The sequence below is a fragment of the Artemia sp. Qi Xiang Cuo genome, chromosome 8 (genome assembly GCF_049724085.1).
Source record: "Artemia sp. Qi Xiang Cuo chromosome 8, ASM4972408v1, whole genome shotgun sequence".
NCBI classification, from domain to species: domain Eukaryota; kingdom Metazoa; phylum Arthropoda; class Branchiopoda; order Anostraca; family Artemiidae; genus Artemia; species Artemia sp. Qi Xiang Cuo.
The window spans coordinates 79,028,403-79,100,491 of NC_142801.1; the positions used below are offsets into that span (position 1 = coordinate 79,028,403).

Below are 72,089 nucleotides of genomic sequence, written 5' to 3' on the forward strand. Positions count from 1 at the left end.
ATCAAAAAGAAAAAAGGCCTGCGTCAACGAGGGGACGGCAAACCCCAAGAGAGGTAGTAAAGAAATGTTCAATGGCTGAGGAGGGAGAAAAAAGAAGACAATAGTGGTAACTGCCTCCTAGTGGTGGCAGTGCTTGCGGGGAGTTGTAATACTTACTCATGTTTGAACAAATAACATCCAGAGAGGTGTTACCTTTTGTTGTAGATATTTTGACCAGTTGTTTAATATTAAGAGAGGTGCAGATAGAGTCTATCCTCAGGTCATTCGCATCGCCAAGTAAGTAAATACCAGCGTTCGGATACTTTGATAACACAAAGTCAGCACTTATAAGAAATTGTTGGATACATTTACGTTTCTGGTCAATACTTTGGTTAGGGAAATGATAAAAGACGGCGGTTACAATTAAATTGAAAGGGCGGGAAAGTACTTTTGGTCGAAGGCTTAGTCATAGAGTTTCACCAGAATCTGATAAGTTGGGGATGGGGATGAGTTTAGGTTGGAGGTTATCTTGGATAAAAAATAATATACTACACCCTTTTTTCCCGAGGGGGTGGTCGGGCGGGCGAAGCCTTATAAACTGAGTATAATTGCTGATTTTAAGGAAATCTGGGTTCTGGGACTGAACCTCTGTCACAGCAATAATATTAATTTTACGAATTTCAGAGATACCCTCGAGTTCGGTAATTTTGTCAAAATTCAGGCTCTCAGCATTGGTAAGTAGGAAAGTTGGAAATTTGAACCGATTTGGGTATTGGGATTTTTTTTCAATTCGGGAGGGAGTTATTTGGGGTTGAAGTTTATGAGAAGGGTGCTGTGGGTAAGGGTGTGGCTTTGAGGCATTATTAAAAGGCGGGACTGGACCGGGCTTGAGAGAAATGGAAGACAGCGAACAAATTATGGGAATATTATTAAGTTGGGATGGAACTACGGTGGAATTCGTCTTACTATTTGAAGTTTTAGAAACTCTGCATGGATGTGCTACCTTCTGCATGGATGTGCTACCTGTGGATCGTTCTGCCTGCTTACTCTTAAACCAGAGTCATACTGGTAGGGTAGCCAGGGGGGTAAAGTGCAAGGGAAGGGAGAAAGGTTTCCTGGTGATCTGGGAATAAGTCAAATTGGGAGTGTTCTTTATATGGGGGTTGGGGGGGGGCAAGATGATGCTGAGGGAGTGAAGTACGGTGAAGGGTGTCTGAGAGGGGAGCCAGCTCGTAACCGGCTGGTAACTTTTTGGACGTACAGAGACGAAAGGAGTCGAAAGGAAGTGGATTTTTGGGAGGAATATGAGTGAGGGGGTGTTTGGGGATGGTCCGAATTGAGTGAAGTAATTTTGGGGGGTGGATTGACTGGGCACGCATAAGTACTTGGGGCGAAGGATTGTTTCGAGGGATGGATTCCTGTGGTATACTGCTCTGTAACGGGTATGCAGGGGGATAAGACTGAAAGTCGAATGGAACACGAATAAGAGGAGGGGGGGGGGTCGCGAAAAAATTAGGCGGCGCTCAAAAAAACGTTGGGTTTTTAACCTTCCCTCCAAACCTGGAGTGGCATGATCAAAAGTACACCACTTATCAAGACAAGATAAAACAGAACAAAGATCAACATAGTCAAAAATACACTTATGAGACACACAAACTCCCGAAATAAACTGGCTACAAATATGCAGAAACTTGCATTGTTTGCGGAACTTGCAGAAACCACTATTGAAATGCTTGCAGATTACATTTTCCTTTCTGCTTATTTTTGTATTTATTTCACTTTTATCCTTCACTTTACTAATTTTTTCAAAGATAATAAAAATGTCATCGTCTGATAATGACTTCTCCATAACCTTTTTGTTTAGTTCATTATCACCAAATAATTTATGCGAAAAGCCGGAAGTCACTGGACTATTAACGAACTCAAGGTCATCACACGTAGGTATTTGTAAGCTCTCATGGGACACTCTGCAATTAATGCTGGACTTGCTGAACTCAGACAATTGATTCCCTAGGGTAATAATAATTGCTTCATTGTTTTTTAAATCCTCTTTTAATTTGGTGATTTTCAATTTAAGGGTCACCTGATTGTTCTCTAGACTGCAGAGTTCATCTTCCATAAGGAGGCGCTGTGAATTATGAGAGTTTATATTTTCACTCAATTTTTTAATTTCATGATCACGCTCCTGTAGTATATCGTTACCAATTTTTTAGTCATTGAGAAAAATTTCAACTTGTTTTCTCAAATCTTCAATGGCTACTTCATGCTCTGAATTCTTCTCTAACTGGGAATTGTATATAGCTCGGAGATCATCCAGCTGTTTGATGTGTTTAACACAGTCAACACAAGGGGGGATTTGGGAAGCTTGATTTTTTGAAATTGATTTTGGGGTTGTAGTTTTTTGTGGCAGACTTGGGCGTAGAGCGTGGTTTAGAGACAGGGGGTAGAGAAAGTGGTGTTAAAGGTGATGCGGGGTCCTCATTCAAAGAACGGGGGGGCTGGCAGTTTAAACAAAACCACTCACCACATTGTTTTCTCTTCTCAATAGAAATGCCTTCACATTTTGGATGAAACCACTGCTGACACCGACTGCCTTGCACTGTTCCACTGGCGGCACGAAGTCTGCACTCAGGGCATGTGTATTTCATGGGCCTTGACATAATAACGGAACAATAAATCCAGTTTATATAGCTCGAAACTGGTCAATGATTGAAACTTGGATTATAATAACTTCCAAAAACGGGTTTCAAAAATTTAACCCAGCATAGGTGTTAACAGGTCAAATGCCAGGAAGCGACTGAAAATGAAAGTTCTAAATGAAATATCATTTTTATTTCTTAACCATTGTTCTGCATTCTGAATTTCACGCATATTTACAAAAACTTCTTTTACTCTATAGTGTTCAGTCTATTGGGCTGTAAAAGTGGAAAGGAAATGCCCAAAACAAGCAAGATGGATAGCCCGCGACTACTTATTTACTTAATTCTACTATAGTACTCGCTCTGCTTTGCAGTGTCTGTACACCTTTACTGTCTTAATGATTGAAAATTACTTTCATTCAGGCACCTGACTGACATTTAAAATATTTGCTCTTGGAAGCACGTTAATTACTAGTTTGAATTTTTGCGAGTTCCGCAGTAACCTATCCAGCCATATGTCATTAGAAGTAGAGAGCAAATATTTGTCCCTTTTCCCGTACGATGACATTACTTAGGATGAATTCAGTGATATAAAAGTTATTCCACAGTATAAATACGCTGATCAAAGTCATTTCGCGGTATAATTGCGGTATGCGGTATAATCAGAAAAAAGTGCGGCCTTTCTCTCCAAATTGCGATATTATACCGCAAAATGCGGTATAAGTGGCAACACAGAGTGGCATATCCCTAGAAATCCCGATTTTCAATACCGAAATCTCTATAGGTTTCCCCATTTTCTGAATTATTTCCAAGTCACTAGTAAAGCCTCGTTATGCTGACTTTTAATAGCATTTGTTAAAGACGACTTATTTTGCAACTCAAGACCTATTACTTGCACCATAATACCTTCTTTTGAGGTTTAAAACAATACTTTGTATTTATTTACTAGTTAAGTTCGGTTTTGATTTATATAGATTCCGATGCTAGATTTTGGATTCTGGACCACATAAATATGTTTTTTTTATTATTTTTTTTCGGCTCTATTACTATTTTTGCAACACCCAAGTTTTATTTGAATTGGTGCAATGGATTGGTATGAGTGATGTCCAACCAGTCGCTTTTTCAAGCATTATTTTTGTTTTAACATGTTTTGACTTGTTTTTATATAAAGTCGTGATTATTTTAAAAAAATTGTTTGAAACAGAAGAAAAAGTTATCTGTCAAAAGGTGGCTGAAAATATAAAACTTAAGGATAGAAAGTTGCTTAAAATGTACTTTGAGTAATACAGAAAAGGTAAAATATAAAACAATACTTAGGCATTGTTCACATTCGTGTAGTAGGGCACAGTAAGACGAAATAGATTAAGTAACAGAAATAGATTCAATTCTTTTTCTGCTACGCATGACCAATCAGAGGGCTTAATTTGTTGCGTCAACAACTCAGTGGATATGGCGGGGAAAATAAATAAATATTTATTTTATATGGTTATTTTCGGTAATTTGGGTTATAAGGCCACACTGTTTGTCACACCAATGTGAAAAATCCATCAGTTTCCTCAGAATGCAGTTATATTGACAATAAAAAATCAAGAAAAATCTACTTTGAGTCAGAATCAGATTCAACACCTTCTTCCTTTTTTTCCGATGGTAGCTGAAGCCTTGACTCTTTTCATGCTAAGCAGTAGCTGCTCGTCTCCACGATTCCATGGGGTACTTTCTTGGGTCCACTTCATACTGTGTTTTGTTTTAATAATCCTACGTATCGTTTTGGTTATAAGCTTGTTCCGTCTGTGGGTCTTTATGATTTACACTGCACTAAATCACCTCTCGACGACAACGTTGGAGAAAGGAAGAGAAAGCACAAATATTACTGCCAATTTTAAATTTTCGTATAGCTCGGTTACGGAAGTTTTTCTTCGAAAAAACAACTAAACACAAGTAGATAACCGCATCCATATTTTTCAATATTTACAACATTGATAAGACATTGCTTCATTCGCTCCTGTCCGGTTTTATTTCAATCCCATGATAATCTCCCCTAATTTCGAATGAAGGGGTTGAGAGAATCAGGCCATAGTGACTGAGCTGATACAGGGTCAACCGTTTTTGCATATTTGTAAATGTCAAAATTGAACGAAATTGAGTTTGGATCTGGTGCACAGCTTCGATGTAAAAGATTGTGTGGCTCTGAGGATCTTTTCAACTGCGTCTTGGGGCACACCAGGATCTGATTTCAGCGCCAAGAAAGAGTTCTGCCCATTTGAATCCAAATAAATGGTTTCGAGGGGAAGGAAACACTTGGGTCATTCTGATTAAGTTGGAATGCATTTTTTGACTGTACACAGTCCTTCTTCATGGAGCTCAAAGACAGTTCCTTGAAAAGAGATTCAGTCTCTAGTTTCAGGCGATAAAACGGTGGTTTTTCAACTTGAAAAGCTTCATTGAATTCAGTAAGAAATCCCAATGCAAAGGAAACAAATTCAAACATGCACTTCATGACTGGGTTCAGATTTGTGTGTACAAGCTCATTGAGCTGTATTGGATCATCAACTAGTAGAAGTCTGCAGTAGGTACTAAGAGCATCCAATTGTTCCAAAGTTCTGTCCACAGCAGCTTTGACTGAAATCCATCGAGTCTTCCCAGACTGCAGAACGTTATGCATGTCAACTAGGCAGAACTTTTGAAATTCAAGGAAAGCATTTTGCCTCTTGTGACTAAGAAACTATAAGGAACAAAAGAGACTGTCACTTTTGGAAGATTTTTACATACAGTAGCTGTCTTTTCTCAAGTTCATTTTTTTAAGCAAAGTAATGTAACCTAGTTTCATATGACAACTTTACAGATATATAGTACAGCAGGCAGGGGGCTATCAATGAGTATCAACTGGTTTTCAATCACCTGAAAATAACCATCTTGTAAATGGAAACATTCCTTATTGACAAGAAAGTCATGATAATACTGAAAGAACAAAACGTTTGAAATGTCAGTAACAGGTGACGAATCACCTGGTATCCCAAATTTATTCAATTTTTGGTGTCATCACCAAAGAGGTTAGCAGGAGCTACTGATTACAGTTCAATTATCAAGAATCAGAATAAGGCAGGGACGCTGTGGAAACAGGAGAAGGCAGAGAAGTTTTAATGAAAATAACACACAAATTGCTCTTATCTGGACAACTAACTAAGTTTTCGGTAAAGGTACAGAAAAGGACAAGAAAAGGGATTTCTGACAAAAACATCTATTTATTACTATACATTATTCAGTCTAACGTGCTCTAGAGGTAAAGAGGGCTGTCCAGTAGAAGCAGAATATAAACAATTATTTTTTTACAGCATGTCCTGGTTTAATTGAACAGTACCTCTGCAGGGGCCCCTAATTTGCACCTTTACCTGGTTTTTTCAAATCATTAGTAGTGTTAAAAAAATTTCGGACCCCTCTTCTCTTGACTTCTAGGTTAATTTAAATATTATCGTCGTCGTCTAGAACACTCTATTTACCAGAGGCAATCATTCAAACATAATGAACTTCCAAATTGACTGTGCAAAAGATCCTTAGCTCACTTTGTGGCGTGTTCAGACTATCAGTTTTCTCGAAAAGTGGGATAAAAAACTACTTCCATCCATCTTCCTTTTTTGGGTCAGAAGAGCATCTTCTAGGGCCGAAACCCTAGAAATTCCTTAAAAAATCCAGAAGACTTGTAAAAATGCCTAAAAATCCCCAGATCCCTAAATGAAAAAGTTTGCCCCTAAAAGATCTCAAAAATCCTCATAACAGGGGGAAAATCCCTAGAATAGAAACACTGACTAAACTCTATAAGATTGAAGAGGCAATTTTAAGCTTTCTTTGCCGACAATAAAAATAGGGATTACAATTTTGAAAGTTTTGCCCGCATAAACTCTCTTGATTGCCTAGAAATGACAATTTGAAATTAAATTTGTAGTTTTAGCTAAGCACCGAATTTTACTTGTGAACGGTCGTTGCCTAGACCAAAGAGTATGGGAAACTACCATTAAATTTTCAAACACATCCAATCAAAATTTTGTGACAGTATTTTGTTCAGCATAGTAGAATGGTTCAGTATCTATGTCCCTAATGATATTGGGTATGTCTACTGTTGTAAAATTAGTGTAAAATAAAAATCATGTGAGTAAAATTGATAAAACATGATAAAATTCGTCAAAATACAGTAAAATAAGGGATTACCTAGGAAATATGGGGTAAAATTGCTGTTTTAGAGTTGTCCTGTAGCTAGAGTTAAAGATAATATACAGTCTTAAAACGTGTGAATTAATTTTACAGATATAGGAGGGACGTACAGTTTATTTTCCAATATTTAGGGAGTGGAGGGCGAATTGTTATTTTTTCAATTGTTTTCATTGGAAGCACCATAAGACTTATGATCTATTATGATCCACTGACATTGCAACGGTAGAATGTTTACCACCTTGTGTGTCTGCGTTAGAGTAGCAACAGCAAAAAAATGCTTGGCAAATAACCCTAACTTTTTCTTGGGTCTTAAGCCTAGAAAACACGTAGCCCTTTTGGCCACTCCTTTCAGCAGCTGAGTGGGCAAACGATAGTGGCACAAAAAAGCCCTTTCCACAAGATTTTCATAACTAAAAATCTTGTACGCGGACACTATTTGTCAACTGCTGCTTATCACTAGTTGCTCGATTGATTTCAACTTATTATTTAGTTCTTTTATTCTTAAAACTTATTTATTTTTTAAAATATTTATTTCATTAAAAAATTTAACAAAAATTTAAATTCTTTTAATATTAAATACTGAACTATTATTATTATTCAGTTCTGTTGATTTTCATTCTGAAAAGAAGGAAACGATTGAGGATTACCTTTTTTATATGCCCCCAGGGCATAACTTACAACCCTTGCCGTGAGGGCTGCGGGTGGAGTGTCATCCTCAAAACATAATTTCCGGACCTTTCAAATACGTTGAACAAAATGGCTATCTCAAAATTTTGATTGGATGTGTTTGGGGAGACTATTTAAGGATTGTGTTTCGGAATTTAAGGATTTAAGGATGTGTTAAGGAAACGATTGAAGATTATTTTTTTTATGATCTTCGATGACATTTAGCAGCGTTTTTTCGAAAATCTCTACCAAAAACTAGGAAAAATTTTAAGCTCAAATAAAGGCTGTTTTCTTTGCAAATCGACATCAATCTATCGAGTTGGTGCCCAAAAAAGGCTACCTGGGATCTAGGCTTTAGACTGGGTAACATTGTTACAGAACAACGGGTTAAATGATCATGTTTCGTGTAAGTTTTTTTAGTGAAAAGATATTTTTAACCGAAAAGGTAAAATTGCTGCTATAGGCTTTATTTTTTTCTAATGTTTTGCATGCATTATGAACTATAAAGGAAATTAGATACTCAAAAATGAGGGAATTAGTCAACACACCGCTTATCTTAAAATCAACGGGTAGGGGCTGGCTCTCAATTTGATATAATTTCTGGTAACTCCCCTTTAATTAATCCAAAGGCAATATCAGGCTAATTATTTTTTTTATTAAGCCAGTTACTATGTTTTAGTATCTCTAATTTTGAGTTTAAAGGTATCTTAAGTAATGCCGACAATTCCTGAAAAAACTTCAACAGTTTGTTATCAATTCTGGCGACTACTTGTTATCATTATTGGAAATTCCAGTTTATTTAAAAAATAGGGTATGCATGTTCTTTCAAGCTGTACATGTGGTTTCTTTTCCTATTAAATGGAAATGTGAACTAAATTTAAGATATGTTTCCTAAGGTTTCAAAATAAATAAAAACTGAGGTTTCTAAACAAGGTTTCTAAGACTAATTTTTAAGGGTAACTAAGAATTAAAAAAAGAAAACGTTGAAATAGAAAATTTTGTCTTACACCCTTGGTTATAGCGTCCTTATTTATATTTCCTAGTACTCTTAAAATAAAGTACTTTTTAAAATAGAGTCTTAAAAGTATTTTCAGAATTCGGACCATTGATGTAATGCAAACTTACCCTTTCTTATGCCCCTTGAATATCACGCATTCCCCGAAGTCTCACTTAGCGACAGTGAAAAGTTTTGTTTTTCACCTTGAATTTTGGAAATTATGATGGAGGCAGAAGGGGGATGTTTCCTTTTCACTTGGGTTGGATATGAATACCCAAAATTTAAAGTGTCAAGAAGAAGTGAGCTTACCAGATTATGGATTTTATCTGAATTTCACCTCTTCAAAAAACGTGTCCGCAGAGGCAAGATTTGCCTTAGCGCTTTATATGTTTCTTTTGTTTTTTAAACTCAAAAATTTTGTTTTATGCACTCGAGAAATACAGGGCAGTTCATACTTTGAGCTCTGTTATTTTAGTAAAGCCTTGGAAAGGCCCGATAAAACTCTCTGGATTTAGTAACTGCAAATGGAGAATCACTAATTCATCGGAGTTATTCGGGTTGGGCTGCGTGGGTTGTTGCACCCCTCTGAAACAGAGCCTCGGGACCAGAGCATACTCTGCCGGTCCCATGAACTTTGTGGGGAAACGATTTTTTTCAACAAGCCAAGGGAGGCCTTTGTGAAATAACTGAAAAAGAGCACATTATAAGAAAAAAAAATCTACAAAAAAATAAAACAACATAGGGAGTTCACAGGGTCCGGAAACTATTCACTACATATTTATCTAAAATGGCTGCACCCCTTTGAAAGAGAACCTCGGGACCAGAGCATACTCTACCCCACCCATCAACTTTTTAAGGTAAAGGGTTTTTTCAACAAGCCAATGGAGGCCTTCGTAAAATAACCAAAAAAGAGCACATTATAAAAAAAAATCTACAAAAAAAATAAAACAACGAAGAGGGCTCACAGGGTATGGAGACTACTACCTACATAGTTATCTGAAATGAAGAACAAAAAAGGAAGAAAGGAAGATACCTTTGCTTGAATCATTACATTTACAAAAAGAGTTTATTTTATTTTTCTCGTTGTCGTTTTAAATACAAGGGAGAAAAACAGTCTTTCGCTATGGGGGAGAAACGTATCCCTGAATATGTGTAGTGGTGTCTATTTGGAGGGGGTGAGGAATTGTCCCCAAAATTTCGAAAAATGCTTTTTGTTATTTTCATTTACCCCCCCCCCCCCAGATTTTGAAAAATAGTCTTGTCCCCCTCCCCTCCCCCTGTACATTCCCACGAATTGACGCCACTGGATAGACCTGATTGTTTTGTTTTTTTTTAATTTTGGTAAAATTGATCGAATGATTTAATTTTCTTTGGGAAGTGGTAATAATTTTATATTTAATTTATAAATTAAACTGCTTCTGGTTATATAGGAGTAAAAATTACATTGAAAAGTAAAGTCGTAGTATTTTTTTTTGTCAAGGCATACAGAACATTCACATTGTCTTCAAGAATGCTAATAAAGTATGAACACCTCAAATAAACATTTTCGGCATATTGATAGGCATACTTGGCTAACCGTGTTAGTTTAATATTGATTAGAATTCAAAGAGTTTGACAGCTGCTTAAAACTCATCGTAGCCCCAAGCCGCCAACACCCAAGTGAAACAGCCAACAGCCGCCGCTTCTATCAACCCGGTCAAGGGCATCCCGCTTTTCTCACGATTACCAAAAAGCCATTCGACACAGTGTTGCCAGATTGGGCTAGTTTCCGCCAATTGGGCTAGTAAAATTTCTTTTTTGCGGGTAAGATTCCCAAAAACCCGCAACGCGGGTTTTTGGGCTAAAAAACCTTTCATTTTGCTATTTTTGGGCTATATTTACAAAACATGTTTTTTAATTTCGAAATCGACCGAGACACGATGCAAAAGCCAGCGGTCATCATGTCATGTCTGTAGTTGTCATGTAGATTGTCTGTGGCGGAACTGCCGAGCTCCAACGCTCCAACAACTTTCAAAGAAGAACGGAAAGAAAAGACCAGTGAGTAGTGTGTGACTCATTCTCTAGCCAAGAAAGTTATAAATCTTGGAACAAGGGGAGAGGTAGAAAAACTTTTTTTTTCCTTTATTGATAGGTATATTGTACTGACCTGCTGTCCGAGTTGCTGTGTCTGTTATGAGCCAAGATTCTGAAGTAACTTAGCTTAGATAAGATAACCATAGTTAATTCCAACCATTCTCCAAAGAGAGTACTCAAACGTAACCTCTGCCATTGTCCAGCCCGTCTGACACCAGTAGGGGCCACTAAATTTTGTTGGTACAGGAAGAGGACAGGGTAAATTTGGAATATAGGACCATAATGAGATAGCTAGGAAATAAACATACCATTCGATTCATAATTCAATCCTCTATCCGAATATAACAATAAATTCCGGCGGAAATTGATTCTAGAAATTTTGAAAATTCTGGAATTTCCAGATTCTGGGATTGGAAAAACCTAGTTTCGGTTTAGTTTTCGGCTCACTCGGTATTCGAGGTCTAGGCCACCCCACCTACAACCCCATGGCCCGCCCCCGAATCCCTTCGTATCCCCGAAAAGCTTGATTTGTAGAATCTAATGGATGAGTTTCCGCCGGAAATGATTGCTATATTTGGACACAGCCTTGAATTTTGAGTCGAATGGTATGTTTATTTTTTAGCTATCTCATTATGGTCCTATATTCCAAATTAACCGAGGACAGATACCGTGAATCTTATTTGCACTATATCTTCCCAAGGCTGGACCAGAAGTGTAAAATTTTTACACAGCTGAAAATATCTGGTCTGCTTTACCTGCTGTGTGAAAATTATTAATTTCTGGTCAAGCATGAAGGAGATATGGAGCAGATAAGATTCACGGTATCTCTCTTCTTCCTATACCATACTATATTGTACACACAGAAGGACATGTTTATCTGGACTGTGAGCATAGCATCGTTCGACTGAAAACCATATAGGCTACCTGACCTTAGTTTTTCAGCATTTGCTTAGAGAAGGAACCAGAAAATATTCAGAGTAAATCAGTAAACAGAGGAAAGGCTCAGCTAGACACTAATGTACCAGTATTGAGTTTCTACAGAATTTTTTAAGATTCATAATAGCAAAATGGACATTGCAAAACTTGTGTTTTGATGGTTGCTTGTTGCTTTTATGTTACCTTACTTCTGCTTAACTCCAGCATCTGGTAAAATAGGAAAAGAGGTTTTAAAGATAAATTAAAGTTTTTTTGTTGATTGCTTCAGTTTGGATTCCTCAATTTCCTTCCCTTTAAATGAGCCGAACAGCTCGTAGCTTGAAATACTTGATGGTTATGGTTACACGAAAGTAGCATAGGGTAAAGGAGCTGGTAGTCGGCCCGGTCAGAGTATTCGGAAAATAAAAAAAAAAACAATTTATTAAAAAATTTTAAAAAAAAAACTTTATTTGTTTTTTTTTTATGCCAGAAAATAAGCAGTTTTTGTTGCCAACAATGAAAAAAAAAATCCAAACTATAACTTAGAAAAAGAATTAGTTCTAAATTTATTTATTTTTTTCTGTATGGCTAATATGACCTGGCCGTCTACCAGCTCCGTTACCCTAATGGCTATACAAAAACTATATAATTCCTCTTTCTGGCTTACTAAAAATCAGAGTGAAATGGTTAATGGTTATAAAGAACCCTCATACTAAAAATGGGTGACAATTTGTTTATTTTGGTGTAATTGCCAATTTTTTAATAATAATTGCCAACTTGCTAGCTGGTTAGATTGACAATGATGTTGATGGGGTATGTTTTGGATTATCAGACAATATGCCAAATTAAATTATACTTCATGTAAAACTATAACTGTCAGAAGCTTAATATTCTTGAGTGCATGGGACAATCAGAAAAATTCAGTTGATGCAAATCCCCAGTTAGCTTGATGTGCTTGCTAATTAATAATTTCAGGAATTTTTAGCCAAAACTAAGCTTTAAATGAAAGGGTAAAACCTATTCCTGTTTCATTTAAGACTTTTCTGCAGCAGATAGACACAAAAAAGTTGTTCATGCTTTTCCAGCAGTTTGCTTTAGATGGTTAGAACAAGCAGGTGGTTAAAACATCCCTTTTTTCAGATTGTCGCCATGGGAAAATGGGCGAAGTATGCCAAAACATATAATGAAAGGTGGGAGAATGAATTTCCTTGGGTCAAGCAATGCCCAACTGATGAGTCAAAAGCATACTGTACGGCGTGCAGAAAAGAAATTAGGGCTCATCATAATGACCTGTCAGTGCATGCTAGCTCTCAAAAACATAAACTGAAGTCAATGCAACAGGTCCCGTCAAAAGGTTGCAAGACACTTGATGGCCATGTGACAGTTTTAAGTGACAAAGTGAAGAAACACGAGCTTGCCATTGCCTGTCACATTGCTTGCCACTCATCTGTTAGAACGGTAGACCACCTAGGAGAACTGATTAATGTCATTATATCTTCAACTGCTACTTCTGCTGCCAAACCAACATATCGACTTAGACTACATCGTACGAAATGCAGTGCTTTGATTGTGCATGTGATTGCACCTAGTCTACTAGAAGAAATAGTGCAAGATTGTAATAACAAGTATTCTTTGATATTGGATGAGTCTACAGATGTTGGAACGCACAAATACATGTCTGTATGTCTTAGATTCTTTTGCAATAGAAGGAAGAAAATAGTGACACGTTTCCTAGGACTTGTCGAGATTCAAAGTGCTACAGCTGAGAACCTTTATAATGGACTGAAGGACTTCATTGAAAACAAAATTAAATTGAAGCTGGAGAATATTACAGGACTAGGAACTGATGGTGCCAGTAATATGGTTGGACAGAACTGCTCTTTGTTTACTAAACTAAGGGAGCATAATCCTGATCTAGTTTTGATCAAATGCATTTGCCATTCGTTGCACTTGTGCATGTCAGCAGCAGCTAAAGTTTTGCCAACAAACATAGAGTTTTTGCTAAAAGAGACTTATAACTGGTTCAGCAATAGCCCTCTCAGACGGGAGGCTTATCGTCAAATATACTCCTTGATCAATAGTACGGGAAAAGAGCCAAAGAAGATTTTGCAGCTCAGTGGCACTCGTTGGCTCGCCAGAGAGGCTGCCATTGATATGATTCTTGAGCAGTGGCTTGAGTTGAAGACTCACTTCAAAAGGGCAGCGGAGACTGAGCGATGTTTTACTGCGAACACGCTTTCGATGATGTACGAGGATGATGTGAACTATTTCTTTTTGACATTTCTGCTTCCTATCACAAAAGAATTCACCAGAATGAGCCTCTTATTTCAGCAGACTTCTGTCGACCCAGCCAAGTTGTTCAAAGATTTTGAATCATTTGTTTCTACATTATTCCGTCGTGTAGTGAGAGGGGCCGAAAAACTGACTACCGCTCAGTTGCTAGAAATAGAAATGATAGAAGAAAACTTTTTAGATGTTACACTTGCTGATCTTGGAACCAATTTCCGTCGAATGTTGATAAACTCGAAAGTTCCAGATGAACAAAAGAGTGAACTTAGAAAAGATGCTATGACTTTCTGAAGAAATTGTGTGAAGAGGTGAAGAAAAGAGTCCCTTCACACATGAAATTGCTTTCAACTGTGGTTTTGTTATCACCAGAGCACTGTCTGAGTCAGACTCGTTGCAGTTTTGATAACCTACCTTTGTCTCTTCTTGTGCCAGTGCCAGATAAAAACTTGCGGAAAGTGGAACTAATAGAAGATCAGTGGAGAAGACTGCTGTCTATCGACTGGACACTGGTGGTTGAGAAAAGTGAATCTCTCAATTCTGAACAATTTTGGGTCGCTGTGTACAATTACACAAATGCAGGGGGAGAATATTGTTTTAGAGAACTCGCCGCCTCTGTACTCAATATTTTGGCACTACCAGTGTCGAACGCGTTTGTTGAACGGGTTTTTAGTATAATGAACTGCGTTAAGACAAAAGTTAGGAATAGAATGGGCCTGAAGCTGCTTTCGGCGATATTATTGATTAGAGGGTGCCTTCATGGGGATGAAAAATGTTGTCAAAATTTCATCCCTTCGAAAGCAATGTTTCAAAGGTTCGACAGCTCTATGTATAAGTGCGAAAAAAGTAATGCTGAAACTGAAGATGAAGACATCGCGGTTTTTGAACTGTTAGATGAGTGTTTTGAGGAGTGATAACCCACAGTTGTGTATTTTTTTTGTGGTGCATTTGTTGCTGGATAATATTTTGCTTCTAATTATTTAGACTCAGGGCGTATTTTTCGCTATCATCGGACTCGCGTTAATGATTACGGCTGGACTTCCACCAACTGTCTTCAGTGCAAAAGAATAGAGCCTCATGGAAGATGCAGAGTTTTCTCGCCGAAGACTCTTGGTGCAAGTCCAGCTGAAATATTCGCACATGGAAAAGTAAGGGTACTTTGAAAAACCCCAGTTAATATTTTTCTTCTATGTCTGTTTTCTTCGTCATGTCCGGTGAATGCGGTATAAAAAGTGTCTTAGTTAATGGTGAACATAGCTAAAAAAGACGCCCAAAGTCTCGTATCGTTCACGTCACACGTTTTTTAATCAAAATATTCCAATACTTGAACTAGTCGGCATTGAAGCGACAGTACCTGTGATTTTCCAGTTTTCAATAAAAAACATCTTGATCCTCTTACCGAAGTGGCTCACTAATTGGATTTCTGCTGTGTTTCTTTTAACATGTTTTTTGCTTGAGTATTTGCGCTTATAGAGCGTTTTAAACGTCGTTCGACCTTTCATCCTGACGACGAAATATCGAACTGTTTTTATTAAGACCAACAAAGCGGTTAAGGATCGGCTGCCGGCGAAAAAAATGCAGCTTCCTCCGTATGAAGAAAACAAAGAACGATCAAAATGAAACTATTGAAGAAGCAGGAGGAAAAAAACCCAACCGTTTCCTGCGGCTTCCTGGCCAAATTCGCTAGTTTTTGGGCATGGGAAAGCAAACACCAGTCCGCTAGTTTTGGGCTAATAATTTTGTCGTTTTGGGCTAGAAGCCCGAAGAGAAATCTGGCAACACTGATTCGACAGCCTTTTATCATGCATCCATGAAACTTAATTTAACCATCATAACATTTCTTTCCCTAGATTTCATCTTATTTTCGTATATCTTATAATGTACAGCATCTGTAAAACATCTAGTGGTACTGGTGTATTATATCTGAACCACCGCTATAGACTGTACAAGCTAACCAGACACGAAAGAGATAAATGATTGCAAAGCGTGGTTTCTGATCTCGTTTACGATATTTAAACGATTGTTTTTTAGGGTTTAGGGGGGGGGGGAGGTACCTAGGTTAGGTATTTAATATATGCTATGCTTTGCCCCCAACCCCCACCCTTAATGTGCAAATATATAGCCCAAATTTGTTTCTAAATTATTATATTTTCATCCTATTTTGTTTCATTAGCAGTAACCAAACTTGACTTCTTTCGTGTATAGCGGTGGTTTAGAAATAATGCAACAGTACCCATCTATTATATCTTCTTCAGCTTTTCAAAGCGCCACCATTGCAGAATCATGCTTAATAACTATTTTTCGCTTATTAACTTGGATTATACGCAAGCATTAGCGGGGGGTCGGGCACTAAACAATTGAGCTTGACGGGTATATATATCCACATTAGGGGGGGGGGGAGGGGGTAAAGTATAGTAGATACTAAATACGTAGCCTAACCTAGGGACCTTTTTTTTGCCACTTCAACCCCAAAAACTAAAGATTATATAGTTTCCACGAAGTGAACAACAAATCACTAGCTAGCGGAAACCCGGTTTTCAATAGCATCTTTGAAATTCAATATGCGTTTTTCGACGAGAATATCACTGAACATTGATTCATAAAAGTAAATCATTTCAATTTGATTGGCACAGCTTACTATTTCGGCCTAAATTAAGAAAACCGTAAATAATTAAAGCTTATACCGTTTTTAGACAAATTCTATCCTAACAAATTCTAACCAGTCAAATTTTAACACTGGAAATCCGGCAATTCTGTAGAAGAGAGTAAAGGGTACAGCTCTGAGTAGAATAAGGCAAAATAAGTTCTCTTAGAGCCGTGTTTGCCTCAAGTGGCTTGGTGTGACGGTGATTTATTATTAGCGAGAAAAATTACATTATTTATCAAACAGTTCGTGGTAACGAACTGTAAGTAAGGAGCGACCCGACTCAATAGTAACCGATATTCTAAAAACCGGAATTTTGATACCAAAAGATACATCAGAAGAGAGATTTTTATGCTGATTTCAAATATATAAGTTTTATCAAGTTTAGTCTTACCCATCAATAGTTACGCACCTGAGAAAATTTGCCTTATTTCCGAAAAAAGAAAGAAACATCCCCTAAAAGTCATAGAACTTTAATGAAAATCCCACCATCAGATTTAGCGTATTAGAGAACTATACTGTAGAAGTTTCAAGCTCCTATCTGCAAAAATGTGGAATTTTGTATTTTTTGCCAGAAGAAAGATCACGGATACGTGTTTATTTGTTTGTTTGTTTTTTGTTGCTTTTTTTCCCAGGGGTAATCGTATCGACTCAGTGGTTCTAGAATATCGCGAGAGGGCTCATTCGAACGGAAATTAGAAGTTCTAGTGCCTTTTTTAACTGACCAAAAAATGGAGGACAACTAGGCCCCCTCCCAAGCTCATTTATTTCCCAAAGTCACCGGATCAAAATTTTGAGATAGCCATTTTGTTCAGCATGGTCGAAAAATACAGTAACTATGTCTCTGAGGACGACTTAATCCCCCGCAGTCCCCGGGGGAACGGCTGCAAGTTATGAACTTTGCCCAATGTTTACACACAGTATTGATTATTGGGAAGTATACAGAAGTTTTGAGGAATTTTTATGTTGTTTTTTTTTGGGGGGGGGGGGGTCGGAGGTTACGTGGGAGGATCTTTCCACGGAGGAAGCTGTCATCGGGGAAGGGATATTGCTATGAAGGGGGCGCCGGATTTCCCAGCATTATTAAAAAATGAAAAAATTAAAAATTAAATTAAAAAAAAACAATTTTTTCAACTGAAAGTAAGGAGCAACATTAAAATTTAAAACGAACAAAAATTATTACGTATATAATTGGGTTCTCCCCTTAGTCATTGCCTCGCTTTTTACGCTAAAGTTTTTTTTGTACTTTCATTAGAGTTATTTATGCTAATTAACGACCTTTGTGATTAAGAGGTCATTTTTTTGGGGGGGGAGGGGGGGGTCGGCGGTTACGTGGGAGGATCTTTCCACGGAGGAAGCTTTCATGGGGGAAGGGACATTGTTATGAAGGGAGCACCGGATTTCCCAGCATTATTAAAAAAAATAATCAAAATTTAAATAAAAAAAAAAAAAAATGTTCAACTGAAAAACGAGCAACATTAAAACTTAAAACGAACAGAAATTATTAAGTATATGATTTGGTTCTCCTCCAAGTCATTACCTCGCTCTTTACGCTAAAGTTTTCTTTGTACTTTCATTAGAGTTATTTATGCTAATTAACGGCCTTTGTGATTAAGGGGTCATTCTTAAAGATTCGGAATAAAACTTGAACTTTAGCATAAAGAGCGAGGTATTGACTAGGGGCGAACTCCCTAATATACATAATAAAAATATGCGAACATAGAAATTCGTTACGTAAGTTAATTCGTAAGTTGCGTCAGAATAAAATTTTGAGAAAGCCATTTAACCAAAAAAAAGTGTAATGAATATACAAATTTCGTTTTAATTGTTTATGTACAGTGAGCCAAAATCAACAGAAATTACACCGTATATAAAAGGGGTTGTCCCCTCCTCAACGCCTCGCGCTTTACGCTAAAGTTTGACTCTGTCTCACAACTTTATTTTTTAAAACAATAAAAAACTTTAGCATAAAGAGCGAGGCGTTGAGGAGGGGACAGCCCCTTTCATATACGGATTAATTTCTGTTCGTTTTAAGTTTTAATGTCGCTCCTTACTTTCAGTTAAAAAAATGTTTTTTTTATTTAATAAGAGTCAAGATTCATCCTTACAAAAAAAATGTGGGTGCACTGAAAAGATATTGACAGGATGTTTCTCAAAGGTTGAGTTTTTTAGGCTTGCACTGTATGCATACTTAACCTATTTGTCTAGGTTAAGTATTCGGTGGCCGGCGTTAACCCCCCCCCCGTGCGGAAAATACCGCCCTCCGTGGAAAATACCCCCCTCGTGAAAAATAAGGCTTTTCAAATTTGAAAATTTTATTTGAGTTTTATTTTTCTAATTTTCGTTGGGGGAAGGAATTTCGGTACTTGTGAATTATGCGCCACTCACTCAAGTTTACGCTGTGTAAAGTTCGAGAACACACCGGTTTTTTCGTTAGTTTCTTCGTTACTTTAGAAACAAATTTGGGCTATATATTTGCGTATTCGGGGGGGGGGGGGAGGAGGGGTAAAGTATACCGGGTTTGCATGCAAAAGGTGTTTGGTACAATTATTCTGCATATTAGATAAATAAATAAATAAGTGTATTTTAAAGCCAAATATAAGGCCATTAACAGATTAATATAACATAAATGAAAGGCAAAAATAATATAAGCTTTTATCGGTGATCATTATAAAACACTTAAATGAAACACTACATTAACCTAATAATAGTACTTAATACTTGGAAAAACTGTCATTGAAAAAAAGAAAAGAAAAAAAAAACAGTTAATACTTGGAAACGACACTTAAATGAAACATTACATTTACTTTATATTGGGATTTTTTTTTTTAGTTAAAATTTTTTTAAGATACCTCGCTATTCTTCTCTAATTTTTTAGTGGCCATATACCTAAAAAGAATTGTTTTCTGACTTCAACCCCCCCCCCTCTTATGTGCAAATATATAGCTCGGATTATATATTTCCCATATATTTTGTCCCGCTATACTTTACCTCCCCCCCCCCTAATGTGCAAATCTATAGCCCAAATTTATTTCTATAGTAACGAAGAAACCAACGAAAAAACCGACGTGTTCTCGAATTTTACACAGTGTAGACTTGGATGAGTGGCGCATAATACACAACTACCAAAATTCCTTCCCCCTACGGAAATTAAAAACATAAAACTCAAATAAAATTCTCAAATTTGGAAAGCCTTATTCTCCACGGGGGGGGGGGGGGTATTTTCCGTGAGGGGTATTTTCCGGTTTTTTTCTGGGGGGGGGGGGGGTAATCGCCGGAGGGGGTAAACGCCTAGAACCAAATATTCATCCCTTTTTTATAGATAACGATTCCAATATATGTCACAAAAAATATGTAAGTAACGAATTTTCTTCCCAAATTCTAAGAAAAATTTCCTAAAAATAAATGTCACCAACCTGCGAAATTTCCAAGTAAACTGACTACTCGTTTTTTTTTTTTGAGGCTGCTTAAAAGAAATCTAAAAATTTTTTTAACAGTTGTATAAGGGATATTTCAACAGAAAAGCCAAAAATCTTAAATACTAATCTTTTGTTACCTCTTTTTTAATCATCCGTGTGACGGTGATGGCCATTGCAATGCCAAAGTTCGACAGAACAATGGTAACTAGGAAGACCAACAATAGAAATATGTACTCGGATACAAATGATTTTTCTTCCAATTTCAGGTTGCTATAATTCAATTCTCCCGTCATCTTTACAAAACATTTTTTATAGACCTGTAATAAAAAATCAGAATTAAGATTGCCTTATTGCACTTATAGGCATACATATTTCCTTTGGGGGGGGGGGGGTTGAGTACTGACCACAGATGGAACAAAATGGTTTTAACTACCTCTAGGTAAAGAATTAGGCTTGCTTTCACGCATGTGGCTTATCCCCAAAATGAAGTTATTTATTTAAGTATTCTAACAGAAAAACTCCTCCAAAAAGCTTAAAGCGTGATAAGCGTGGCCTTCCCAAGGCCAGAACAAAATTTGCACTTTACTGAAAAAAAATATAAATGTTTTTAATTTTATAACTTTAATAAATCAAATAATATTAACATTTTGATTACTAAATATCAGTATATGTATATTAACTAACAATGCACATTCATTTGTATTTTTTCAGTAAAGTGCAAATTATGTTCTGGCCTTGGGAAGGCATAGAGGTTTTGAGCCCTACTCATGTTAATTTCTGCTCGTTTTGAGTTTGACTCGGTTATTTATTGTAATTTCTGTTTGTTTTGGGTTTCATTTATTTATCGATGTTGATTTGTGGTAGTTTCACGCTTGATAGATTGTTTTATTTTTGCTCATTTTTGGTTTAATGGAGTTTTTTACTTTTCTTTGAAAAACTTATTTTGCGGAAAAAGTTTTTTTTAAATTAATTTCTGTTCGTTTTATATTGACATAGTCTTTTCACGGAAAAAGAAAATAATAGTTTAAATCTTTTCGTTTGTTTTAAGAATTTATAGTTTGGCCTGCTATTTGTTAGCCAGAGAAAATTTTTCAGCTATTTTTAACAACATGCACCCTTTTAAAAACCTGTACACAAAAAGTAGTGTTTAATTTAGTTTCATACCTCCTCTAGTTGACTTGAAATAAAAAGCTTGATACCATTCGCAAAAAAAACTGTATACTTTCTTTGATAGCTTGGATACACTTGCGCTATTTTGATTTTGTTAAATTTTAAGAGCAGAAGTAGCCCCAAAAGTTTGAACATAATTCCCTTAGTCGTTCTTGGGATACTGCTGAGATGCCTTATTGGAAATTAGCATTACCACAGTGCAATTTGAGTTAATCTTAAGGCAACCTTTAGTTTTTAAACATAATGGGCAAATGGGAGGGGGATTAGTTGCCTCCAATCACTTTCAACTATTAAAAAGCCACTAGGTCTTTCTATTTTTAATCGAATGAGCCCTTTTCAAAGTTTTTACGACAACTCCTTCGATACAAAGCGCCCTGGTCTAAAAAAAAAAAACGTTCTACCCACATCACTCTTTACTATAAAAACGTCAAGCCTTCCAATCCCTTCCGACTATTAAATAGGGCACTAGCCATTTCAATGTCCAATCAAATGTGCCCTTTTTGAAGTTTCTATGAGAACGCCTTCTACACATACCTTACATACCCCAGGGCAAAACTTACAACCCTTGCCCTGATGGCTGTGAGGGTAGGGTCATCTTAAAAGACATAATTTCCGGACTTTTAAACTACGCTGAACAAAATGGCTATCTCAAAATTTTGATTCGATGTGTTTGGGGAAATGGTGGGCGTGAGAGGGGGGTTAGTTGCCCTCCAATCATTTTCGACTATTCAAAAGGGCACTAGCCCTTTCAATTATCAATCTAATGAGCCCTTTTTGAAGTTTCTACGACAACACTTTTTATAAAAAAAAACTTATATGCCCCCAGGGCAAAACTTACAACCATTGCCCTGAGGGCTGTTGGGGGATTGTCATCCTCAAAAACATAATTTCCAGACTTTTTAACTAAGTCAAACAAAATGGCTATCTCAAAATTTTGATTGGATGTGTTTGGGGAAATGGTGAGTGTTAGAGGGTGTTAGTTATCCTCCAATCACTTTCGACTATTAAAAAGGGAATAAGCCCTTCTAATTTCCAAAGAATGAGCCCTTTATGAAGCTTCTACGGCATAACTTTCTATAAACACATCCCAGGGCAAACTTACATGCCCCCAAGGCGAAACTTACAATCCTTGCCCTAACGGCTGTCATCTTCAAAGACCTAATTTCCAGAACATTCAACTACGTCCAACAAAATGGCTATCTCAAAATTTTGATTGGATGTGTTTGGGGAAATGATGGCGTGAGAGGGGGGTTAGTTGCCCTCCAATCACTTTCGACTATTAAAAAGGGCACTAGCTCTTTCCATTGCCAACTGAATTAGCCTTTTTGAAGTTTGTACGACAACGCTTTTTATAAAACATTATATGCCCATAGGGCAAAACTTACAACCTTTGCCCTGAGGGCTGTGGGGGGAGTGTCATCATCAAAGACATAATTTTCGGATCTTTCAAATACGTTGAACAAAATGGTTAACTCAAAATTTTGATTGGATGTGTTTGGGGAAATGAGGGGCGTGAGAGGGGGGTTACTTGCCCTCCAATCATTTTTGACTATCAAAAAGGGCACTAACACTTTCAATTTCCAATCAAATGAGCCCTTTTTGAAGTTTCTACGACAATGCTTACTATAAAAAAAACCTTATATGCCCCCAGGGCATAAATTGCAACCCTTACCCTGAGGGCTGTTGGGGGAGTGCCATCCTCAAAAACAAAATTTCCAGACTTTTTAACTACGTCAAACAAAATGGCTATCTCAAAATTTTGATTGGATGTGTTTGGGGAAATGGTGGGAGTGAGAAGGGTGTTAGTTATCCTCCAATCACTTTCGACTATTAAAAAGGGAATAAGCCCTTCTAATTTCCAATCAAATGAGCCTTTTTTGAAGTTTCTATATTATCACGATCTTTGGCCTCTAGTTCAAGACCTCCGTTCACAAAACTTAATAAAGTTTATCTTGTCTTAATAACGTTACCACAGTCTTATTTTTATTTAAGTGCAATTCTTTCATTTTATGTACTCGTTGAATGAATTTATGAAACTTTGCAGTAAATACTCTACGTACTTAGTGGTAACAAAAATCCTCCATTTTTATCTGAAGCGGCTGAAGATTGCTAAAAAAAAAATACTTCGATGATAAAATATCACCCTGTGTTACTCCCCTGTTGCTGGAAAATCTCCCAGCGAAACTTTTCTTTCCTACATATGTAATCCAATTCAGTTCCTTCTAACCAATTTGATTAGCTCATTTCGAAAAATATCTTAATCACAATCTAGTAAAATTTAAAACTCTCCTCTTGCTCTATAAGGCTTATAAACAACATGTTTTCTTTGCAAAGCTTACTTTTTTGGCAATGAATTTAATGTAACATGTGTGTTTTGTAGCATTATCAACAAAAATATCATTTTGTCTAAAACTTGCTTTTTCATTTATATTCATCCATAGAGAAGTGTGGATAATTATTAAAATAAGGAATCAATTGATTTCTTCTAACCTTTAAATTCCTTGTATGATGGTCAATTCTTCATCATTTTTATCTGCAAATACATCAAGAACGTAAAAGCATGAATCAAAACCAAAACAAATGAGTGGAGGATATCCGAATAAAACCTCTAGAATTTTTTTTTTGCAACTATCGAAAAAGCTGCGATAGATGTTGAAAGTTTAGGATGGTATCCTACTAAGAGAGATAGCTTAAACGAGGCCAAAATTACCGCTATAGCTCCACAGTTCACTGAAAAATGTATGTAATCAGTTACACTTAGTGTCCAACACACTGAAATAATTAGGGAGATTACAACCCAACTCCCAAAGCTGCATAAATATCTTTTAAAGTCATTTCTCATTTGAAAATTCCAAAAACAATAAAGACCAATTGCCAAGACACAAAGACAATTGGATATCACTCCCAGAACTCTCTCTATAGTCGTATTTTCATCGGTAACAATGGTAGACACTATGGTATAGTCCAAAGTCGTATTTTCATCGGTAACTAGGGTATACAAATTCATAAAATTACCAGCTCTATATTTAAGCAGCACCACAGCATCTGTAAGCATTACATTCATTATTAGAAACAGAATGAAGTGCAGCGAAAAAGCCCAACCGATTTTATACCAATTATAAGATACGAAACTTCTTATGATTGGGTGATAAAGTAGTGGCTGGAGATGCTTTACTGATGCCATTTCTCTCAAAATATTAATTTTGGAGCTTCTGAAAAGTCTTGTTCCTACAGCCTCATATTCTATTTCCGTTCCACCTGTACTGGAATGCGCAGGAGCCAAGAAAAATTAATAGTCAAAAGACAGGCTGAAATTCCTGAAAAGAAAATTAAAACTAAAGTTGACTAGAAAAAGAATGATAAACCAGTTGAATTCTCCTGAGCATTGCACTTGTGGTTTCAAGCTTACAAATTGGTGAAATTCCTGAATTTGTACCTATAAATCAGACAGTAAATCATACCTTAGGTCAAATAAATGCAACTGAATAATCCTGGGTAACCCCACAAATTTGTTGTTCAAATAAATCCGAGCATTGAAACGAGAATACCAGGCTGTGAGGATTGCCGAGTTATACGTTCCTTAAGACCCTTATATAGCTTAAAATATTCCAATTCAGAGAATTCTGGTGAATTACTTGTTTTAAGTTGTTTTAAGACTGAGTGTTTTCAAAATTTACCTTGCATAATCAACACAGGTGCTTCTATTTCTTTAATTAGAGAGACGATTCTTAGAAAGTTTCCTAGCAATGGACAGAATCAAATTAGTAAATGTCGAAATACACAGACTTCTCTTACAGATCATAAGCTTACAATTTTAGGAGAATGTAGCATAAAATTTGACACAGGAAATGAAGTCAATATTAGAAACAACTATCTTTCCCGCGCGTTCTAGGAGTATAAGCATTAATAAAAAATGGAATTCTGTGGGACAAAAGAGCAAATAATATGATCAGAGCTAAACCCAACCCAAATACCATGTGTGGCATCACAAAATAATGGAGAAAGCCTTGAATATGGTCTACAATTAAATGATAAGATAACCATGGAAGCAAGAACCACAGTTAGACTTTCAGCCAACTCCAATAGTAGAGATAGTAAATTCAAAACCATCAACGCCATAATAGGAGGAAATACTCTAAAAGAATACCCTTCAGTTTTTGTAGAAAGCTAGATAACAAGAACTAATAAAGGAGTGGAGTGGTGTATCTAAAATTATCCAATTTAAGGGATAAAAAAGTAAAGTTAAATTAAGTATTCTTAGGATTGGCCTAAAACATCTCAGATTTCAAATACTTAAGCAGTCCGGAAATCAACATAGTCAAAAGGAACTCGTAACGAAACCACTAAACAAAAAATCTATGGAATGGCAAAGAGTGTACTTTAGAAGCAGTTTGACTTAGCCCATTTGCGAGCCAAGTAGGAAATATCTAATGGGAATGTAAAGGAACTTTTGCAAGACATAAACCAGACTACAGGTTGACACACCTAATTAAACACAAAAAACCTACTGAAGAACCACCAATAAAAAAAATACCCCTATAAAACAAATATCACTTAAAATCTTGATTAGACAACAAGATTAGAGAAGTGGAGGCGTAAGAAGTGATTAAGGAAGGGGTTAGTGAGTGGTGTTTTCCACTGATAACAGTAAAAAAACATTGATAGCACATTGACAAGCTGCGTACATTTAAGGGTGCTAAATGCTGTGACCATTAAAGATGTCATGAAATTACCCAAAATTGATAAAATTTTGGATTCCTATCAAAATATTATGCAAATTTGATGCTATTGCAGACTATAGGCAAAATGCCTTAGACCCAGAAACTAAGCAAAGAGTAACAGTGATCCAGGATAACAGATGAGCCCTTGTGCTCAAACGCATGAATTTTTGCATATCTTTTAGTACCAACTGTTTTAGAAGACTCAAGAATTTAGCTCTAAAAGATAATAACCTGAGAAAAACACAAGATCCAGGACACAAAAAAAAAACAACAACAAATATATCATTTAATTTAGGCAATGGAATTTTATTCACCGAGAAAATACAACACCATTTAAATGTACTTAAAAGGATACTAGGAAGACTTGCTTGCAAACAGACGCGTCCTCACAAGGGATTGAGGCTGAATTGCTGAATATAGCCCCCGATGAACTTAAATCAATAATTCAACATGCTAGTTGTGCTTTGAACGAAGCCAGAATAAAATAATCAAATGTTGAAAAAGAATGTTTAGCATTGGTAGTATACTCTAAACATTTTCACCAATTTTACCTCACCACAAAGTTCAACTCGAAGATGCCCTTACCAGACTGCCAGGAGAGGCATCTAAACTGGGCCAGAAAATAAGCTAGCAAAAGACTGAGATAATTATCCTTGATCCGGCAGAGACAACCTCGAACTCATCTGCATTAGGCATATTGGGAAATACAACTGAAGTTGTGCATTCGTTCACGCATCTTGCCTCCAACATCACGGACACCAGATCTATCGAAGCTGAAATTTAGTCCCACATCAAGAAGGCCACCTCAATCATGGCCCGACTCTTTTGCTTAGTCTGGTTGAACCCCAACCAGACTTAGTCTGGCATTACCAACAGAACGAAGATCCGTCTTTACAACACCACTATAAACCAAGTTCTTCTCTACAATGCTGAAACCTGGCCGGCGGCTGTTTTGGTCCGAAATGCCATACACATGGCTCAAACATAATTTCTCAGATGAATTGAAGGAATTAAGTTGCATGACTTAGTCTCCAAGACCCAAATAAAATCATTTAGCAACCAAACCCCTAAATCACACCGGCTAACTGCAAGAACTTTTTGGTGGTTTGACTACCTATCCCGCATGCCAGCAGAAACGCCAGCCAAGATTGCCTTTAGTTTTAATCCTTCGAAGCACGGCTGTAAGCATCCGCGTTGAAGCTTTCGTTCTAGATGGAAGGACCGCCTTGATCACCTCCTGTCATTGATCGATGTTACCCAAGACGAAGCTATCATGCTAGCTCAAGACTGTGTGGACTGCAAGTGACAAGTGACTTCATTCTCTTTCTTGGACAAACAGGAGCAATAAAGTCAAGTAAGTAAAAAAGTTCACCCTACTAGAGAACGAAAAATCGCTATTTGCCTGCATACTATGATCAATAGTATGTATAAACAAAAGATAATTAAAACATCATTAAAGAAACAAAATACAAATTTCTAATTTAAGCCAAAAGGTTGGATTTTTAACCCAAAAAGCTAAGTCTCGGCAACCAAATGTATTTCCTTTACTCCTACAAAATTTTGGGGAAATCCCAAATTAGGTGAAGAGCTCATTTTTAACCACCTCTATTGTTATAGCTTTGAAGAGAACTATTGAAGCAAGTAAGGCTTTCCCAAGCAAACTTTAGTTTTAAAGGCAGGAAAGAACTTGAAATCGTGTCGTTATAGACTACAGATATAGGTCAGCTTGTGGTCTTTTGTTCTTTAAAGAAATAGCCTCAATTATAAATTGGGAAAAAGGAAAAAAAAAAAAAATTTCAATGTAACCAACACTAGTAGAGACCATTTTCCACAGACTGGTCTTGCCAGGGAACTACTCCAGGACCAGTAAACTGTTCCTTGAACATATTTCGAATACGGATTGCATTACTGCCTGCATTATTGCTAAATAAGCTTCCGACTGAATCCAGACTAGGGTTATTGTGCCACGTGCCTGGAAGTATTTGCCCATTTACTTCACGGTCAACAAGCTTTGCCGTGTTATATCTTGATGAATTGGATACCAAAATTATTATTTTGGATTTAAAAGAAGAAAAAGCTAGAGATAAGAGCTTCAAATCATATTTAATAGATGAAATTGAGTGAGGTATTTCAGAGATGTATTTGAGAAAATTTTGTGGACTGTACACTTTTCACAATGTTGAAGCAACTAAGCTATAAGCATTGTTAATTAAACCTTAAGAGATTAATCTTATGTCAACTTGGCTTCAGGAGGAAATTTGGGACAAGATGTTAGTTGCTGAAATATACTAGCAAAAATTTGGATTTAAAAGCAGAAAAGAGCTAGAGACAAGAGCTTCTAACCATGTTTAAAAGAAGAAATTAACTATTACATTTATTTTAATCATTTAATAAACTGTTTAAACAGTGCTACAAAACATTTTAATAAAATGTGACTGAGCTACAAGACATTTTAATGAAATGTTAAGATATTCCTAATTTGCCCCCACTATGCTTTTGGAAGACGTTAAGGACCTGAACAAATTCTGTGCTATGCAGGTAAAACATTACGAAATTTATCTACAGCCCAAATTTGGGACAACTTTAGTATTGATATTTTTATGTAAAAAAAAATAGGGACCACCATAATGTTCAGAACATTATTAACTAGGCTTTAGGAAGAGGTTTGGGACATGAGGTTAAGAGCTTGGATAATTTTTTTGCTAAATATATAAACCATTGAAAAATTGATGCATTGTCCTTTCAATTTTTGTGAGTTTTCTTGTTTTGTATTGTTTAACACACTCCATTTAGTCTTTTGACCAAAAAATACAGGCTTTGGACAGAGGTTGAGGACTTGGAAAAGGTTGTGCTATTTAATGAAAATGCTAAAAAATTGATCTACATCCCAGATTTGGCACCACTATAGTATTTACAACCTTATGTCAAAAAAAGGACCACCAGCATGTGGTGGTCCACAAATGTTATACCAATGATACTTTAGTGCCCAGTGCCCAAGAACCCAAAACATTTACTTTAGCGCCCACAGCTCCCAACTTGAAAGATAAATACAAGCACACCCAAGTATCAATTCATAAAACCAAATATTAAGTTATTTTACCTTCAGTAAAGCAAATCCTTCTTTCTTCTTAAAATAGCGATTTAAAAAATTATCCTAAGTTAAGTTTGTAAATCACAGATGTTGCAGGCATACATAAAAGAATTCTACTAGTCACAAAGATTGAAGTCAGCAAACGCAGTGTGTCAGCAAAGGGAACTTGACAAAGAGAGATCATATCAAGTTACAAGAGGGGAAATTTGGTCTCTGTTGGCAAGCACATTTCGCAGAGACATATCAAGTTACAGGAGAGATCAACTTTGGGTTCTTTCTGGGCCTTGAGAAATATTTCAAATATGTCATTCATTTTTGGGTTCTGATAAATAAAAGTTCAAAATCAGGATAAAATCCTTTTTAATAGACTGTGTATAATAAATTTCACAAAAAATACCAGATATTTTGGTCACATATATAGTGACCGTCATCAGAAGTAAAAACAGTTTTACTACTGATGACGGTCACTGTATATGTTTTTTCCCTATTTTGAAATTAAAAAGGGTTTTATCCCTATTTTGAACTTTTATTTATCGTCATGGAAAGGCAGTGTGGTCTCCGAAATTATCTACGTCATATTTTTGGTTTTGATAAATTCAAAATGCTTGCATTACATGGATTCAGCTATTGGCCTTGCTTAGGCTTATTATGCCCTATGCAGTATTTTTATTAAGTGAAAAACAATATCCCTAGGATTTATCATAAAATGGAACATGTGCCCCATTGCTACAGCTCTTTGTGAATTTTTTATTTAACAAAACTAATTTTTTTAGTGCCCAGGTCATAAAATTCTATCTTTAAGGCATAAAAAGAGAAAAAGGTTCCTATTCATCTCAAAACGTGGAGTGATATCTTCAGACCGATGAAACATTTAAAATGATCTGTCACTTGCCACAATTTGGAGAAAAAACTCAATTAGTCAGTACAGAGGCGATTTTCAGGGGTTACACACTATTTTTGGGGGATTGAACCATATCTGCTTGACTAGTACCTCATTTAAGAACCCTTTTTTCTCTGATTCATACTAGATATGTCATACCATGTTTGAAAGTCTAGAAGTCCCATTTAAAAGTGAGTGAAAATTTATATTTTTAATGACAGTTGGGTGTTGGCCTTGGGCTTATTTGGTCAAATACAGTGTTTTTATTAAGTGATCTTGTCCCTAGTAAAAATAGGAGACGAAACCCGCCAGACAAGTTATTTGCAAGAGACTGCTATTGAGAAATGGAATGCAAAATGTAGTTTTCATTGTGTTTACAATATTTAAACTGGGGTTTAGGAGGGGGGGGGGAAGGTACCTAGTTTATGTTAAGTATTTAATATATCAAATGCTTTACCCCTATATTTTATGCTTTACCCATATTTAACATATTTTATATATGGGTATACTTTATATCTGTATTTAATATATTTAATATATATATATATATATATATATATATATATATATATATATATATATATATATATATATATACAAGGGCAATTCAGAAACTAACCTCCGATTGGTCACAGTGCGTGTAGTGGGGGGAGTAGTGCGCCATCTGTGCATTCACGCGCTCAGCAGGTCAGTCGGCATCAAGCCATAGTCGAGTGAACATCGTACCCGCGCTAGTTTAGTTATTGTGGTAGTTTGAAATGTGTGCTGCAATAGAAAATCCCGCCAAATGTGAAGTGCGTGCTGTTATAAGGTTTTTTACAGCCAAAGGATACTCTGCACATTAGGGGGGGGGGGGGGCATAAGTTTATTTCTGAAGCAAATGTGAGGTAAGTTTCAACTTTACCCCCAATCCCCCCCAATGTGCAAATATATACCCTGAATTGGTATATATATATATGGGTGGGGGTAAAATTCATTTCTGACAAAATGAATTCATTTCTGGCTATATTCATAAAGAGCATAACAAAGGCATCAAGTAGTTTGTTCACTTTATTTGTAAGTCAATAATATGAACTCCAAAAATTTAACAAGTTTTGAATTGCAAAATTCAGTGCTATTTTTGTCAACAGCATATGAAAAACTTGAAATGGTAGGAAAACAGTTTATATTTGAGTTGCCTAATAAATAAGATTTGAATTGTTATAAATAAGTATTTTTAGAGTATATTACTCTTTAACAATTTATTTATATACTGGTCATGTTCTTAACCACTTTTCAATAGGGTAAGGCACCCAGTAGTCAGCCACCTGCCTATTCTCGGACAGAATCTTTTATACTATTTTAATCACTAATTTACAATGAGCTGTTTGTATGTCCGAGTTTAGGCAGAATTGTCACTTGTTAGTAAATTCAAAAATAGGAGGCGCTGTACAAGTGAAACTATTTGAATTAGTAGCCTGACCTACTTGTTCAGAAATTTTTTGATACAAAAATTAAGTTTCTAGGTGGTATAATACAGTAATTAGAGTAGTTTAAATGTCAAAAAGTTTTAAAAGTGATTAAATTGTCCGACTACTGGGTGTCTTACCCTAGGCATAATGTAACTAGTGTTGAAAACTTTCTTGTGTGGTTACAAAAATTAAATAGCTTTGGGGCCCCTTTAAGGGCTCAAGATGCAATTATTGAATTACAAAAGAGCATATAAAAGGGCATCAAATGACATTTTCTCTTTCATCTCAGCTAAATTATAGGCTAGTGCCACCTAGAAATTTACCATGCAGTCTTCCAAGCCCTTGAAAAGCAGTGTTAGCTTGGCAATAGGCTATCCGTTCCTGAAAGTATTATTCACCTAGCCAAGCTAATTCCCAAGACCCCTCTTGATCGGAACTTTACCAAAGGTTTAGGTTAGGCTACCTAAACTTCTTGTAGCATTGGGCTAATTGACAGCCCCAATATCAATTTTTCTTTCTTTAAAACTCGATAAGCAGGGCTGCCAACTGACAATCAGGGTTGCCACCCTGACCTGGAAGAATTTACTAAATCGGAGAGAAAAAAATTACTAGATCGCATCTGTTTTTACTAAATGCTCAGAAAAAATTTTTGCGCGTCCGGCTACGCCGCACGCGCACAATCAAGCATCGATTTTTACTATAGAAGGATAATCATTTTCCTTTTTTTTCTTTTTTTCTCCTTTCCTTTTTTCTTTTTTCTTCTTGTTTCTCCTTTCCCCTTTTCTTTCGTTTTCATAGTATGATTAAAAGTTCCGGAAACCTACAAGTTCAAAAATCTTATATATATATATATATATATATATATATATATATATATATATATATATATATATATATATATATAATGTTACATTTCTATTTACTTTTAATTTGTCTCAACATGCTCCTTCCTTCTCAATAAAAATTTTCAAACTGAGGAGATTCACTTAATCACCTTGGGTGGCTGGCTTTTGTTTTGATTCCAATAGATTCCCAATCATCACAAATCCAAGTGTCATTATAGCTTCATTTTCAGTTGGTAAGATTTGATACACAGAAAGCTGATTTTGTCGACCTTTAGACGCCGGAAGTGAAGTGTCTGTTTATGAAAATAGGTAACTGCTTGTCTATCTCTGAGACAGACAAATAAAATTGTAAATTGTAAAACAAACAAGCAAAAATGTTAAATTGTCATATGTTTACGATAATTTTTCCCCTGAATTCATGGAAAACAAAAAAAGTTTTGTTTACTCTAAACTTTTTACTAGTTTTTACTAGATTTCGGAAATTTTACTAGATCCTCTAAATTTACTAGATTTTTTTTACTAGATCTAGTAAAATCCTACTGACGGTGGCAACCCTGCTATACAATATTGTCAACGTGTGACAAAGAGAGCCGAAAAAGTATTTTTTCTACCTAAAAAATACGACAAGCCGGGCTTTTGCCACACAAAAGTGTGACAGAAAGTGAAAGCGTGTTCACTGATTTCTGATACCATAGTTTTGGGAGTCCAATGATTAAAATTAATTCATTGAATATTAAACATCATATATTACACCATCACCATATCTTAAGCAGATAAGAAAGATCATTCGTTTAAACTAAACGACGGAAAATTTATCTTTTCGTCTTTTCTGATAAGATCTTTGATTCCTGGCTTCAAAACATCGTCTTGTTCTGATCATAGGCCGTGGCAATAGCGCTGTCTAAGCAAAAAGCAATGTGGGCACAAATGTATTATATATTCATTATTATTTTTTTTAAACCAGGGCACTTTGTATAGAAAGAATCGTTGTAGAAATTTCGATAGGGGTTAATTTGGTTTAAAACCAAAAGTTCTAGTGCTCTTTTTAATAGTCAAAATTAATTGGAGTGGATCCAGCCCCCCCCCCCCGCGGCTCATCATTTCCTTAAATATGTCCAATCAAAATTTTGAGACTGCCATTTTGTTCAGCGTAGTTGAAAGATCCAGTAATTATGTTTTTGAAGATAACAACTCCTCCCCCCAGAGCCCTGAGGGTATGGTCTACAAGTTATGCCCCGGGTCAAATAAGGTTTTTATGGAAAGGGTGGTCGTGTAAACTTTGGGGAGGGCTCATTGGATTGGAGATAAGAAGTTCTAGTGCCCTTTTTAATAGTCAAAACTAATTGAAGGGCAAACACTTCCCCCTCCACATTCATCATTTTACCAAACACATCAAATCAAAATTCTGAGATAGCCATTTTGTTGAGTATATTTGAAAAGTCTAGTAATTTTATCTTTGAGGAAGACCCTCTCTAGCCTCAAGGCCCTCAACGCAAGGGCTATAAGTTATAGTAGTTGCCTATTATTACCATTTAAGGTTTTTCTAGAAAAAGGGGTCGTCTATCATATAAACTTTGGATGCGGTACATTCAATTGGAACTCAGAAGTTTTAGTGTCTTTTTTAAAGTAAAAATGATGGGAGGGCGACTATCCCCGCAAAGAGCGAGATGCTCAGGAGGAGACAGCCCCTTTCATATACAGAATAATTTCTGTTCGCTTGAAGTTTTAATGTCGGTTCTTACTTTCAGTTACAAAAAAACTTTTTTATTCAATTTCTGATCGTTTTTAAATAATACAAAAATATATATAACTGTTTGATAAACTTCTTGATACAGATTTTAATTATTCTATGGTAAAATTCAATGTCATAGTCATAGCTATACATTTCAGTTCTGAGTAAAATCAGGGGACAACCACATTTGAACCGGTGATTTCTCAATCTTCAGTACATTTCAATAACAAATACTATGTGTAAACAATATGGGCAAATTTCAAACTTTCCTGCCCTTTCCGGTACATGAAGGGTGTTATCCTCTCCTCAACAAATCGCAATACACAATAAAGTGTTTTTTTTCTAAAGAAATTTTCTTATTTCTTTTAATAAAACGACTCTTGTATTTTAGGAGTTGCTATTAAAGAATTGGGACAAGATTCAGACATTGGCATAAAGATCGAGGTGTTAAGGAGGGGGCAACCCCCTTCATGTACGCAATAATTTCTGTTCGTTTTAAGGTTCAATTTTTCTTCTTACTTTCAGTTGAAAAAAAATTTTTTTTTGTAATTTAATTTTTGATGGTGTTTTAAATAATTAGGAGAAATCCAGCGCTACCTCCCCAGAAAAATTCCCCCCCCCCCAACAGAAAGATCCTCTAGACAATTGAATCCCGGTGAAAGATTACCCTGGACAGTTGTCCTTAACACCTCCACACGTAAAATTGAGTCGACAAAGAGAAAGTAAGGCAAATAAAAAGAAATTTCGTATAGGAATTCTGGTATATTCGCCCATTATAAAATTTCTCCTGAAAAGTTCAACCCCTTGGAGCTTTTTTCTCTATAGAGAATCCCCCAAATAGATTTCATCGCCCCTCCTCCCACCCGAAAAATGTATGCCATCTTCCCAATAACAAATACTATACGTAAACAATGGGTAAACTTTATAACTTAAGGACCTTCCCCTAGGGCTGTGGGGGTCATGTTTTCTCGAAAGCCGTAGATTTTGGATCTTTAAACTATGTTGAACAAAATGGCTATCTCAAAATCTTGGTCGGACGATTTTGGTGGAAATAAGGGCATTGGAGGAGGGGTAGCTGCCCTCTAATCTTTTTAATCTCTATAAAGGGCACTAGAATTTATTTTTCGCTCTAATGATTCCTCTCCCGTTGCTATTGGACCATGGTTCAATGCCACCACCCCTGTGAAAAAACAATAACAAATAAACGCACATCCGTGATCCTTCTTCTGGCAAAAATTGCTGAATTCCACATTTTTGCAGATAGGAACTTGAAACCAATACAGTCGGGTTTTCTGATACGCCGAATCGGGTGAAGTGGTTTTCATTATAGTTCATGGAACTTTTTTTTTTGGGGGGGGGGGGTAGGTCCCCCTCATTTTTTAAAGTAAGGCCAACGTTTTTCATGATCGTAGCATTTGATATGTAACACAAAGCTTAATGAATATTTTATATTTGGAATAAGCATAATTAGCCGGAACTTTTGATATATCTATTGATTTCAAAGTTCTGTTTTTGAGTTTCTGCTATTATTGAGCCGTGTCGCTCCTTACTTACAGTTCGTTACCACGAACTGTTTGATAAAAAAAACGTATCAAGTGATGCATTCATTTTCGGCCTTGCTAAATTATCTTGGAAACTGCAAATTTACCGAAATGGTAATTTTTCCTCCCTATAGAGTTTTTGTTTTTAGAAATATGGTTTTAGACTGGTGGTTACCATGCAATTTTTCGAACCCTCTTAGTCTCTTTAAGGGTTGAAACTGTAGTTTCCTCAGAAAACGATTATTGAAGAAAACATAGGGTAAAAAACAGCATCAAGTGATGTATTCGATTTCATTCTAGCTAATTTATGTTGAAAACTGCATACTTACCAGAGGTAACACCCCTTTGTTATTATGTTAGCCTAATTAAAAGAAAACCATTCCCCCAATCTTAATTAATGCGCAATACTTAAAATTTACAGTCACCTAAAAACTAAGGCTATCACATAACACGAGTGCTTCGCTTATAACCTACTAGAATTTTGATAATGAGGCGTAAAAAAAGGTTCATTAACCATTCTTGTTTCTCTTTTTTTTTGTTCTTACTTCGTTCCATGGTTAAACACGAAATTAAATTGGCTCAATTCACTGCGCACTAATTAATCTAAATGTCAAACGTTCAGGCTCTTATCTTCTCGGCGAGGGTTCTTATTCTTTATCAGTTGATCAAATTGCTCGAACTGGCATAACCACAACAAAGGGGATTTCGTGACATTCGCCTCTAGTTTCTTCTCTTGCAAATATTTTTCAAGAAGATTCAAGAGAGTCTGTAAGTCATTCTTTGTCTTTGCCAGTAATATAATGTCGTCTGCAAATAGTAGCGTTGACATATTCAGATTTCCTAGTCGGAGAGTTATATCTATTGCCTATCAACTTTGTGAAATAAAGCCCTGTTTCCACCTTCCTTAAAAAAGAGTGTCAATAACTATTTTGCTAGTTATCGTGTTTCCAAAAGCTAATTGAAAATTGGCACTAAAAGTTAATAGACTCATTTAATAATTAGAAGCATTGCTAGGGATATTCGTTGATGAATTGTGAATGTAGAATTCAAAAAATCAACTGAGGGGTAAAAATAATATTTCCATTTTTGTATATAGGCTAAAATTTTGCATTAAAGGAACAACTGCGGTTTTCTAGTTTACTTTACAGATTGTATTGCATCCTATGCTTATATGAACCCAGAATCAGCCCAGCAAATGCTTGACGAAGTTGCATATTTCTCAGCCTATCTTGGCATTTGGATAAACTCAATGAAAACGAAAGTTCTTGACCTGAACGTCATAATAGATTATCAACTCATCCTTTTTTTTTAAACCTTAAACCCTATATTTGTTTCTCAACTCCCCTTTTATTACTAATATTTTTTTTTTAACAACACATACTTGCCCACCAAGACACAAAAACTATTCCCTTCTACTTTAGACCAAACACGTCCTCAATTGTCTTACAATTCATAATCCTTATCCTTTTCCATACTGTTTCAAAATGATTTACCACATCATAATCTTCCTTCTGCTTTTCTTTTTGCTTTCACGTGTAATAACAAAAAAGCGATACTATATACACTATTGTTCTTATATAGGCCTCATCATCTACTTTTAGGTACACAGTTTTCTCGATATTAACTTCATCTTCTTCACATGTAACAGTTGCCAATAAATTCCTCAGTCCTGCTACATTTGTTTCTTGTTTTTGACATTCTAACATTAAGTGTCATTGCGTTTCTAGTTTTTTCTTGCATAGCTTTACATATTCCATTACTACCATTCATATTCATCTTTACTTTTGACTTTTCTGTGGGTAATAAATTATGCATAAAGAAAACATATGTTCTTTAACTTTTGGCGGCAACATGCATTTTCTAGTAGTATGAAACTTTTGTCCACCTCTTCTTCACAATAACTACCATTTCCAATTTTTTTTTTAGTGGAGGACGCTGATTCTTTTTTTCAAAATATTCCTTAAGTTTTTCGTTGTCAATTTTCCCACGTATCTCAGGAAACATTTCTAATCTTTCTATTTCATAAATTTCTTAGTATGCTTGATTATATTTTGCATATTTAACAGCCTATCTTGGCCTTTGGATAAACTCAATGAAAACGAAAGTTCTTGACCTGAACGTCATAATAGATTATCAACTCATCCTTTTTTTTAACCTTAAACCCTATATTTTTTTCTCAACTCTCCTTTTATTACTAATATTTTTTTTTAACAACACAAACTTGCCCACCAAGACACAAAAACTATTCCCTTCTACTTTAGACCAAACACGTCCTCAATTGTCTTACAATTCATAATCCTTATCCTTTTCCAATCTGTTTCCACAAGATTTATCACATCATAATCTTCCTTTTGCTTTTCTTTTCGCTTTCACGTGTAATAACAAAAAAACAATACTATATACACTATTGTTCTTATATAGGCCTCATCATCTACTTTTAGGTACACAGCTTTCTCGAAATTAACTTCATTTTCTTTACATGTAACAGTTGCCAATAAATTCCTCAGTCCTGCTACATTTGTTTCTTGTTTTTCACATTCTAACATTAAGTGGCATTGTGTTTCTAGTTTTTTCTTGCATAGCTTACATATTCCATTACTACCATTCATATTCATCTTTACTTTCGACTCTTCTGTGGGTAATATATTATGCATAAAGAAAACATATGTTCATTAACTTTTGGTGGCAACAGTCAATTTTCTAGTAGTATGAGACTTTTGTCCACCTCTTCTTCACTATAACTACAATTTTCAATTATTTTTAATGGAGGAAGCTGCTTCTTTTTTTCAAAATATTCCTTAAGTTTTTCTTTGTCAATTTTCCCACGTATCTCAGGCAACATTTCTAATTTTTCTATTTCATAAATTTCTTCAATGCTTGATTATATTTTGGAGGATATTTCTTTTCTTTTCCATTTTTCATACCAAGCACTTGTTGGTGATTCTTGTTTCCTCATCACTCGTTCCAACATTGTCCTAATGAAAAGTTATTGCATCTTACATTACACATGTATGACCTGAAGGCCTCCATGATTTCTACATATTTTCAATTTTCAGTTCAATTTATTAAATACTACAATAATTACATAAATAGACTGTTATTAATGAACATAAATAGTTCATTACATAAATGAACATACTGTCTGTTTTCAATTTAGGTGGAAAATTTCATTCCATATGTACTGGTAAATTGCACTAACAATTTGCTTTAGATGTGTCTTTTTGGGTTGTGAAACAAAGGATAGATACCATAAAACTGGGCAAGGATAAGTATTCACATACTGGGCCTTCTGGTGAAGTCAGACCTCTTCCATATCCTTGTCTAAGGGCGGTTTTGAATTTCGATATTATATTTATCTAATTTCCACTTTCTGTTTTGCTCCAACTTCTTTGAAAAAACATACCCAATATCTAAATTTTTTCCTTCCTCGGGATCCCCTGACACACCTCTTCTACTTCGTCTCCCAATAATAGCATTTCACACTTATTTCTATTGAGCTGTAGCTTGAAGATGTCACTGTATTTATCTATGCACTGAACGACCACTTTGAAACCATCTTCAGTTTCTGTGTACGTCGTCAGATCATCTACAAGACTGTTCAACTTCATTGCCACATTTTCTATTATAATGCAATTTATTCTCTTTTCTAGATATTTAAGTAACGGGTCAAAATATAGTTCAAACAGTAAAAGATTCAGCGGGCATCTTTGGCGCACTCTAGTTTCTGCTTCAAATTCTCCCGTAATATCGCTATTCACACAAATTACTTGTACTATTTTTCCAATTATCCTATTTATCCATTTTATGAATGTTTCGTGGAAACCGTAGTAACTCATGATCAAAACTAGAATTTTGTTTTCTTATTTTATCGAAGACCTTTTTAATATCATAACTCATTATCCTGTACTTTATTTTCTTTTTTTTTCATACTTTATTTTCTTTTTTTCCTTTCGACTTCCTGCTTGTATTATTACATCTCTTATATTAGCCAATCCATCTCTTGTCTTACGGTTCTCTAGTCCTCCTTTTTGGTTTACACTTAGTATGGATGGTAGCAGCATTTTTAGACGGTTTGCTAATACTTTAGACATAATTCTGTAATCGTAATCTGTGATATTAACTGGTCTCCAGTTGTTGAGGTCTTCAGGGCTATCTTTTTTCGGTATCACTTTCATCATCCCTAAACACTGTATCTTGATATCATCGTTATTTAGTAATTCATTAAAAATATCTGCCAGATGTTCGGCGATTTCTTTGACATGTGTCTTATAAAATTCGTAAGGTATTCCATCGAGTCCTGGTGTTTTATTGTTATTATTCCCCATTATAGCTTTTTTTATTTCTTCTTTTGTTAATTTCGCCGTTAGTATATATTTTCTTCCTCTGTCATTTGATTATAATCAATCTTTCAAAAGAATTCGTCCGCTCTCTCCTTTTCTTCTTCTGTCTCTCTTGTAAATACAATTTTCAAGAAGGATTTCACTTCTTCCATGATATCTTCCATTTTCCAAGTTGTTTCCCCGTTTTTCTTTTTAACTCTTTTAAGATTAGTTTCTTTTGCTTGCTTTTTCTCCTTGCAAATAAGTGTTGTTGTTAGTTGTTTATTCCTTATCCGGTCCTAGCATTTTGTTCTTATCCTATAGACTTCTGCCTTCTTTTGTTCTTTTTCTCTTATTTCTAATAGAGTCCGGAAGTATAGTTATTTGAATTTCTCCCTTCATTTATCTCTCTTCTTTAGTTCATAAGACATTCTATAAAGAAATTTCAGATACCCACCACTAGTTTTTGATAATTCTAGTGAAATTGTCTTAACCTCTTTCGTAATTGTGGAATTCCTCGTCTGCTTCCAGTATTTGGGTAGTAGCATGGAATGTCTTTCCTTCATCGATTTCAATATCTTCCCTATCTTTGTCTTCCATTCATCACTTCTTAAGACTGCAGTATTCATTTTCTATGTACATTTCTTTCTTCTTCCTTGTGTTTTTTCATTTTTGTTTGTCACTAACACTGCATTGTGGCCCGTGAAAGAAACTATCTTGTGTTTCTGTGTTTGCCATACTTTGTAACAGTACTTTTGATGCATAAACTCTGTCAAGTCTTGCTCCACCTCCATGTTTTCCTACCCAGTTTATTCTTGTAAAGCTGTTTATATTCTTAAGTTCCTCCCTGATATCTACCAGTTCCAGTCCATTTATTAGCTCAACCAATACTCTGAAAATATTCTCTTCTCGAGCTATGGCATCCTTCTTACTTGTTACACAGTTAAAATCTCCAAGTAATATTAATTCATCAGTATTTTTGGGAATAAATGCTGCAATATCTTGCGGGAAGAATTTCTCTCCGTTTTTCGTATTTTGGGATGCGGATGGCGCATAAACATTGATAATGTTCTTCTATTTATCACACAACTGATAATTCTTCCTTCTTCGCCGATTCTGACATTTTTTGGCTCAAACTGACGTTTATATGCCACTGCTACATTACCGCCACCAATGCAAGTGTTTGTTAAGTATTTGTATTTGGGTTCTACACTTTTTAAATTATCAGTATCACTTTCTTGTACAAAAGCTAATTCTATACTTTCTGTCATCAGAAAGTCTCTTAAAAGCTGTTGCCTCTTTCTGTGCTTCAGTCCATTTACATTTAAACTTATAAGTTTTTTGGATCCAATTCTAATCTCGCTTCATTCTCCTCTTCTTCACCAGTTTTCGGTTTCTTGTTCTCTTTTTCTGAGCCCCTAGATGATGTTGACGAATTCATTTCTACTTTTACCACGTTCACCTATGTATTATCCACGTACTCGTCCACCGTCAGCACAGGTGTAATTCTATTCAGCATAGCTTCCATATTTTCGATGTGTTTCAACGTTCCATATTCTTTTTCTTTTTCTTCGTTTTTCTTAAACAGTCTGTCTTTATTTCTTTTCATCCCCCTTGTTGAGATTCCTGGTGTAGATTGGCTAGGAGGTCACATATCTGTTATCTCTTCTTCTGTTTCACTATCTTTGTCGCTTACCGTTGTGTTAGCTGTCTTCCTTTTAGTTTTTTTCCTTATTTCTTTCTTCGTAGCCTCTATGTTTTCTGTCTCAGTTTTCTGATTCTTTTCTAGTTCCAGTCTCATTTTCTGCAATTCTTGCTCTACTTTTGTTCAGTTTTTCTTTCATCATTGCTTAAGTCTTTATCCACCTCTTAATCTTTTCGCTTTACCTGTTGTGTCAAGGATGGACATGACACATAATCATCCAGTCCGACTATCTGCCGTTCTTTTGCCTTGATTTTTGGCTGATTTTTTTATCTTTGGCTTTGATCTTACCATACTCGAAATCGTAGTTCATCCACCAAAACGAAAGATGGACTGTGCATAGTTATTTTCATTTTCGCTGTAAATCTTGTTTTTGACGTTTCTATTTATTCACCTCCCTAGTAAACATCCCTTTTACACCGTAGCACCATACAGTATTCAGTCAATGCTTTTTGCACTATTGACCCTTCCATCTCAAAGGGTAATCCTTCAATTTTAACGTAGTTAGGTCTATCTTCACAGCTTTCAATAATTATATGTTTTACTTCTCCACCTGTCGTTGCGAATGGTAGCATTCCGTTTCTTCTTTGGTCCAAAACTTCTCAAGTTCTTCACAGTTTGCAAATTTAACAAAAATTGTTTTCTTGAACTTCAAACCTGACGAATCTATGCCTATGATATTTTTTTCGTAAACCTTTCTGTTTCATCCACCTATGAATCTCAAGTTCAGTTGACAGGTCTTCATCTGTAAATGGGGCGAAACTCATAAATGCTGTAATGTTTCGCATATACTTCAACGTTTTCCCCTCTTTTCCTATAATTCCTGGTACACTCTTTTTTTCTCCTTTTTCACAATGCATTAAACATGAGTAATTTAGACTAAGAGAGTAAAATAGCACTCACATACGAAAGCAAAGCAAACAACAAAATAATATTAAATAAATATCAACACCACCACTAAAAAACTTCAAAAAAAAAAAAAAAAACAAATTAAACTAATTAACAGATTAATTACCTCTATTTAAGCCTTCCAGAAGCTATGCTTTAATTCAACACTCTTTGCACGCTACCTAGCGATCAACTCATCCTTTATGGCCTCCCGCTTGAAAAAGTTCACAGCTTCATTTATCTGGGACCTGAAAATGATTCGAGAGGAGGATACAATCAAGATGTCAACAAAAGAATATCTGGCGCTGAAGAAGTCTTTGCTCAACTCAGCAAGCATCTTTGGACTCGTCAAAAAATTACCTTAAGAATAAAGATAAGCATTTATAAGTCGACAGTGAGAGCAGTTCTTCTGTATGGTGTCGAATCCTGGCTAATCAAAGCAACTGAGGGGCGCGCTCTGGAAGTCTTCGACCACTCTTGCTTGCGTTCAATCTTGCGCACCCGGTTTTCAGACCACATCTCTAATGACAAAATCCACCGACGTTGTTACAACATCAACAGATTCAGGCATCATCAAGCTCCACTGGCTTGGACACACTTTACTTCACTCTAACGATTGCCTCATTAAACGAACACTGCTCGCTGAATCCCTACCAACATGGCGTAGAACACAAGGAGGACAGTTTAAAAATTGGTAGACGCTAGTTAAACAAGACTTGGAGCCAGCTGAAGATTTTTTCAAATTTGGAAGTAATTGGGACAAATACTGGCTGAGGTTTGCCGAAGAACTGGCACAAGACCGCTCATCGTGGGAGACTATCATTCAGAAGCTCTGTTTAGATGCCAGGTGAGGTGGAAGAAACCTGGTCCTGCTGCAAGTAAGTAGTAGTAAAGAGTAAATAAAAAGTAAATAATTAAGTGAATATGAGTTTTCAAATTACCTGTAATATCTCGGCAATGGTTTGGAAATCGAGTTGAAATTTTCAAGGAGTTTCAGAGGGGGAAATGGTCCCGTGGACCTCAAATTTTGAGGTAGAGATAGGCAGAGGTCAATGTAAAGACATTATATGCATCCTGGTGATAGAATTACATATCTGCGATATCCCAGGAACCGCTAGAGGAATGAAGTTGAAACTTCCAAGTACTGTTTGAATAAAGAAGGAGGAGGGTGGGCAAGAGAATTTCAAATTTGGTGCTGGTGGGAGCAGCTAACCAATTTTTGTTTATCATCTACCAACAAAATTTTGCACAACAAGATCCCATGAGACTTATAATTCAAATACAATTAAGAAACAAAGTAAATCGCAAGACCCTATGCCTTGATAAATTATAAGAATGGCGTATTTACAATATTTCGGAAAAGGCTTCGGTCTTAAGTTGAAACTTCCACAGGTTACTAAGCAAAGGGGAGGGGACAGGGAGCAAGTGGACACTGAACCATGACTTGTTGGAGAGGGTACAGATAAATCAAAAGGCCTTATGGGCATCCAGGCCTTTAAAACACGATCTTAATATCTTAACCAGATCCAGGAATAGAGTAAATTTTTTAGTTAATATACAAAAAGAAAGGAGAAGGGCCAGGGCAGGATGGTTCGAACTAGGGAGGGGGGTGAGATGGGTCGAAGGAGGGAAGGGGTGACTCACTCCCCCCTCCCCTTAACTTTCCCAGTATCGTATAAGTCGTTTATTTTGACCTCATTGAGATCCCAGGTGCTCAATTCTGAGACAGTCTAAGATGTATTTCCTTCTCCTGGAAAGATTTTTGCGTTTTCAAACTTCTCGGCAAAGAATTAGCTGATTTTGACAAAACTTAGCTTCAATTTTGTGCGGTAATTGTGTTTTGTTTTTATTATAGCCTTCTGAGGTTTATATTAAATTGTTTTCTTTTTTTTGTTTTTTTTATTTGTTTGGTTATCCCTCCTCCATATCATGCTGTGCCATTTGGAGGTAATGTGTTTATGTTCAGTTTTTTGTCAATGATTGATATTAAATAAATTAAATAGATTGTAGATACCGAATTCGCTTGTAAATGGAACAGAGTCGTTGTATTTTATCGATTTGTTTTAATTTTCTAAATCCGTTTTTCAATAGAATAGTTTAAATTAAACCGGGTTTAAGGGGATCGGACGGGTAGCAACTCATGCCTTAAAAACATGCTCATGTTCACATGTGATTTGTTTTTGTCTGGTCGTTCAGATCTAGTCCCTACTTTTTTTTAAGTCATTTAAATCGTTTATGTTGCTCTTATCAAGTTCCCAGGAGCTCAATTCAGTCAGAAACAGTCTATGTTGCATTTTCCTTCTCCTGAAAAGATTTTGGGATTTTCAGACTTCTCAGTAGACAAAATGGTAGATTTTAGCATTGCTTAGCTTCGGTCGTAGATACCGAAAACTGAATTTGCATGTAAACAAAATAAAGTCGTTTTATTTTATTGTTTGATTCTTCTTTTTAATAATTTAAGATTTAAACCGAGTCGTTTAAATTAAACCCGGTTTAAAGGTTTAAATCTGTTTATGCTCGCATATGATTTATATCTGTCTGATGGTACAGTAGTTTGGGAAAATTCAACTGAATCATGATAAGATAATATGAACAAACCAAAAGCAAGAGACAAGGTTACGCGCACAGATTGTCGGTAAAACTTCGACTTCGAGTGGAAAAGAAGGCAAGGAGTTTCTAAGCCCAATGGGAAAGTAATTTAGAATTCAAAGAAAAGGAGCCTACGAGACCCTTTCAAAACAAGTATACACAGGGAAGTAAAAAACAAACTTGATTACAGTACGAGGTTGAGACAGACATAACGCTTGAGAAGGACAAGCAAGACTTGGTCGTGTACCTAGAACTTTTTCCCCCGGAAAGAAGTGCTTTTGAAGACGCTGGGATAGCTCATTCAAGTCGGAAGGAAAGTTTTTGCCTGGGACGAAAGTAATGAACAATGTCATTACTTCTGACGAACACTTCTTTACGGTAATTTTGATGTCACGTCATCGATCAATGCAGATTATGAGAAACAGTCAAATATAGGGCAAGATGTTTCCGATCAAAGACCCAACAACGCATTACTTGCTCATGTTACAATTTCGAACACATTATATCCTCAATTGTTGATACCCATGACATTGTCAAGACTGTCCGGTAAAGTTTTATATTGAATGCAAGAGACATATTTGTGGAAATACAATCTACATCATCTTCTGTGTTTGAGCTACGTAAAGAGTCAACAGTCGAATTCACTGAAGAACTTTTTAACATTTCAACACTTAGTGGAGTTGTTGTTGAAAGTGGCAGTGACGATTTTGAAGTATAGTTCACAAGGGACCAGGAATAAGTAGGCCAATCTCAAGCGAAAACCAGAGGAAGCACCTAATTTCATGGTGTCCTAATCAACCAAAGCTGAGTGCATTCCCAGTTGATCCTTCAATACAAAAAATGAAACAGTGGCGTTTTCATTCGGGATTGTATAAGGATTACCAGTTCTAATAATACAATATCGAGAAAGATGCTGCCTTCTGCTTCTTATGTTTTCTGTTCTCTAATGGTCCCAGGAGCGACCTATTTGACAAAAACTTAGACAGAAGCCGGTCTGCGGCAATGGCACAAAATGAAGAGCAACTTAAAGGCAGAGAAAGAAAAACTGGCAAGTAATTTTTCTTCCGAGTTACAAAAAGGAGCTTTGTCCTATTTTTGTCACTTCATTAATAACAGCAGTTATATGGATTTCTTAATTGATTAATCAAAAAAACTTTTTCAACAAAAAAAATTTTGAAAAAATAGTAAAAAACTCCATTAAACCAAAATGAACAAAAATAGAATCAAATAATCTACCGATCACACAACTACCACAATTCAGTGTCAATAAATAAATGAAACCTAAAACAAACAGAAATTAAAATAAATCAAACTCAAAACGAGCAGAAATTAATAATAGCAGGGTTGTAAACCCCAAGCTTTCTAAAAGCCAGAATGTAGTTTGTACTTTACAGAAAAAAATTCAAATGAATTTACTGAAAAAAATCTGCATTGTCAGTCTAATGTACATATGCTGATATTTATTCCTTGAAATCTTAACTGATTTTTGATTTCTTAAAGTTAGAAAAGTGATAGTATTTAAAAAAAAATTCCAGTAAAGTAAAAATTATATTTTGGCTTTTAGAAAGCTTGGTGTTTAGAACCCTACTCATATTAATTTCTGCTCGTTTTGAGTTTGGCTCTTATTCATTTTAATTTCTGTTTGTTTTGGGTTTCATAGCCCTTTCAATTTCCAATCGAATCGAAGACCTTTTTGAAGTTTTTACGACAACGCTTTCTATAAAAACATTATATGCCCCGGGGGATAACTTACAACCCTTGCCCTGGGGGCTGTAGGGGGGGGTGTCATCCTCAAAGACCTAATTTCCAGAACTTTCAACTAAGTTGATGAAAATGGCTATCTCAAAAATTTGATTGGATATGCTTGGGGAGAAGATGGGCGTGAGAGGGGGGTTAGGTACCCTCTAATCACTTTCTACTATTCAAAATGGCACTAGCCCTTTGAATTTCCAATCGAATGAGCCCTTTTTCAAATTTCTACGACAAAGATTTAAAAAAAAATTTAAATGCCCCCAGGGCATATAAATATGCCCTGCCCTGAAGGGTTATAAATAACCCTTGCGCTGAAGATTGTGGGAGAGTGTCTGGCTCAAAGATCTAATTTTCAGAACTTTCAACTACGTTGAACAAAACGGCTATCTCAATATTGTGGTTGGATGTGTTTGGGAAAATGGGGGGCGTGGAAGGGGCGTTAGTTGCCCTCCAATCACGTTCGGCTTTTAAAAAGGGCACTACCCATTCAATTTACAATCGAATAAGCCCTTGAAGTTTCTACGACAAAGCTTTATATAAAAACCTTATATGCCCCCAGGGCATAACTTACAACCCTTGCCCTGAAGGCTGTGGGGGGGGGGGGGTGTCATCCTCAAACACCTAATTTCCAGAACTTTCAACTACGTTGAAGAAAATGACTATCTCAAACTTTTGATTGAATATGTTTGGGGAAAAGGAGGGCATGAGAGGGGGGTTAGTTGCCCACCCATCACTTTTGACTATTAAGAAGGGCACTAGCCCTTTGAATTTCCAATCGAATGAGCCCTTTTTCAAGTTTTACGACAAAGCTTTCAATAAAAACCTTATATACCCCCAGGGCATAATTTACAACCCTTACCCCGAGCTGTGAGCTGTGAGGTCTGTGAGGGGAGTGTTCTCCCCAAAGACATAATTTCCAGATCTTTCAACTACATTGAACAAAATGGCTATCTCAAAATTTTGATTGGATGTGTTTGGGGAAACAATGTGTGTGGAAGGTGTGTTAGTTGCCCTCCAATCACTTTCGACTATTAAAAAGGGCACATGCCCTTCCAATCTCCAACCGAATGAGCCCTTTTCGAAGGTTCTACGACAACTTCTTTGATACGAAGTGCCCTGGTCTAAAACCAAAAAAAATAAATAAAAATACATTGTGACAGCATCGTTCTTTACTTTGGCAGCGCTATTCCGCTGCCTATGATAGAAGCACTCGAACAAAGATTTTGCAGTAAGCAAAAGGTCGAAGAGACAAACAGAAATTTTTTTCGACGTTACAGGGACCCTAGCAAGACAGGGCATTGGCTTTAGGATAACTGAAGAACAAAACGGTAACTTGGTTCAAATTGTTCAACTTGTGTAGCTCTTGTAGCTCTAGATACCCGATATAGACCATACAAATTTACCTATTAACCAACATTTTCTCAGGAGGAGTTCATTAAATTTCTTTCAGTTGAAGTTAGGGAGAAGATCCTCGACGAAATCTTGGATTCAGAATTTTATTTTGTGATACGATACCCAATGATTCACATTCTGATAAGCTTGAGGGTGCAATTCAAAATACCAGCTTGGAAGGAACACCTAGAAAAAGACTATTAGATGTTAGCAAGGCTAATGACGAAATCGGGTAGAATATGGCAGAAAGAATAATAGGAAAATTATCAAGGAGAGTAATTTCTTTGGATAAACTAGCTTTCCAGTCGTATGACTATGGAAGTGCGATGTCTGGCCAAATTCATGGAGCCCAGCAGGAAATATCTGAACTTTTTGATCGTCGTGTGCCTTATATTCCCTGACTGTCTCACAGACCAACAACTGTTATAGAACGTGGTGGCAATTCATCTCTTTGGAAAGTTGAGCTTTTGAATATCCTTGACGAAATATACGTACTCTTCTCTTCATCTACAAATCATTTTGCTACCTGTAAAGAAAAACCTTTAGTTTTTCCTGTTAGTTGTCTTCCAATCACTTTCGACTAATAAAAAGGGCACTAGCGATTCAATTTCCAATTGAATGTGCCCTTTTTGAAGTTTCTAAGACAACACTTTATATAAATTCCTTAAATGCCCTCAGGGCATAACTTACAACCCTTGCCCTGAGGGCTGTGGGGAGGGGGGTTGTCATCCTCAAAGACCTAATTTCCAGAACTTTCAACTATGTTGAAAAAAATGGCTATCTCATAATTTTAAGTGGATACGTTTGGGGAAAAGGTCGGCGTGAGAGGGGGGTTAGTTGCCTTCCAATCCCTTTCTATTATTAAAAGATGCACTAGTCCTTTCAATTTACAATCGAATAATCCCTTTTTCAAGTTCTTAAGACACCGCGTCCAGTAAAAAACCCCATATGCCCCTAGGGCATAACTTACAACCCTTACCCTGGCTGTGGGGGGAGTTTCCTCCTCAAAGACATAATTAGCAGATCACTCAACTGCGTTGAACAAAATGGCTACCTCAAAATTTCAATTGGATGTGTTTGGGGAATTGGTGGGCGTGGAAGGGGCGTTAGTTGCCTTCCAATCACTTTCAACTATTAAAAAGGGCACAAGCCCTTCCAATTCCCAATCGAATGAGCCCTTTTCGAAGTTTCTACGACAACTCCTTTGATACAAAGTGCCCTGGTCTAAAACCAAAAAAAAAAAGAAATAACGAATAGATTGTGCCTACATCGTTCTTTACCTAGGCAGCGCTATTGCGCTGCCTATGATAGAAGCACTCGAACAAAGGTTTTGCAGCAAGCAAAAGGTGAACAGACAAACAGAAATTTTTTTCCATGTCGCAGGAATTCTAGCAAGACAGGGCATTGGATTTAGGATAAGTGAAGAATAAAACAGCAACTTGGTTCAAATTGTTCAACTTCTAGCGAGAAATGTAGCTCTTGATACCCAATATAGACCATACATATTTACCTATTAACTAACAATTTCTCAGGACGAGTTCAGTAACTTTCTTTCAATAGAAGTTAGGGAGAAAATCCTCGACGAAGTCTTGGATCCAGAATTTTATTATGTGATACGATACCCAATGTTTCACATTCTTATAAGCTTTAGGGTGTAATCCGAAATACCAGCTTGGAAAGACCACCTGGAAAGAGACTATTAGATGTTAGCGAGGCTAATGACGAAATCGGACAGAATTTGATAGAAAGAATAATAGGAACATTATCAAGGAGAGGAATTCCTTTGGATAAACTAGCTTTCTAGTCGTATGACTATGTAAGGGCGATGCCTGGCCAATTTCATGGAGCCCAGCAGGAAATATCTGAGCTTTTTGATCATCGTGTGCCTTATTTTCCCTGATTGGCTCACAGACTAAACATTGTTACAGAACGTAGTGGCAATTCATCTCTTTGGATTGTCGAGCTTTTGGACATCCTTGACGAAATATGCGCATTCTTCTCTTCATCTACAAATCATTTTGCCACCTTTAAAGAAAAACTCTCTTAGATTGAAAACAGCCTTAATCTCTAAAACTTATCACGGACCCGATGAACTGCAAGGGCTGAAACCATACAAGCAATAGTTACTTAGTTTGAAGCAATAGCTTGAGCCAATTACGAAAAAAAAAACGAAAGCACAAGCTTGGGCCTTCAGAAAAGGATTCTAAACTTCGAAATTATCGCTTACCTCATCAATATGAAACAAATCATGTACAAGATCAGAATAGCAACAAAAAAAAACATGAAGAAGAGGAGATCAACATCATTGACGCAATCGAGATGCTTGAAACTATGAAGAAACTATTCGAAAGAATATAAAAAGATGAAATGAACAATTTCATTGACAGTGCAAAAGGGTTTGCCGGAACGAAAGAAGTTAATCCAGAGGCAGATTTCGTCAAACATAATCGTTGGCAACTTTGACCATCTCATTCTGACAGCCGAGCTCAGAGTCAAGCCGAGATCTCAATGTATCAGTGATATAGACAACGCTTTAGAATCCTGCTTGAATGGTTGACTTTTATGATGAGATATAATTTCAGAGCTGGCCTTGTCAATTTTTAGTCATTTCGATCCGAACTTCAGCCTCCTTTAAAAAAAAGGAAGACCGCCAAGGAAGATATCCAGATTCTACTGCTTTCTAAGCAGAACTTGAAGTTCTGTCTCAGTTTTGCTGCCAAAGAAGAATGGCGAATGGCGAATGAGAAAGACCTCACTGATGCCATTGACTTAAACAAGATTGTCCAGCGGTGGTCTACTTTGAAGATCAGTCAAATACATACATAGCTGTCTTTAGTTACGCATGATGTATTCCGTTTTAGCTTCTTGTTTGTCCCAGTAGATAAGTACAAATGATCAGAAAAATTACTTATAATAAATTTTCACGAGTCGTATAATGTGATCTAAGAGTCGTTTAAATAATGGGATCTCATACCCTTCGCCTAATTCCGTCGAGCCACCCCTGCCGGGGGACTTCAAATTTTATGCTAGGGGGGGGGCTAAAAACGTTATGTCTCCGATCAAAATAAATATTTTTGTACTATAAGCCCCTACGAGAATTAGACGTAAATTAAGAGACTATAGGATACGGGATTATCAAAACAGTGCATATGCGTGTTCAGCGTCACTCTCCAAGACTGGGGGGATTATGTGACCTCCATAGGCATAGTTAATTAAAAGTTCAAATAGGGATAAAATCCTTTTAATAGACAATGATGATGATAACAGTGATAGAAATTTACAAAGATACTAGATATTTCGGTCACTGCATATGTGACCGAAATATCTAGTATTTTTGTGAATTTCTATATCTGTTATCATCATCACTGTCTAAAAAAAGGATTTTATCCCTATTTGAACTTTTATTTACCGTCAAGGAAAGGCAGTGTGGTCTCCGAAATTATTTATAGGCATAGTTATTTGAGCTTTTGATTGTTTTGAACAAGATGTCTATTTAAAAATTTTGATAAAATATCTTTGGAGGGATTGCAACTAAAAAGACATAAGAGGGGGCTGGTAGCCCTCCAGCCCCTTTTCGACATCCCCTATCGACATGTCCTGAAAGTCTTACAAATACCCTCAGTTGTTCTTAAAATACTGCTGATCCTCTTTTTTGATAAAGTGGATGCACATAGTGCCTTTTGATTTACTATAACATAACCCTGGAGATTCTCCAAGATATCACTATAATGCCCCTGGTGAAAGAGAGGGAAAGAGAAAAGGAAAAAGTGAGAGAAAGAGAGAGAGAGAGAGAGAGATAGAGAGAGAAGGAGAGGGAACGAGAGATTTCTGATTTGTAAAAAAAAATCTGTTTTTTTCTGCTAGTAACATTATCAGCACTTTAAAGGCGATTAAAAGCACCTTAAAGGGTTAAACCTAGTATAAAAAAGACATAAGAAATTAATAGCTAGATATCACATTAAAATAGTGATAAATCTCATCCTGATCGTACAGTTGGATCTGTTGGATCTGTGGAGCTAAAAAAGGAATATATTAAGGGACAAGATACTTAATCTAATTTCCTCATTTAATTTAATATGAAAAGGGTTATGGCGTTAAAAAAGATTACCTGCGTGGATAAATTTTGATGGATACCTTTAATCCTAAAGCGTTTTACATATATGAGAGGCAACGCTATAGCTTGGCCTATAGTAAAGGTCATAAGGCTTCAACGTTTTTTTCCCAGAGGCACTTAATATGGAAGGGGGAAAAATTATATTGGATTAAAATTTACTGTCAGAGGGGAAAATTATTTGTAGCGTTTTATTTGTAGGCCTGTTATGAACTTAAATGTAGGAAACGAATGTTTTCACCAACTTTATTTTCTAATTGCTTTTAACATAATGCTAAGATATATCCAAGATACTTAATCTATTTTCCTCATTTAATTTAATATGAAAAGGGTTTACGATGTAAAAAAAAAGATTACCTTTGTGGATAAATTTTGATGGATGCCTTTAAACCTAAAGCTTTTTACACATATGAGAGGCAACGCCATGTAAAGGCCATAAGGCTTCAATGTCTTTCTTCCCCAAAGGTACTTCTTGCTGCTATTTCATATGGAAGAGGTGGTCGTATCAACTCCGAGGGGAGGGGCTTGCTCAATTCGAAATCGGAAGTTCTAGTGCCCTTTTTAAGAGTCAAAAGTGATCGGAGGGCAATTATCCCCCCCCACACGCACCCTCTTTTCCCAAACTGCAGCCGATCAAAATTTTGAGACACCTATTTTGTTCAAAATAGTTCAAAGATCGAATAACTATGCCTCAGGGATTTACAAAACCTCCCACAGCCCCCAGGGCAAGGTTTTTAAGGTATGTAAGTTGCCCGTTGTTAACATACAAGGTTATAATAGAAAGGACAGTCATATAAACTTTGGAGGAGGCTCATTTGATTTGAAATCGAAAGTTCTAGTTCCTTCTTTAAGAGTCAAAAGTAATCGGAGGGCAACCACACCCCCACACTTTTCTCTCCCAAATACTTCCGATGGAAATTTTTGAGATAGCCATTTTAATCCAAACCGTCCGACAGCCAAATAACTATGGTTCTGAGTTTGATAACCAGTCAGTTTTGTGCATGTAGAATTTATCAATAGGAAAGGGGGGAATGTTTGATTGTGGATGTGTCCAAAAAGCCTAAGGGTATTGAGGCAAAATTTCGGGAAATGTTGAAGGGTATGTTAAGCTAAATCAAAAGAATTTCGGATATTGAAGCAACATTTCGGGGAATGTTGAGGAGTATGTTGAGCTAAGTCAAAATGAGCTATATGTATCCAAGTTATCCGCAGACAACTGTGACTACTTCCAGCCGCGACAACTTGAAACAGTGACTTCGACTGCTTGTAACTGCTACTACATCTATTGGTGAAGATTTTCAGGAAATTTTTAGAAGGATGTTGAACTTTGAAACTTAGATAAAACTTTGAAGTTGAAAAAAAATAATGTTGCAATGGGGAATGATGAAAAATATGAAACTTTGGAAATCAAAAACAAATAGAAATTAATTAAAAAAACTTTCGGAATAAAAAGTCCTTCAAAGAATAGTAAAGAGCAGTATTTAGACTAGTATAATATAACCTTATATAATAATTCAAACTCAAAATGACCAGAAATTAATTTTAAAGAATAAATTCAACCCAAAACAAACAGAAATTAAATAAACAATCATAGCAAACATACACCAGGTGCTAATATAAATTAACGAATAAATCTTAAAACAAGTAAATCATAAACTGAACATTCAAATCGAAAACTGAATATGAAAACCAAATCGAAACTGAATATTTAAAACCAACAAAAACCACTAAGAACAAGAGTTTGGCAACTGGCCCCTTCCCTAACTGTAAAAGTCTAACGCCTACAACGTCATTTGCGCTTCACTCAAAACGAATTATGCTACAAATATTTCCTTCTGCATTTACAAAATTGAAAATAAAACTAAAACTACAGTGAAATAAAATACTGAAATACTGAGATTTCAGCAATTAATATCATTACATACCAAACATTCAGCTTAATTTTATTATTTCTTTCCAAGGATTGTCAGTTGGCAGCCCTGCTTATCGAGTTTTAAAGAAAGAAAAATTGATATTGGGGCTGTCAATTAGCCCAATGCTACAAGAAGTTTAGGTAGCCTAACCTAAACCTTTGGTAAAGTTCCGATCAAGAGGGGTCTTGGGAATTAGCTTGGCTAGGTGAATAATACTTTCAGGAACGGACCGCAAAGGGCGAGATGCTCAGGAGGAGACAGCCCCTTTCATATACAGAATAATTTCTGTTCGCTTGAAGTTTTAATGTCGGTTCTTACTTTCAGTTAAAAAAAACTTTTTTATTTAATTTCTGATCGTTTTTAAATAATACAAAAATATATATAACTGTTTGATAAACTTCTTGATACAGCTTTTAATTATTCTATGGTAAAATTCAATGTCATAGTCATAGCTATCCATTTCAGTTCTGAGTAAAATCAGGGGACAACCACATTTGAACTGGTGATTTCTCAATCTTCAGTACATTTCAATAACAAATACTATGTGTAAACAATATGGGCAAATTTCAAACTTTCCTGCCCTTTCCGGTACATGAAGGGTGTTATCCTCTCCACAACAAATCGCAATTCAAAATAAGGTTTTTTTTTTATTAATAATTCTTCTTATTTCTTTTAATTAAACGACTCTTGTATTTTAGGAGTTGCTATTAAAGAATTGGGACAAGATTCAGACATTGGCATAAAGATCGAGGTGTTGAGGAGGGGGTAACCCCCTTCATATACGCAATAATTTCTGTTCGTTTTAAGGTTCAATGTTTCTTCTTACTTTCAGTTGAAAAAAACTTTTTTTTTGTAATTTAATTTTTGATGGTGTTTTAAATAATAAGGAGAAATCCAGCTCTACCTCCCCAGAAAAATTCTCCCCCCCCCCAACAGAAAGATCCTCTAGACAATTGAATCCCGGTGAAAGATTACCCTGGACAGTTGTCCTTAACACCTCCACACGTAAAATTGAGTCGACAAAGAGAAAGTAAGGCAAATAAAAAGAAATTTCGTATAGGAATTCTGGTATATTCGCCCATTATGAAATTTCTCCTGAAAAGTTCAACCCCTTGGAGCTTTCTTCTCTATAGAAAATCCCCCAAATAAAGTTCATCGCCCCTCCTCCCACCCGAAAAATGTATGCCATCTTCCCAATAACAAATACTATACGTAAACAATGGGTAAACTTTATAACTTAAGGACCTTCCCCTAGGGCTGTGGGGGTCATGTTTTCTCGAAAGCCGTAGATTTTGGATCTTTAAACTATGTTGAACAAAATGGCTATCTCAAAATCTTGGTCGGACGATTTTGGTGGAAATAAGGGCATTGGACGCCCCTCCTCCCACCCGAAAAATGTATGCCATCTTCCCAATAACAAATACTATACGTAAACAATGGGTAAACTTTATAACTTAAGGACCTTCCCCTAGGGCTGTGGGGGTCATGTTTTCTCGAAAGCCGTAGATTTTGGATCTTTAAACTATGTTGAACAAAATGGCTATCTCAAAATCTTGGTCGGACGATTTTGGTGGAAATAAGGGCATTGGAGGAGGAGTAGTTGCCCTCTAATCTTTTTAATCTCTATAAAGGGCACTAGAATTTATTTTTCGCTCTAATGATTCCTCTCCCGTTGCTATTGGACCATGGTTCAATGCCACCACCCCTGTGAAAAAACAATAACAAATAAACGCACATCCGTGATCCTTCTTCTGGCAAAAATTGCTGAATTCCACATTTTTGCAGATAGGAACTTGAAACCAATACCGTAGGGTTTTCTGATACGCCGAATCTGGTGAAGTGGTTGTCATTACAGTTCTTTGAACTTTTTTTGGGGGGGGGTAGTTCCCCCTCATTTTAGAAAGTAAGGCAAACGTTTTTAATGCTCGTAGCATTTTATATGTAACACAAAGCTTAATGAATCTTTTTTATTTGGAATAAGCATAATTAGCCGGAACTTTTGATATATCTATTGATATAAAAAAGTTCTGTTTTTGAGTTTCTGCTACTATTGAGCCGCGTCACTCCTTACTTACAGTTCGTTACCACGAACTGTTTGATAAAAAAACGTATCAAGTGATGCATTCATTTTCGGCCTTGCTAAATTATCTTGGAAACTGCAAATTTACCGAAATGGTAATTTTTCCTCCCTATAGAGTTTTTGTTTTTAGAAATATGGTTTTAGACTGGTGGTTATCATGCAATTTTTTGAACCCTTTTAGTCTCTTTAAGGGTTGAAACTGTAGTTTCCTCAGAAAACGATTATTGAAGAAAACATAGGGTAAAAAACAGCATCAAGTGATGTATTCGATTTCATTCTAGCTAATTTATGTTGAAAACTGCATACTTACCAGAGGTAACACCCCTTTGTTATTATGTTAGCCTAATTAAAAGAAAACCATTCCCCCAATCTTAATTAATGCGCAATACTTAAAATTTACAGTCACCTAAAAACTAAGGCTATCACATAACACGAGTGCTTCGCTTATAACCTACTAGAATTTTGATAATGAGGCGTACATATTCCATTACTACCATTCATATTCATCTTTACTTTCGACTTTTCTGTGGGTAATAAATTATGCATAAAGAAAACATATGTTCTTTAACTTTTGGCGGCAACATGCATTTTCCAGTAGTATGAAACTTTTGTCCACCTCTTCTTCACAATAACTACCATTTCCAATTTTTTTTTAGTGGAGGAAGCTGCTTCTTTTTTTCAAAATATTCCTTAAGTTTTTCGTTGTCAATTTTCCCACGTATCTCAGGCAACATTTCTAATCTTTCTATTTCATAAATTTCTTCGAATGCTTGATTATATTTTGCATATTTCTCAGCCTATCTTGGCCTTTGGATAAACTCAATGAAAACGAAAGTTCTTGACCTGAACGTCATAAGAGATTATCAACTCATCCTTTTTTTTTTAACCTTAAACCCTATATTTTTTTCTCAACTCTCCTTTTATTACTAATATTTTTTTTTAACAACACATACTTGCCCACCAAGACACAAAAACTATTCCCTTCTACTTTAGACCAAACACGTCCTCAATTGTCTTACAATTCATAATCCTTATCATTTTCCATTCTGTTTCCACAAGATTTATCACATCATAATCTTCCTTTTGCTTTTCTTTTCGCTTTCACGTGTAATAACAAAAAAGCGATACTATATACACTATTGTCCTTATATAGGCCTCATCATCTACTTTTAGGTACACAGCTTTCTCAAAATTAACTTCATCTTCTTTACATGTAACAGTTGCCAATAAATTCCTCAGTCCTGCTACATTTGTTTCTTGTTTTTGACATTCTAACATTAAGTGGCATTGCGTTTCTAGTTTTTTCTTGCATAAGTTACATATTCCATTACTACCATTCATATTCATCTTTACTTTCGACTCTTCTGTGGGTATTAAATTATGCATAAAGAAAACATATGTTCATTAACTTTTGGTGGCAACAGTCAATTTTCTAGTAGTATGAAACTTTTGTCCACCTCTTCTTCACAATAACTACCATTTCCAATTATTTTTAGTTGAGGAAGCTGCTTCTTTTTTTCAAAATATTCCTTAAGTTTTTCTTTGTCAATTTTCCCACGTAACTCAGGCAACATTTCTAATCTTTCTATTTCATAAATTTCTTCGAATGCTTGATTATATTTTGGAGGATATTTCTTTTCTTTTCCATTTTTCATACCAAGCACTTGTTGGTGATTCTTGTTTCCTCATCACTCGTTCCAACATTGTCCTAATGAAAAGTTATTGCATCTTACATTACACATGTATGACCTGAAGGCCTCCATGATTTCTACATATTTTCAATTTTCAGTTCAATTTATTAAATACTACAATAATTACATAAATAGACTGTTATTAATGAACATAAATAGTTCATTACATAAATGAACATACTGTCTGTTTTCAATTTAGGTGGAAAATTTCATTCCATATGTACTGGTAAATTGCACTCACAATTTGCTTTAGATGTGTCTTTTTGGGTTGTGAAACAAAGGATAGATACCATAAAACTGGGCAAGGATAAGTATTCACATACTGGGCCTTCTGGTGAAGTCAGACCTCTTCCATATCCTTGTCTAAGGGCGGTTTTGAATTTCGATATTATATTTATCTAATTTCCACTTTCCGTTTTGCTCCAACTTCTTTGAAAAAACATACCCAATATCTAAATTTTTTCCTTCCTCGGGATCCCCTGACACACCTCTTCTACTTCGTCTCCCAATAATAGCATTTCACACTTATTTCTATTGAGCTGTAGCTTGAAGATGTCACTGTATTTAACTATGCACTGAACGACCACTTTGAAACCATCTTCAGTTTTTGTGTACGTCGTCAGATCATCTACAAGACTGTTCAACTTCATTGCCACATTTTCTATTATAATGTAATTTATTCTCTTTTCTAGATTTTTAAGTAACGGGTCAAAATATAGTTCAAACAGTAAAAGATTCAGCGGGCATCCTTGGCGCACTCTAGTTTCTGCTTCAAATTCTCCCGTAATATCGCTATTCACACAAATTACTTGTACTATTTTTCCAATTATCCTATTTATCCATTTTATGAATGTTTCGTGGAAACCGTAGTAACTCATGATCAAAACTAGAATTTTGTTTTCTTATTTTATCGAAGACCTTTTTAATATCATAACTCATTATCCTGTACTTTATTTTCTTTTTTTTTCATATTTTATTTTCTTTTTTTCCTTTCGACTTCCTGCTTGTATTATTACATCTCTTATATTAGCCAATCCATCTCTTGTCTTACGGTTTTCTAGTTCTCCTCTTGGGTTTACACTTAGTATGGATGGTAGCTCCTTTTTTAGGCGTTTTGATAATACTATAGATATAATACTGGAATCGCAGTCTGTGATATTAACTGACCTCCAATTGTTGAGATCTTCAAGGTTATCTTTTTTTTGCACTAATTTTATCATCCCCAAACACTGTATCTTGATATCGTCATAGTTTAGTAACTCAATAATAATATCTGCCAGATGTTCTGCAATTTTTTCGACAAGTGGCTTATCAAATTTGTGAGGCATTCAATCAAGCCCTGGCCTTTTATTGTTAGCCGTCTCCATTACAGCTTTTTTTATTTCTTCTTTTTTTAATTTCGCCGTTAGTATATTATTTTCTTCCTCTGTCATTTGATTATAATCAATCTTTCAAAAGAATTCGTCAACTCTCTCCTTTTCTTCTGCTGTCTCTCTTGTAAATACAATTTTAAAGAAGGATTTCACTTCTTCCATGATATATTCCATTTTCAAAGTTGTTTCCCCGTTTTTCTTTTCAACTCTTTTAAGATTAGTTTCTTGGGCTTGCTTTTTCTCCTTGCAAATAAGTGTTGTTGTTAGTTGTTTATTCCTTATCCGGTCCTAGCATTTTGTTCTTATCCTATAGGCTTCTGCCTTCTTTTGTTCTTTTTCTCTTATTTCTAATAGAGTCCGGAAGTATAGTTATTTGAATTTCTCCCTTCATTTATCTCTCTTTTTAGTTCATAAGACATTCTATAAAGAAATTTCAGATACCCACCACTAGTTTTTGATAATTCTAGTGAAATTTTCTTAACCTCTTTCGTAATTGTGGACTTCCTCGTCTGCTTCCAGTATTTGGGTAGTAGCATGGAATGTATTTCCTTCATCGATTTCAATATCTTCCCTATCTTTGTCTTCCATTCATCACTTCTTAAGACTGCAGTATTCATTTTCCATGTACATTTCTTTCTTCTTCCGTGTGTTTTTTCATTTTTGTTTGTCACTAACACTGCATTGTGGCCCGTGAAAGACACCATCTTGTGTTTCTGTGTTTGCCATACTTTGTAACAGTACTTTTGATGCATAAACTCTGTCAAGTCTTGCTCCACCTCCATGTTTTCCTACCCAGTTTATTCTTGTATTAAATAAAAAAAAACAAGTTTTTTATACTGAAAGTAAGGAGCGACATTAAAACTTAAAACGAACAGAAATTATTCCGTATATGAAAGGGGCTGTCCCCTCCTCAACGCCTCGCTCTTTACGCTAAAGTTTTTTATTGTTTAAAAAAATAAAGTTGTGAGACAGAGTCAAACTTTAGCGTAAAGAGCGAGGCGTTGAGGAGGGGAATAATTTCATATACGGAATAATTTCTGTTCGTTTTAAGTTTTAATGTCGCTCCTTACTTTCAGTTTAAAAAACTTGTTTTTTTTATTTAATTTCTGATCGTTTTTTAGTTAATGCAGCTTTTATTTGCATAAAAATTTTACTTTTCTTTTGCTAAATGGATGTCTTTACAAATTAACTTACGTAACTAACTTCTATATTCGTATATTTTTCTTCTGGCAAAAAATACAAAGTTGCAGATTTTTGCAGATATGAGCTTGAAACCTATGTAATAGGGTTTTCTGATACGCTGAATCTGACGGTGTGATTTTCATTAAAATTCTTTCACTTGTAGGGGATGTTTCCCCCCTCTTTAAAAACTCGAGTAAATTTTCTCAGGCTCGTAGCCTTTGATGAGTAATACTAAACTTAATAAAATTATATATTTAGGATCAGCATTATAAACACATTCTTTTGATACATTTATTGACATCAAAATTTCGTTTTTAAAAGTTTCGATTACTATTGAGCCGTATCGCTTGTTTTTTTATTGTTTTTTTTTATTACGTATATGTTATTACTTATATGAAGGGGTTCTCCCCTTAGTCAAGACCACGCTCTTTACGTTAAAAGTTAAAAAAAATTTTGATTCACAAAGCCCTGAATCACAAAGGCCGTTTAATTAAAATAGATAGCTCTTTTGAAAGCACTAAAAAAAACTGTAGCGTAAAGAGTGAGGTATTGACTTGGGGGAGAACCCCCTCACATACGTTATAATTTCTGTTCGTTTTAAGTTCTAATATTCCTTCTTACATTTCAGTTGAAAAAACTTGTCTTTTTTTATTTAACTTCTGATCGTTTCTTAAATAATGCTTGGAAATCCGGTGCCCCCTTCATAGAAATGTCCCTTACCCCAAAGAAACATCCTCCACATCATCCTCATGTTTTGAAATCCAATTCAATTTTAGATGTAACTTCATCCATCACGACACACTGAGTCGCTCCACTAAGAAAACTAACTATCACATTTAAAAAATCACAACGTATACCACTACTATATAGCTTTTGAACTAGTATATCATGATCAACAGAGTCAAATACTTTAGTAATATCCAAAAATATCAAAGCTATCTTCAGACCCTTGTCTAAAGCATCAATAATAAAAGTTGTTAAAAACAAAACTGCATGCTCTATAGAATGATGACTCCTAAACCCAAACTGACTAGAACTAAAAATTGTCTTTTCTCGAAAAAACTTACCATCCTACTATGAATCAACTTTTCAAACACTCTAGAAATAAATGGCAGTAAAGAAACCGGTCTATAATCACTAAAACAGTTCTTATCCCCTCCTTTAAATATCGGGATAACATTCGCGCACTTTAGACAATCGGGAAATGTTCCAGCTTTTAAACAATTATTTATCAGTCCTAAGAAATTACTAGATATAACAGGTAAAATCGACTTCAAAACCTTCAACGAAATAAAATCACCTCCTGATGCACCATTTTTCATATTATTTATAACATCAAATAATTCATCAATAGTTACAGATTTAAGGTACGCAGACACATCAGAATCTTCTGGTAGGAACTGACGAAAATCTCCATCTTGATCAAATACTGGCACCGATGATGACACACGCTGCCCAATAGTAGCGAAGTGATTACACATCTCATCTGCAACATTATTATTCATTCCTATATTATCTGGACGGATCAAGACGCTACCAGGGGAAGTCACCGACTTAATCAATTCCAAGTCTTACTCGGGTTACCTTCAACTTTTTTAAACTTAACCTTATAATATTCTACCTTAGCCTGTCGGTGTACAGCATTTAACCTACTATTATAAACTCTATATATTACTTTATCATGATGATCATTGCTCCTTGTTAACAACTTATATAAAAAGCGTCTTCTATTAATCGACTGTAACAAACTCTTTGTAATCCAAGGTTTATTCGGAGACACCCTTCTCTTCTGTAAGCCTGACACTTCACAACATTCCAAAAACGTATCCTTAATCTTACCATACCAAAGCTCAAACTTCAAATTTAAATCTAATACTTCTTGTAAAAATTTAAAATCTAACTGTTCTATCCTAAGCTTAAATCTTGAAATAGTATTTGAAGCAAGTAATAATTTCTTAGGCTTAGGGCGAGCATCACACTTAATATTAAAATTCTTCTATATACCTGGAACTAATATTGCCAAACCAAAGTGATCCGAAACATCATTTAACACAACACTCGACGAATCATGGGGAACGTTCAAAAATACATTATCAATTAAAGATAAAGATGACTCCGTCACTCTAGTACAAATATTTACAGCAGGATGCATCCCATAATCTAACATTAAAAAATTCCGGGCTTTTAAGTTAGATGCTAACAATTTCAAATCAATGTTGAAATCTCCACACACAAAACACGGCATGTTCTTACGAGTTAGAAGGTCCATTTGTTGCTCCAATAATTTTAAAAAACAATCTATACTAGCTGAAGGGGGGTGGTAACAAACAGCAATAAAAAATATGTCACCATTCTTATCAACCTCCGCAACAAAACACTCAAAAATCATCTCTCTATTAATAGACAAATCATCCCTAACCTTTACATTCAAATCAGTTCTAATATACAGGGCAAGTCCTCCATGCTGATGGTGAGTACGGTTCTTAACATAAATATTATAATTTAGAATATCCAATAGTCCAGAATTATTATTCATTAACCATGTTTCAGTAAGTGCAAGAATATGAAAATCAGATAGCATACACAGCTCCGACAAATAATCCAATGTACTATTTAACCCCTGACAATTCAAATGAAAAATGCCAAGTTTATCCGGTGCCAGTCTAGTATGTAAATCAACTGGGCATTTATAATTAACTTTCGGAAAAACATCATCTACCCCCATATAAAAATCCCTGTGAAGTACCCCTAATCGTAAATCCAAAACACTCAATGGATTATTCTCAAGCCGATCCAGACGATCATTACGAATAATTACCATTTTTTATATATTATATATATATATATATATATATATATATATATATATATATATATATATATATATATATATATATATATATATATATATATATATATATATATATATATATATATATATATATATATATATATATAAAGGAGGGTAGTTGCAACCAAACCTAACCAACTGCATAACTTACTATAACTCGGAGGGTCCGTGGTCCCGCATCCAACGTAAGTTAAGCTCCGGAAAAAACAGGATATAACCTAAAAATAATTAGAAACATATTAACAAAATAGTATAAATAAATAAACGAATACAAAAAAAGTGAAAAAATTCTCACTAACACTAGCCTGTCACAATACAGGCCTACTGTTTCCATTACTGAATTCCAGAAAATTATGATTGAAGAAAACACATTATTCTACAGATGTCTACCACTTACCCATTCTAAATTCTAACAGACTAAATAAATGAAAGAAAAAAGTGATGGAGTGAAAACAACTTTCCTTTTCTTTTCCATAAACACACACACACAAAAAAAAAATATCAACAAAATCTTAATTCACCATTCCTGATATAACCATCTATTCGTCACATAACTCAGGGATAGGCTCATCGTAGCCAAACTTTGCCACCACACTACCACGGTCGATTTGTATATATGGTGGAACTGTATTAGAAACCCATGATGAAACTCCTATAGCATTTAATCTAGATTTCTTTACATACAACTTCCTTCGAGCTTCACGAACTGATAATGGTGCATCATCGCTAACAGATACATTTCTATGGTGTCCAATAACTTTATCTTTTAATTTCTTTCCGTTCTTAAGCACACTGACCTTCGCATCTTGAGAACCAACATCAACTTTAAAATACTGTTGCTCCTTAAGGACATTACCAACAACTCGAAAACTCGGGACCATGGACAGACCTAGTCCCTCCAGACACAACTGGTCAAAAAACGATTCGGTTTGGGTGGTATATTCACAGGGAGCATTCCAAACGATAAGATTCGTCTCTGTATGTCGATACTCAGATGCCATAAGCCGACGAGACAGATCTGCACTCCCAATTTCATACTTTTTCGTTTCAATTGTCATAATTGACATTTGATTTCTTAAGCTTTGAACATGAGATTCAAGCTGTGTAACACGCGAACTCGTAGTATTAACTTCTGATTTTAGCTCAGATTGTGTATTTTCCAGGTGTTGTGAAACTTTATCTTTGGTATTTGGGGGTTGTAGTCGTAGATGACTTTATTATTCTTTTATAGGGGAGATAAACTCTAGCCCTAAAGTAATTAAACTTTGGTAGCGTGCATTAGGCTATGACCGAACCAATGAGGCGTACCGACTGATTATGTTCGAGAGGCTAAAAATAGATCTTAGAGAAGTCGTCTGAAATACAATACTTTTATTCATTTACCATATAATATAATCGGCTATAAGCTGTCTACTGGGACTGGCTGTCCCAAGTAGGTCACAAGTCTCAATAGAACAACATTAAAATATAAATAAGATACTTAAACACTTACAATTATAACACAAAGTCCCAAAGTATTTCTAAAATAACAGACCAGAGGTAAGTCCAGTATAGAGTTAGTATAAGATTTTCCCTTCCGATAAATGTATCTTTTATACATTTTTATCAACCACACCTTCCCACGTAAATGCTAGGAAGTGGTAATTTCTCAATTTCCCGTTAAACAGAGCTTAGCAGGATATGTTTCTTATCTTAATAAAAAAATTTGGTATTTCCAAACTTCATATTTGCGTCATATATATTTTTACTAAATTAATAATTAACTAATATTAGAAAGCTTTACCACAATACTCCCCATTTAAAGAGGAATTTTCCCAATTCTGAATATTTTACTTTTAAAACAACTTAATATCGTTTACAGCTATTATGCTGCCATCTTTGGGTCATTATGTGCATCTACCCTCAATGGGTTTCCTTAGGGTTATGTTTCTGGTCCCATATTGGCCATGTTCCTTTTTTTTTGTCGAAGGATTTCAATTTGAAATTTATCCTTATTTCTCTTTTTCTCTGTCTCTAGGACTGACGATTACTCTTTTACCCTCTTCATACGCATCTTCTGTTTTACTTGACCCCATGCGGCTTAAACATAATATTAATGGTTTTGCTAAAATTAGATTTCAAGTTATATTATACAAGTTTATGAATCATTTGAGTTTACATTTAATTCCCCTTAATAATTTAATTTATCTGTGTGACGTGGCTGATATACCGTTTATTTTTCGTTTTAGAAATGCCTTGGTAATTTTCACATAACATTTTGATTTTATATTTTCACAAAGTATTTTCACATATTTCAATAACATAGGCAATTGGCGTAGGTAGCACATTTTCTAGGTCTAAATTAAGTTCTGATTTTATCTCACTTTTGATGAAAATGTAGTAACGACTGTATTTCTTGTATAGTTTCCAACTATCAGTTGATCAAGCATGGTTTGGCTTCCGAATGTATGTTATGATAGTATCAGGGTATATTTGAACCGGCTTTGAAATCTCCTACTTTCCAACAATGCATCAAAGAAAAGAATAAGAAATGGATCCTAAAGGATATTATGAAAAATTTTATTTCCAAAAAAAAAATAGCTAAGGCTGTCACTAAAATAAATATCCACATTAGTATACATATAAAGCATATATTTTTACATACATAGTAGAATGAAACACTCAATTTTCGTATATATCAAAGCATTCGAAAGTTAATTACTCTAATTACTTTCTTCTCTTTTTTTTAATCAATCCAAAAATAATATCCCGCTTAAATTGAAACATTATGTTCCTTGCTGGATTATTCTTTCAAACTTAAATATTAAACTGATTATTTTACAATAAAAAAAAATTATTAATACTTTGACTCGAGGTCAAACATTTACATATAACATTACATCACTAGTTAAAATTTAAAGTAAATTAAAACATAGTATATACAAAAGCATTGTGTAATAACTTAAAAAAGCATTGTTGAGTAACAAAACTTAGATACAACATTTATACAAGAAAACATTTGATTAAAATTTTTAAAAGTTATTTTAAAACACTATATAGTAATTTAAATATACACAAAGCATTTTTTTTAAGTAAATTTCTCAAAAAGCAACACTAAAATGTGTTATAACTCTTTTTTTGCCATTAGCGAAACGCTCAAAATACCAATTTAATTACAATCAAAAGTATTACTACTGTCATAGCAAAGAATTCGCTTCACTATTTATCGTGCTTTTTTACTTTCATATTTATGCACTTGTAGTGCCAACCGTTGTCTGCGATTGCTGATAAAAGTTCTTTTTTTAAATTAATTAATTTCTTTGCGAGAGATTATGGTTTCGTGCAGACAGGGGCTCTTACATCCTTCCCTCTGGGGTTTGATGTTTCCTATAATACCAATATTTAAAAACATATATAATCAATCCCATAATCATTAAAGCAGTTATGAAATATCCCCAAGTTCAGGGTAATAATTCTTTATAATAAGTAGTTCTTTCCTCTTCCGGCTAGGTAAGTCTTTTTTCCGGAGAGCGATTTACTGTTCATTTATTAGTAACACGAGTTTGCAAATATCATTACAGTTCTATGCGCTATGATGCGCAAAAAAATCATACTACGTCTAAGCGCTACGCGCTACGTGTGCTCAAGGGTTGTCAAAAACCTGAGACAAGTTTTTGTTTTGCATAATACTAGGTTTAACTGCAGTAATTTACATATTCAAGGTTTATCCTTTTCTAAAAGATTGTATATCTTTTATTTTCAAAACTACATTCAACAATAGCTAAATTTGTAGTTTGAGAATCAGTTTGAAAAAGCTTGAGATGAAATTTTCTGACTTTTTACTTTCTTGTTGTGCCCTCACCTCAGTAATATCTATTTGGTGCTTGATCACCATAAAAAGGGTCTGGTAGGTTCAACAGCAGTTTTCCTTGTGATTCTGTTCAAGCTAATAGGTTTATTAAGAACACGAGACACACCAATATATTATGTATATCTACACTTTTTATTTGTAGCTAAAATCTTCTTATAGGCTCTTCCCTTTAGTAAAAAGGTGGTTCTTTTCCAAGGAATATATCCTTATCTCCATATTTCTTTTTTTTACGTACGGTATTTTTTTTTTAAGACATATAAGCGAGCATAACTGTTTTCAGTTTAACTTCCCAACTTTAAGTTGTCTTGCCTTAAATTACTACTTCAACATGTGTCCTTTTGTCACCCAATTTCTTTTACTTCACTTCCGTCTGGCTATATTTTTAACTTTAACCCTTTTTTTCGTTTTTTTTTTTTTTTTTTATTATTTACTTCAATGAAGCCTAAGGGTTTTTTAAAGTCTTTTTCAGCTTTTTCAGTACTACGGTCCTTTATGATCAAATTCTTTATATTCTATATTTCTAAAAGGTGGGGGGGGGGAGGTTGTCTAATTTGTGCAACCTGTATTTTTTTGAAATTATTCAAATTTTTTCTTCTAAAGGTTATGTGTTAGAAAAGTACTGTAGTTTTTCAGCTAATTTTTTTTTTGAACACTTTTAATTAAGTTTTGCCTTGCATTTGCTAGTTCTCATTTCTTCCTTAAAATGCAATTTTTACGATATGTTGGTTGCCAATTATATCCTAGCTTTAAATACTATTTTATTTGCCAAAGAAAGAGAGGCAAATAATTCCTTTGCAAGGCTAAATGACTTTGAATTCGGTGTTCCGTGTCTGCGGTTTATTGATAAGCTTGAGTCTGGGAGAATTACAAGAATGAATTTAGTTCATTACTGCGAGTTTTTTCGTTGTGAAAGGTTATATTTTATTTTCAACTAAAAAGTGGATACGTTCAGTTTCTGTTAGGGTTCGACGGCTTGGGATTTGGGTGTTTGGGTTGGCACAGATGAAAACCAGTTGTTTAAACTAGGGATCTCCTGTGCCAATTCGTTTTCTCAGATCTAATACATCGCTAGAGTTAAAATTATTATCTTGAAATACTGTGGTTTTCTTATGACGATGGGGTTAATTTTTGGCTGATTTTTAATGGATTTTGTCGTTGGCTTTTACCTCCTGGTAAGTTTTTTTTTCGCTTTTCGTTTCCTTTACCTAGCACTCTTTTTGCTTTCTAAGCTTATTCTAAGTTTTGCTTAAACCTTTATAGCGCTTTTATTGTCTTTATTTTTTTTTCTTTTTACCAGAAATTATTATATTAAACTATAACTAATTATAATAAGATTACAGCTAGCTTGTACACATAGCCGGCACTTAATGTAAATTCTTGCTGTTTTTCCCATTATAATAATTTTAACATTCTTCAAAAACAACTTCTTTTTTATTTGCTGAAAGTGTCACCTCAAAGAGTCAAAGGTTAGTAGATGCTTCGCATTTAATTAACAACGAGAGGCCAGCAGTGGTTGAGCTCAACTCCAAATTTGCTAGCTTACAATGACCCTATTTCCGTAGTCAAGCCTCCTTCGTTTTTTTTTCACAACCCCCAATTTTTGTTTTAATTATCCCCCCTTCAAATATATATTTGAAGGAAAACTTGATGTTATCTGTGCACCGATTAAAAAAGAAAATATAGATATTTCATTAGTGGCTTTTATACTCGTTTGATTTTTATCTAATATTTATTTTTTTTTGTTATTATTGTTTTATTCAAATATTAATATGCTGGGGGCTGCGCTTGTTCTGCCTTTCTCCGTTTCCTGGTCCGAGTTTTGTACTCCAAATTTTTGTTTTTCTTCTTTATAATATTGGCAAGTTTTTCCGTGGTTTCTATAGTGTGGCTTACAAGGCTCTGAGTCTGAATGCTGTTTTGTTGCCTCGTCAAATATTTTCAATCTTTGTTTCTCTTGATATTTGGCCTTTTTCATAAGTGTTTTAGCAACTTGTGCGGCTGACAAAGGAACTTCTTGCTGCCCCTTTGGTTTCTTTACTGTTTTCCAAATTTTTCTCTCAAAGAAGGTTTTCTTGACGATGGCCCAGGTTTAGCTATATCGGTTTCTGTCGAAGAATTTTCGGTGTCCCATTCTTTTAGCTTACGTCTGGTAGATGGCGTTCGTTCCAAAAGCCATTTTTGCGCTACGACTGTAGGTGAGTCTAGCGTATTAAAATCAGATAATTCTTTGATTTCTTTTAATTTTTCTTCCTCTTTGGATCTAACCTCTTGTTTATTATGCCTTAAACCAATAGGTTGTGTTTGAGGCTCTTTTATGTCGCTTTCATCGCTTGTATCCGATGAATATTGAACTTTTCTTTTTTTTTCTCTTGTTTGTTGTGGAAAGTTTGCAGCCAAGTCTGGGCTAAATATTCCTTCCACTTCTCCCAACTTTTGTGGTCGTTAAAAATGTCATAAAATTAATATGGTCTTGAGATATATACTGGTGAGATCGTGTCTTCTATTTCTTCTTCTGAAAATATAGGCTCTGTTTTCCTCGGTTTTGAAAAATATCCCTTTTTCATTCTATTATGGTGTATTACTTCTTCCTTTTCTTTATGCTGATGTTTTAGAACATATGTTAAGTTATTTGGTAGAATTTTTGTAATCCTATAAGGTCCGTCTTATTTCGGTTTTAACTTTTTTGTTCCTTCCAGATTCGTTTTTTGAACATAAACCAAATCTCCTAAACAGTAACTCGTTTTATTTTTGCTTGTTCTGTCATATTTTTCTTTTTGTTCTGTTTTCGCATCTTCCAGATTGTCTTTAACTTGTTCCATAGCTTTTTTCATTCGCATTACCATCTCTTGCTTATATTGGTCTAAGTTGTAATATATTCTGTCATTTTCTATTTCATTTAAACAAATTCTGGGATCTCTTATGTGTTGCAAAAAATGTCGATTCTTTTAATGTACGTGAAAAAGCCGTATTTATTGCAAAGACTACAAATGGTAAATGTTCATCCCAATTTTCATTTCCTCTCTTGCATGTATTCCCAGCATGTAAGCTAATTCTCTATGCTTACGTTCAACCTTCCCATTAGCTGCTGCCAGGTAAGACGAGGTAAACCATCGTCTAACCCCCAGATATCCTGTAATTTCGTCTAATAATTTGGCTCTAAAACATGGCCCATTGTCGCTAAGTAAAACTCTAGGGAAAACCCCGTGTTCCAAAAATAGGCGATTGACCAAAACTTTCACAATGGGTTTTGTCTTTTCATCTTTAATTGGAAAAGCGTAAAAATATGAATTATAATGGATGACTGTAGTTAGTAAACACCTTTTTCCTTTCCTTTTAACTGGTAAACTTCCCCTTGATCCCAAACCGTGTGTTGAAATTGTTTTTCCTACATCTGACGGGTTGGGGTATTAACCAAATTCAGCCCTTGGGGTCTTTGATGGCGAATTCTGTTTGGCATACTATTGAAAGCTTTGTATAAAAGCTTTTACTTTTGAGTACATTTTTGGAAAATAAAAATTTCCTTTCAGTCTCCCCATAGTTTTTGCTTCTCCCATGTGACAGCCAATCGTTGCATGTGCCATCTGTAAAACTTCTCCTTCCAGAGATTTTAAAATCACTGGAATAATTTTTAAGTCATTTTTTCTATATTCTTGTGATGGTCTATGGTATCTTACTAGAAGATCTTTACTTTCGTCACGATCAAAGTTATCTAGTTCCTCTAAAATGTGTTTAAAGTTCTCTGACAATTTCGTTCCTTTTGATAAAAAAGGTTTCATTACTAGACAAAAATCGTCTTTATTTTTATGCTTCGAAATATTTTAATTAGACAGTATTTTTATCCCTTCCAGTTCGTTCTGGATGCTTGCTATCACATTTTCTTTCTTATCTGGATTTCGTGATAAATAGTCTGGTAAAATATTTGTATGGCCCTTTATATATATTGGAGTATATGAATATGCTTGCAGACGCAGTATCCACCGTGTCAGCCGGGCAGAAGTATTTTGCATCGTATGTAGCCAAACTAATGATTTTTGGTTTACCCTTAAAATAAATTTTTTCCCAAGTAAAAACTGTCGAAAATATTCTGTAAATATTAAAATTGATAAACACTCCCTTTCAACTGTCGAGTATTTTTTTCTGCTTCCGTCAATGACCTACTGGCGTATTGAACTATTGATTCTACTCCTTCAGAATTAATGTTTAATAATATGGCCCCTATACCGTACCCCGAAGCATCTGTTTGCAAACAGAAGTCTTGTGACAAATCTGGCAGTTTTAGTATTGGTGCCAGTAATAATTGCCTTTTTATTTTATTTAGTGCTTGTTTTGCGTCCTCTGGACATTCGAATTTACCTGATTTCTTTAAAAGGTTCGTCAAAGGTTTTGCTATTGTGGCATAATTTTTAATATATCGTCTGAAATAGCTTAATAGCCCACAAACTGATCTGCAGCTTTTTTTTATCTTTAGGAGGCTGTAAATTTTCTATGACTGTAAATTTTTCTGGATTTGGTGAAATAGTACCTTGGTTTATCAGGTGTCCAAGAAATACTAATTTTGGTACCACTATTTTTAACTTTTCTGGTTTTAATTTTATGCCTGATTTTTCAAAATTCTCTAGTATTTTTCTAAGTCTAACCAAGTGATCTTCAAAGTTTTCATTAAACAGAATTACATCATCTAAATAAGCCAAGGTATCTTTTTTTCTTCCTGGTTCGTTGTCTTTTAACACCAAATTCATTAGGCCACTAAAACAATTTGGACTAAATGATAAGCCACATGGCATACGTTCAAACATGATAGTTCTCCCATTGTCCAAGATTACTGTAGTCTTATGCGTAGTTTCTGCATCTAAAGTAATTTCCCAATATCCTGCAATTAAATCAAACCTAGTGTAAAATTTTAAACCCCCTAAGGAATTTAAAATCGAATCTATCCTTGGTAACTTCATCAAGTCTTTAATCGTGACGGCGTTGAGTGATCTAAAGTCTATACATAGTCTCCAAGTGTTATCTTTTTTTCTGACCATTACTAATGGAGAGCACCAATCACTAATGCTTTCTTTAATTATACCCTGACCTTCCATTTCTTTTATTTGGCTTTCTAGCCATGGCTTTAAATGATAAGGTGTTTTATACGGTGA

At 35.3% G+C, this 72,089-nt stretch overlaps 2 protein-coding genes across 2 annotated transcripts in view; both read right to left on the minus strand.

Moving 5' to 3' along the window:
- LOC148949828 (uncharacterized) overlaps positions 1-2,651 on the minus strand; it is a 133,463-nt gene extending 130,812 nt beyond the window's left edge. The window contains exon 1 of the mRNA XM_089092796.1: positions 2,504-2,651. Coding sequence (XP_088948922.1) covers positions 2,504-2,508 — 5 coding nt within the window. The 5' untranslated portion in view covers positions 2,509-2,651. The remainder of the gene's footprint in view (positions 1-2,503) is intronic.
- A 13,625-nt stretch (positions 2,652-16,276) lies between these two features.
- LOC148949829 (uncharacterized) lies at positions 16,277-30,968 on the minus strand. Its single transcript, XM_089092797.1, has 4 exons — positions 30,917-30,968; positions 24,010-24,311; positions 19,962-20,141; positions 16,277-16,408 (listed from the first exon to the last, which is right to left on the minus strand). The coding sequence occupies exons 2-4, from the start codon at positions 24,037-24,039 to the stop codon at positions 16,277-16,279; spliced, it is 342 nt and encodes a 113-aa protein (XP_088948923.1). The 5' UTR covers positions 24,040-24,311; positions 30,917-30,968.
- Between the last annotated feature and the right edge of the window lie 41,121 nt (positions 30,969-72,089).

Bases quoted from the DNA above. Each gene is read 5' to 3' on its own strand.
- LOC148949829 (XM_089092797.1), bottom strand. From the start codon at position 24,039: ATGCTGTGGTGCTGCTTAAATATAGAGCTG. The intron at 20,142-24,009 runs GTAATTTTATGA...TTTTTATTACAG, and splicing joins GCTGCTTAAATATAGAGCTG to GTCTATAAAAAATGTTTTGT. The intron at 16,409-19,961 runs GTAACAAAAGAT...TTCTTAATTTAG, and splicing joins CACGGATGATTAAAAAAGAG to GCCGAAATAGTAAGCTGTGC.